Source organism: Sinocyclocheilus anshuiensis, unplaced genomic scaffold, assembly GCF_001515605.1.
Source record: "Sinocyclocheilus anshuiensis isolate Anshui unplaced genomic scaffold, SAMN03320099.WGS_v1.1 scaffold278, whole genome shotgun sequence".
Lineage (NCBI taxonomy): Eukaryota > Metazoa > Chordata > Actinopteri > Cypriniformes > Cyprinidae > Sinocyclocheilus > Sinocyclocheilus anshuiensis.
This window is the reverse complement of record NW_015546072.1, coordinates 1,635,287-1,707,375: the sequence shown is the minus strand read 5'-3', so window position 1 is coordinate 1,707,375 and position 72,089 is coordinate 1,635,287. Positions and strand designations below refer to the sequence as shown.

General features: G+C 36.3%; 3 protein-coding genes and 1 pseudogene across 5 annotated transcripts; 3 read left to right on the top strand and 1 right to left on the bottom strand.

Moving 5' to 3' along the window:
• Positions 1-16,592: 16,592 nt before the first annotated feature.
• Positions 16,593-28,029, top strand: LOC107699736 (RGM domain family member B-like). The gene is made up of 3 exons (XM_016501081.1): positions 16,593-17,057; positions 23,205-23,731; positions 26,580-28,029. Exons 1-3 carry the CDS (start codon positions 16,952-16,954, stop codon positions 27,252-27,254), a joined length of 1,308 nt encoding a protein of 435 aa, XP_016356567.1. The 5' UTR covers positions 16,593-16,951; the 3' UTR covers positions 27,255-28,029.
• Positions 28,030-34,302: 6,273 nt separating this feature from the next.
• On the top strand, positions 34,303-44,072 carry LOC107699735 (endoplasmic reticulum aminopeptidase 2-like). Its single transcript, XM_016501080.1, has 19 exons — positions 34,303-34,506; positions 35,934-36,496; positions 36,609-36,747; positions 37,103-37,237; positions 37,384-37,504; positions 37,606-37,760; positions 37,914-38,027; positions 38,969-39,100; positions 39,194-39,325; positions 39,424-39,492; positions 39,637-39,812; positions 39,956-40,035; positions 40,605-40,788; positions 40,949-41,105; positions 41,300-41,484; positions 41,610-41,771; positions 43,299-43,439; positions 43,548-43,629; positions 43,718-44,072. Exons 2-19 carry the CDS (start codon positions 36,003-36,005, stop codon positions 43,862-43,864), a joined length of 2,805 nt encoding a protein of 934 aa, XP_016356566.1. The 5' UTR covers positions 34,303-34,506; positions 35,934-36,002; the 3' UTR covers positions 43,865-44,072.
• A 1,460-nt stretch (positions 44,073-45,532) lies between these two features.
• LOC107699734 (leucyl-cystinyl aminopeptidase-like) lies at positions 45,533-59,658 on the top strand. 3 transcript variants are annotated; one of them, XM_016501078.1, is made up of 18 exons: positions 45,533-45,597; positions 49,027-49,849; positions 50,009-50,147; positions 50,561-50,692; positions 50,757-50,877; positions 51,031-51,182; positions 51,664-51,777; positions 52,687-52,818; positions 52,967-53,098; positions 53,308-53,459; positions 54,789-54,877; positions 54,980-55,163; positions 55,805-55,961; positions 56,055-56,239; positions 56,399-56,560; positions 56,636-56,776; positions 58,208-58,289; positions 58,380-59,658. In XM_016501078.1, the coding sequence occupies exons 1-18, from the start codon at positions 45,552-45,554 to the stop codon at positions 58,509-58,511; spliced, it is 3,075 nt and encodes a 1,024-aa protein (XP_016356564.1). In that variant the 5' UTR covers positions 45,533-45,551; the 3' UTR covers positions 58,512-59,658. The 3 variants fall into 3 exon arrangements, with proteins under 3 accessions (XP_016356564.1, XP_016356563.1, XP_016356565.1); XM_016501077.1 differs by having other exon boundaries at positions 54,786-54,877; XM_016501079.1 differs by lacking the exon at positions 45,533-45,597 and adding an exon at positions 46,347-46,683 and having other exon boundaries at positions 54,786-54,877.
• A 5,018-nt stretch (positions 59,659-64,676) lies between these two features.
• Positions 64,677-70,106, bottom strand: LOC107699697 (urea transporter 2-like; annotated as a pseudogene).
• Positions 70,107-72,089: the final 1,983 nt, after the last annotated feature.

Below are 72,089 nucleotides of genomic sequence, written 5' to 3'. Positions count from 1 at the left end.
GACCTCCCACTATAAACCTCAATCACACAGACATGGCTTCATTTGGACAGGAACAGGAAAACTTTACTCCTCCACACCCAGTGCTAAGGTACATGTGAAGCTCAGCAACTTTTTACAGTCTCTCGATACTTTAAAAGCCATTTTATTTCTGCCCTCATCTCACGTTCTTAAAACCCACTATTGAAAAGCATATGTAAGTCCCAAGGTCTTCCCTCTCAATGTTTGCAACAAGGCCATACAAACACTGTGAAAAACGTGAAAAAATCACCTTGGGAAGAACACTTGCACACCTAGCGCATATCAATACGATAAGAAATGTTTCCCAAATACTAATGACTACTATTCAGTCCCAGTAGTCTTTCATTACAGTTTATCCCTGTATAGTGCTACATAGACATATTTCATATAAAAATGCAATTTCCAACTCCTTTTTAATTTTTTTTTTTTTTTTTTTGAATGACATCGCTTGGGTATTTTAATAAGAAATCAGCATCATATAGTATGGAAGCCCATTTCCGCCACCAAATTAAAATAAAAATAAATTTAAAAGCAGTTGCGACTTTATATCTCACAATTCTGAATTTTTTTCTCGCAATTCTGCGAAAACAGTAAGAATTGTGAAAACAAAAATCCAAGTACCTTATTTATTGTTATTGCTTGGCGAAAAAAAAAAACAGAATTGCTAGTCAGAATTCTGAGAAAAAGGTCAGAATTGCATGATATAAACTCACTGTACAAAAAGTCAGAAATATGAGATATAAACTCAGGATTCTGAGAAAAAGGGTCAGAATTGCATGACTGTAAACTTGGCAGAAACAGGCTTCCATAAAGTAATAATTATGATCATTTACTGAAGACATTGATGACATTTTAAATCTTTGAAATTATGTGTTTATTATGCAATTAAAAAAAAGGCTGAGGTGACCGAATGGAGGTACTACTTCTATTATTTTTCTCTTTATGTCAACACAGAACTGTGCCATTGAAGTCTGTCGGAGGGGCTACATGTATGATTCATGGCCTGTTGGACAGTTCAAGCACTATCATTTGCTGTGTAATAAGGCTGGGTTAATGTGAATGTGAGAGGCGCTGTGTGTGTGTGTTTGTGTGTGTGTGTGTGTGTGTGGGGTGTGTGTGTGTGTGTTGAGGAAAAACATACAGTCCTTCGAGTTCTGTACTCAGGAAGCCATGGCAGACAAATGCCCAGAAGTGTCCCAGACAAATGCAAAAGATGTTCAAACATCTGTGGTCACCCTGAAGTGACCATAAATATTGTCAACATGGCTGTTGGTAGTGTCAGCAGCACCCAGGTGCACAGCCTCAGGACACAGTCTAATATACAGCACTGACAGCAGCCTGAGGAATCTCAGCTTGAGTTTCACTCTTAGACATCAGGGGGATGGTGGAAAAAACATCTAACTCATCTCTGTTCTTTTTTTTTATGCTTGTTTTTCTTTTTTTTTAATTATAGTACTTTGTCATATTGTCTTGCTGCATGAGAGATGATCTATAAAATCTTAACACAGAAAGGTAGTGCCATAACTGTTTTAATATAAGGTTTGAAAACATACTAAAGAGTGTTGTGTAATGAATGCCAAGCAATTTCTTAGAACTGATTTATAATGTGCCTTAGAAATGCTGTTACGTAACAAACTCATATTATTGACTAGCATATTATTGTCTAGATATATTACTTGTTCAAAGCTATGCAGCTCACTGTGGACTGTTATAAAAACTGCGTTCTGACCACAAGATATCGTTGTTTACAGCAGGAAAAACATTAATCCAATTCCTTGTGGTCACATGCTTACTGGAATCTCATCCAGTCGATCAATTATTTGATTAATGCATGATTCATATAGACCATAGAGATTTATTCATAGTCACGGTTGGGCCGCGATGACTGTCCAAGGCATTATAAACAGAATGAGAGGGCCTAACCTTTGAAACACAAGGGACCTTCATAGCGTTTGGCAAAGGAAGTAAGAAACACTGCGATGTTCAGCTCGGTCAAGGCAAAATAAATATTTGGATAAGTCCAACACTTTAAGAATGAGCTTTTAAAACTGATAGCACAATAAATCCTGGGAAATAAATGAAGGCCTAAAGAAGCTACTACAGAAAAAATGTAGAACACACACATTACGAAAAGCACTTGCCATACAACATAACTAAAATATTTTACTAAAGTTTCTTATCCCAATTTTTGTTTACAAGCTCATGTTAAAAGAATAGTATACCCCAAAATTAAGATTTTGTGAAAATGTACTCCCCCTCTATCAGGCCATCCAAGATGCAGATGAGTTTGTTTCTTCATATGAACAGATTTGAAGAAATTTAGCATTACGTCACTTGATCATCAGTGCAGTGAATGGGTGCCGTCAGAATGAGATTCCAAACAGCTGAAAAAAAAACATTGAAATAATACACAAGTAATCCACACCACTCCAGTCCATCAGTTAACGTCTTGTGAAATGCAAGTTTCATGTTTGTAAGAAACAAATCTACCATTAAGGAATTTTAGCTCCAAACTGTCACACTTTAACTTTAAGCTGTTACAAATTTGCATTTTTGGGTGAACTATTTCTTTAAGCAACCTGTACTGTATGTCTATTCTGGTGTTTAAGTGGATTTGGAAACGTAACACCAAACAAAGTTGAAATAACTAGGAAAGTCATAATTCTCAGTTATATCCAAGTTGCTGAGTTATGATGCTGGAAGGAGTGTGTCCACATGAATACCAGAAAGCAAGTCTGCAGTAGATGGCTGTATAAAAGGCCCAGTTTTATTAGTGATTTATTAGTATTTATTTGCTGTAGAAGTGAATACTGTATATATATTTCAGGTTTGTGATATTGCTGAATAACCTATAGGTTAGTACATTAACCTTCAAACTTATTATAGACTGTACTGATCAACTTTCTAGGTTATTACAGTTAACATTCCAGTCTATTATAATGGTCAACTTTCTAACTTATTCCATTATTCATTTGCCTAATGACTCACTACAGACTTGCCTGAGGATTTGCTGATATTTTATAGAGGCATTGTTTAATTTGTTTGATTTAATATTAAGATTATCCAAGAAATTAGTGTATAAGTCCATTTTGCTCAATTTAAAAAAAAACGATTTGGAAGACAGTTGCGAAATTAGACATTATTCTGACCTGTAGCCTTCGTCCAATCTGGACTTGCAATTAGATTAAAGACAAGGCTTTTCAATGGTAATGAGTGTTTTTGTAAATTGCAGACTATTTTTTTTATTTATTTAGACATTAGTGTGAGACTTACAGACCAAAAGCTTTTGTCGGGTATTTAAAAGGTTTAATTTATCAAGCTAGCTTTGCTGTTTCTTATTTTGTATTTCAAGTGTTGTGTTTGATGCGAGTCCTGATCTTTTAGCTCGCAGGTGCAGGTTTATTAATTGAGTGCTGAGTGAAGCCTCCAAGGTCCTGCTCAGCATCACCAAACCAGGACTAAATCCTGGCACTCTCCTGCTGGATTCAGCTCAGAACATCCCTTTAGCTAATTTCTCTTTGAAAAGGGGTTTTCAGGAAAGTTTACTCTGCCTTATTTACTACAAAACGCACTGCTTTAGGGACACACTGTCTCTAAGGACTAGAATAATCCTCTGTTCCAGACCCTGGATTGTGATCGGAGCATGAGTCTCAGACAGGTCTGGCAAATCATTGCATCCATACCCACCTTAATTACTTCTCTCCCAGCCAGACAAGTGAATCTTAAGCCAAATGGCTGCAATTATGGTTTAATCAGACACACACGATCTCTCCATTTAGAAAGAGGTGGAGGAGAGGGGTCTTCGGTAATTTGCAATTCACCAGGGATTTTTAATGTAAATGGGCCATTATTCATTCATCCAGTGAAGAACACGAAACCATTATGTGTGGTTAAATTGTCAAATACGCATTAATTGTGACAAACCTTAAAAGCAGATACAACAGATTTCAATAACAACAACAAAAGGCAATGATATCACATACATAATTATTTATTATTTTACCATAATAAAATATTCTAAAATGTTCTTCCATACTGCAATTTCGTTTTAACTGAACACCAACAAAGACCTCATGTATTATTTGAACAAATAAGAAAATATGGTAAATGTAGTATTATATATTATTTGACTACACTGTAAAAATAATTCCGTACAATTTACAGTAAAAAAATGGCAGCTGTGGTTGCCGGAATTATACTACCGTAAAATTAATGTCCAATACATGTAATGTCCAATACAGTTTTTCACCGTATATAGTAGGGGAATTTACCGTTAACCATTTAACAGGTTTTTACTGTAGCATTTTTACAGTCTTTTACCGTTAAATTCACGATCATTTTTTACAGTGTATATCTGTTCAATAATATGTTAATTGTGATGTTAAATAAACATTAAACAATAATTTGTTAAAATGTAATTATGTCTCCTATTTCATGCATGTAATAAAAATGAATGTATAATTAATGTATGTAATGAAATCTATATTAATTAAATAATCATGTATCATGTATTAATGGATGAAACATTTGTTAAAACACATTAATTACATTTAATTTTAAATACCCAATTACCGTATAAATAATGTAATGAAAACTACATTCAATACATGGTTAATTTAATAGTTAAATAATCAATAAAGAAATAATAAAAATAATTTGTTAAAACATTAAGTTTCATAAATACCTAAAAAATATAAGTAATGAAAACTTAAACTTAACTAGATAATCATTTATTATTATTATTATTAATACATAATAATTATGTAATTAGTAATAATTAGCTAATATTAATTGTATTTCATATGAAATACCTGATCAAACGGTATGTAATCAAATAAAACTATATTAAATAAATAATTCATTAATTAATAATACATTTAAAATAAATGTTACCCTGTTATTTTTCATATTAAATACCTAATTAAAGTATGTAATGAGAACTATATTAAATTATTTGTTAATTTAACATATAAACAGTTACCAGTAAAACATATTATGTTTCATATTAAATATGTTAAATACACATTAAATAAAAGTATGTAATAAAAACGAATATGCGAGTCTTTCCGCAGTGATGGTTTCATGCACATTACATACAGACAACAAGCCAGTTCCCTGAAATGGCCAGTGAGAACACCGTCTCATCAACAGTCATGAGCCTTTGTTTGGTTAGAGGCTTGGTTTGGAATTTGGTTTTAGTTTGTTTCAAGCTCAACTTACAATGCAAAGCTTCAGGCAGGCTCAAATGGTGGGGCAGTGTGAACTCCAGCACCAAGCCCCCGGTGCTCCAGCATTTGACATCTTACGACACTGTCTGAAGATCAGACGGGCAACACGCTTTAAACCTTAAAAAGACATGGAGCTGCTCCCAGAGCCAGATATCAGGAGTTCGTCTGTGAAATTAGCATAGTCTGTTATGATCATCTCAGCAAATCATTAACACTGATGCATGTTTGTTTAGCTTCACTTGTCCCCATGAGAGCACAAGGTGTACGGCAGTTCAAACGCTTCTGGAAGACCTCCACAGCCAAGCAAAACAACAAAAAGACTGGTTGCAGAGTCTGTAGACTCACTCCTGCCAGCGCACATTTCACAGGCCTTGGGTCAAACGAAAAGCATTATAAATCAACCTGCCTTTCATTTTGAAACTCTCACCAGCTTTCCAGCCTCTCTTCTTCTGCCAGTCAGGATCCTCCATACCACCTGTCTGTCCGCTTGCTCATTAAAGCCATTCTATTTACCTTTGTTTCAAAAAATTCACCTCAAATATTTACACAAATTATAATTTGCTGAAAACCATAAAGCATGAGTGATTTGGTGTTTTTAAAGTGATACTGTAGAGTTCGAGAGTAACAGTAATGGCTGCTGTGCATTTGGATTTAAGCTGTTGCCAGAAACAAATGATATACACATGTGTAAAAAGAGACTCAGAGTTTTGCTTTTTAAACAGCAGTTTAAAGTCATTAATAAACAATCCCTGTCTTAAAGTGAATGCTAATGCTGATATTGTTTCCAGAATGGACCTTTATAGGGAGAGAACTGCAGATCTTCTGATGCTGACTCAAAGAGACAATGTCTTCAGTTTCACTTATTGTTCCAGCATCATTGATTTCAATTGACAGGCTGATTAAAAATTCACATCTATTAATTATTTAGGATGTTATTCCAGCTATCAGATCCTTGGAAATCTTATGAGACGATGTCAGCTTGTCATAATCAGCAAAGTCCAGCTAATAACCTTACTTTAAACTAATAACTCTGCAGTATTTGTCTGCACACGTCTGTGTGAATTCACACAAATCTGATTTTCCATGGTACATTTGTTTCTCAGAATAAGCTACAAATGAATTATAAATAAATGATGGTTGCTTGACTGAATCTTATGGGATTCTCTGAATCTAATACACTCATAAAAAATAAACACGGATATTTTAGGGGAAAAAATAACACATTTCTTAATTTGAATAGGATGGTTCACTTTAAATGAACACTCCACTATTTTTGAAAATATGCTAATTTTCCAACTCCCCTAGAGTTAAACAGTTGAGTTTTACCGTTTTCGAATCCATTCAGCTGATCTCCGGGTCTGGCGGTAGCACTTTTAGCTGTAGCTTAGCATAGATCATTGAATCTGATTAGACCGTTAGCATCTCGCTCAAAAATGACCAAAGAGTTTCTATATTTTTCCTATTTAAAACGTGACTCTTCTGTAGTTACATCGTGTACTAAGACCGACGGAAAATGAAAAGTTGCAATTTTCTAGGCCGACATGGCTAGGAACTAAACTCTCATTCTGGCGTAATAATCAAGGAACTTTGCTGCCATACTATGGGTGCAGCAGGCGCAATGATATTACGCAGTGCCTGAAAATAGTCCCCAGCACGCTCCCTGTGCATAACATTGGTTATGTTGACGGAAGTTAGCCTATTTTCAAGCGCTGCGTAATATCATTGTAATATCATTTCCGTCGGTCTTAGTACACGATGTAACTACAGAAGAGTCAAGTTTTAAATAGGAAAAATATAGAAACTCTTTGGTCATTTTTGAGCGAGATGCTAACGGTCTAATCAGAATCAATGATCTATGCTAAGCTACAGCTAAAAGTGCTACTGCCAGACCTGGAGATCGGCTGAATGGATTCGAAAACGGTAAAACTCAACTGTTTAACTCTAGGGGAGTTGGAAAATGAGCCTATTTTCAAAAATAGTGGAGTGTTCCTTTAATTTGTTTTCGGGTTTTCTAGACGGAGCCCTGGAGGACAGAACAACAGATGCTGCACCATAAGGGAAAACACACAAATACAAATCTAGACTAAAAATGATTTCTAAAAAGGCTACTAAACAAAATTTTGCCAATTAAAACCAGTTTATAAAAGAATGGTCTATATTCAAATAAATAACTGGCCAACTTCGACGAAATCACACAGCTTATCTACGTTTTATTGAATTCATCACAACCAAAAACCAGAAACAAAAGGTGGCTAGTAATGCTGAAGTCACTTGGCAAAGAGCTCTCTAGTGCCAGCTGTGAGGAATTCAGCTCGAGTCATTTGTTGGCTCATCTCCCCTTCATGGAGCCCGGTGAAAATGTGGCAAGTATTGAGGAAGTGAGCTCTGCTCGGCAGCCCTTTGGGAAGCACACTTGTCTCAACACCAGCCCCGTGGAACTGATAGACACACACACACATACACACACACACACACCTCTGCTGCCTCCACTCATATTCCAAGTTGCCTGACAAATATCAAGACACATTATAAACATCCACCTCAAAAGCTTTCCTGACTGATACTTTATAAACTATGAGTCTTGACAGCAGATTTGCTCAGTTAGTTTGCTTTTGAAATCAGAGCAGAGTAAACCGGTGCAGACTGGTTATTTTCATCAGAGTGCAAACTATTCCCAAAGGGTCTGAGGAATTTTGACATCTGCCCCGGCACACATGGGAGCACAGATGTGTGGAGAACTCCTGAACAGCAAATCCCACATTTCCTGTGTTTTAAAGTAACGGGGGTATTTGCATTGGTGATTGGAGTTCTGGAAAAGAGGTTACAATCCCAGCAGACATGAACTTAATGCGAATGGGTCCCAGGCTATCGGCACTTTTAACTTGCTAGTACAGAAAGATGGTTTGGGTTTTAAAACTACTACAGACATGTAATTCGATGTCTGCGCTTTAAGGCTGCATGGGGCAGTGTGGTACATTATGGGTTGTGGGTAAATCTATTGAATCATAGTGTAATCTACCCACAGCAATAAATTAAATTTGTGTATAAATCTTTACTAATAAAATGCATTAACAACAGTTTGTTTCAGCCATTGATTTCGATTGGCTGAGCAGAGTTCGTAGAGAGCTGTTAAACAGTGCAACAACAGAACTGTCAAGGACTTTTCACTGTTTGTATTTTGGCCTTCGAATGAAGTCGAAATCATACTTAAAAGTTACAGGCACATGAATGACCAAACAAAGTTGTATTTACAAGTGGGAAACACAGAATTCTACTCGATACCACAATTTTGCATAGTTATTTCCATTTTCCACGCTGTAGTTATTTTAATTCAGCAAATCATTCACTTTTCACAATTTATGCAATTTTTTTTTTGTTCTATTTTATTTATTTATTTTTTCATAGATGCCACGTATAAATAAATGATCGAAATTAAAATGATAATTTTATATACATAATGTGAAATATAAAAATATTAAACAAAGTAAAAATGAGAGAAGACTAAAAACCACAATATAGAGACAGTTTGGTGTTTGTAAGTGCTAAGTGGATGTGCATAAGAAAACGACCTTTAAAGATGTATTGTAATTGAAATATACACATACAAAGACAAAGTGCAATAGTTAAATGTGTATTTTCTTTCCACTAGTCTGAAATAAGTTTTGGCTGTTATGGAATCCAAAGAGCTTAAAATCTCAAAATTGACCCGTTTGTGAAAAAACAATGGTTTTGTTTTTAGTGTCTTGCCTTAAGGATCGAAACAAGTGACCGCTGTAATGAGTGCAGTCATTGAATCATTGTCTGATTGATTTCAGTTAGTTCGATTTGGAAATGGAAGGTATCCGGGGTTGCCAAATCTGCGTAATAAAACCATCCCAATGGCTAATCAAAACTACCCTAATGAATAATTAATCTAGCACAAATACCAAAACAGAACATATGCCACTCCCATACCTAAATATATTTTACAATCACTACTGTGCATTACAAACAATTTCAACTCGAAAATCTTTGAATAGTAGTAATCACAGATCTAAATCATCTTACCTCAAGATTGACAGCTGGTGAACAAAATCTTTCAGTGGAAGTGGAAATCCTTTGTTTTTGAACTACTTGAAAAGTACATTTACATTTTACAATTGGGGATACCTGCCAATTTGTTACCATAAAAATGAAAACAGACACACACAGGCTCAGGCTCCCTACCAGTACCCCTCTCTCACAAAAATCTCATCATCTAGCACAGTTTTAGCATTGGTAGAATATAAATTCGGTAGATTGGGTAAAATATTCCAAAACACGCATTTCTGTCAAATATAATTTATGCAATATGTCAAACCTTTAACCTATGGGTAAAAAAATCTACACCGGCAACAGTTTAAAAGTAGCCTAATTCCACAGGAAAATTGCAGACTTGGCAACCCTGAAGGTATCATTGAATTTGTCAGAATAATAATGAATGTGTCAGCAGTGTTTGGGAATTAATCGGTGATATAAAACCATTAGCAATAAATTGTCATTCATGGAGTATCTTTCTAATGCCATCTACTGAATTATGTTGCATTTCTACCAGGAAAATAAACTGAAATCCACTGGAGAGCAATACATATGTGATGAATATGTTTGTGAACGGCACGGCTCTCCGCCAGATACTGATGAGAGTATATGAGACATTATCGCCAGAGGCCCATAAGGTGGGGTGATCTTATGGCTGTACATCACAAACTGGAATTCAATGTCACCATCAGCATGATTGTGGTCATGGTCAAACAGTGAGTATTTGCAGTATCTGATACACCACTGCTGAAACATAATCCACACGTCTTGCACGTTACATCTTGTATAGTCAACCTTGAAATGCTCTTATTGAAGAAAGACATTTTCTTACATTGTCTCTCCAGTCAAAACAAGGCTGTTTTTATCACAATTTCTGCAATTTAAAAGTGTTCTGCTTCATTAATGGAAAAAACAGTGTGCTCAGCTCTATCCTGATCCAGATTGACAGCTGTCTTTATTCTACTGTCATTACCCGGGCTATGGTATAATGCCCACACATTTGGTGTCTGCACCACAAATGAAAGCAATCCAAATGTTGCTTCTAAAAGAGGTATTTAATATTATAATTACGACAGAGACCCGTCTTCGGAGCCCAAACCTCCATACAGTGCTTTAAGAATAGACGCTTGGCTCATACTGAACTTATGCATTAAACATGAAACCCATATGTTGGGTAGTGAAGACTCCTGTCCCAGGAGGCAGCGGTAGATGGTGCGCTGAGGCTGGGGCTGCGTGAGGGGGTTTCTATTGATGCACTGTGGAAAAAAAAACAAAAAACAAGGATTGAAGTTGTCAGTTGTGCTATATTTGCATATCTATGGAGTCAGGGGGTTGTTTTTTATTCAGACTGTGATTTGACTCAAGCACCGACACAAACAAATACAGATGAATTTATGCTGTGGGCCTTGGCCTGAAATCTGACTGATAACCCTGTTTGGTCAGAATGCACTGGTTATGCGTTATACATGAGTGTTGGAGGTTTTTCTTCTGGATAGCATGGAATAAAAAGAGAACAGAAAAAGATAGAGATGAGATGGTGCTGGAGCCTGGTCAAAAGATGAAGATAATGTATGATCAACAGTCAGTCAATAATGTAAGTTACAGCCAACAGGACACTTTAAAGGGATAGTTCACCCAAAATGAATATTGTGTTATCATTTACTCACCCCCATGTTATTCTAAGCCTGTTTGCTGGACTTTACGGTGTCCCGCACATAGACATATGGGGGGAAAATACATATTGTGGCCACAAATATCACGAAAGGATTCGCTCCAATCAATGACTTGTTCATTCATTGCCACGCTTTATAAATTCTGTCCCTCATTTTAGTTAAATCATGGCCACGTTGTACTAATTAATTCCCTGGTCACTGTGACCTAAATCGAAGAAACAAATTAACTGTGGGACAGTTCTTTCACACGAAGAGCAAAATCTACAGAAGAACGGAAAAGGTACTAGTGATTTTCTGCCAGGACATTATCCGTTACAGACATTTTCTTTAGCCCAAAAACACAACACAATACAATGTGTAATCCAAATTATGGGTAAAAAAACGGGTTCTGTAATTCTGTGGAATACAAAGGGAGATATAAAAAAAATATATATTTTTTTTTTCTCATTTTTTGGTGACAATCCTTTTAAGCATTATCACATATGAGCCACACGAGTGATCTGACCACATGTAATTACAACCGTGCAGATTTTCAATCAAATGTGAGTGTGATGTAGCCATTTAGTTTGTATTTTTATTTCTTTTTTGCTGTCAGCAGAAATTGTTACCCAAAAAATACCCAGTCATTAAAGTCAGCATGAATTGCAACACATTTTACCTCTGCAATATGATGTATTTCTGAGTGAATCAGGATATAATAAGAAAAAAAAAGTAAAATCAGGCTTGAATTATCCTTAAGGAACTGATTGAGGGGCAAAAGTGGTGTTACAGACCAAACTGAAGCCAGTTCCACTCCAGGTTTTCATGCTCACGGATGAGAGAAACCCCACTACAAAAGATCCTGAAGCAAGAAAACACAAAACCTCATCACTTCAGCTCTGCTTTTGAAAGTTGAGAACACAGACAAGTGAAATATGATAAATAATATTAAAAAACAGAAGAAGACCAGAATTAACTGTTGTATAAAAAATTGTTGTTGCACAGCATTTTTTTATCAGCATGCAGTGACCATTTTGTGAACTTGCCAAAGAACATTCAATCCCATTTGGAAAATCACATGTCCATGCCGAATATAACAGCACTGGATGCATTGCATATTTTCAGTAATTGCTTTGGCTGAGGCGGTGCTCACTGAACGCTACCGTCCACGGCTTAGAACGGTTTCATTTTTGCCAGGTGCTGTTGCAAAGCCAACACCTGTGGAGCTGTGTAAGGCTCTCTTGTGCGACTGTGGTAAATGCCTTCACTGCCAAAAACTGAGCAGGAATGCAAAAGATGTGCCTCATTAGCTTTTTCTTCAGCTGCATTTTTTCAGACTTTCTATGTGTGTGCTTAAGAGAGAAAGAGAGAGCTTGTGTATTCGGCCAAGCCCTCCAGGAGGAGGCGTACGCGCGCTCCAAGCACATGGGCGCATGCTCGTGTTTTCGTATTAGCGAGTGTGCCTGTCTGTGTATGACTGTAACCCCGCAGTACCTTCTAGAGGGACCCTGCAGCAGCACAAAGAGACCCTTGTCTTGAGGTGTCACAGAACAGTATGTATCAGACACCATATTAAATGTCCCCTAAGCATAGAGGAAGTCTAGCGAGGGGTGAGGCCTTGCCAGGGAGCCACCAAAGAGGCTTTTGACAGTGGCCAAAACAGATGGCTGGGAATGGGGAAACAAGGTCAAAGAACACCGAACACACTCTCTCCGCTCCTCTCGCCTCACTACATTCGATACGATTGAGCATCATCTGATGTTTGCCTCTCTTTTTAATTAAAACGGATACTTTGGAATAGGAGCTTCGTTGTTTCCCCCCAAAGGTGCTTAAGGGGGGGAGTAAAGATAAAAGAGCGGCTTTGTGTCTGGCCGCTGAATGAAAGGAACCACTGTGTTGACTGCTCCAAACAAGACCAATCAAAGATAACCTGTGTTCGAATGATAAGAGCTACACCGTTGGTTCAATGACATGTATCTACATGGAGGTTTGATAACTTGTGGTAACACGACCTTTGGGTGGTCCCATTGGCGTGATTATTGTCGCCACAATGCGTGCAGGACCCTCTTACGTGTTTTCCAGCTCTATCTGCTGTAATCAAACGCTCTGGTCCTTTACTGGGTGATTTGTTGATCACAATAATGAAAACTCATTAGAATGGTTAATTTAGCGTGCTTCATTTAGTGTGCTTCTTTCTACGCTGTACATTAAACACAGCAAGAGCCTTCGCAAAATGAGGTGGAGTAATTCCTACTGGTAAAACGAATGCCGTCTGTGATTATACATCGTTTATCCTTGTACACGTCAAATTAGTGTCAAATCAGTGAGCCCGATGGTGTTGTTAAATCAAAATATCCAGTTTCTAAAGCAAGATTTTGTAGGTCAACCTCAAGAGTGATTCTGACAGTAGATGTATTATACATTAAACATGTACAGCTGCAGAACAAGGGTGCCTGCTGGGACGCGGAGGGGCTGTAAGACTATCCCGTTGTCCTCTTACTGTGGAGGGCATGGCACAGGGCTCGCCTTTTTCTCTGACTGACATGAAAGTCTCAGGCAAGTTCAGCCATGTTGCCTTGATGTTGTCACTGAGCTGAAATGTTAGGGTCAGCTCTTTGTGGGAGTTGGGTTCAGACTCCGGCCCTTCCTCTTGCAGCTGTGCGGAGGGTTGTTGTCCGGAGATGGTATGCTCTCAAGCTTGTCTATTGACGTATTAGGAGAAGTGCAGCTAGGCCAGCTGGACAGACAAAGCACAGTAAATAAGGCTGGCCTAGAGCCCAATGCCCAATGCCCAATGGTACTGACAAAGGAAATCTGTGTTTCAAAAATGATGTATATTTTGTTAAAAATAGGAATTAATGCATAGAATTACCGATATAGATTTCCTATTGAGGTTATTAGCTCCACTATAGAGGTTTGGGATGAACTTATTGGCGCACTTTTGAAACCATCTGTTTTGCATAGATTTAGCAAATCACCAAGCAAACAAGCCATCTATCTATCTATCTATCTATCTATCTATCTATCTATCTGAAAATGAGAATGAACTTTTTTACCGTCACATGAAAATCCCAATCACGAAGATTCCTACTGGAATGACCGAACTTTGCCTGTGAAATTTCGCAGCACAGTGGTAAATGTGATCATACTGTATTGTTTAAGTCATCTGTAAAAAAAAAACAAAAAAAAAAACACACACATTAAAAATGCAATTAACACATTGTTGTTGTTTTTTCTTATTATGGACGTTATAGGTTATAAATTATAAAAATCTTTTTTATTTTTTACTTTTTTCTGTTTTCATTTTGTTTTGAGTAATTTGTGTATTTTTGTCTTTTTTAAATATATATATATATATTAATATTTTGGTTTTTGTTTTACTTTTTTTCAGTACATCATGTTAAACTAAATTCAATTGAGAAATGTTGTTTTAGTAACATTTATATATTTATATCATTTCAATTATCAACAAAAACATGGGTTCTTTATTGTTTTAGTTAACTCTTTAGTTAGCTCCAATTCCGTGACTTGAAAACACCTGTTTTGAGATGAGCATGTTTTTACTCTCTGTACTAAAATTAATTTAGATATTTTCTTAGGGGTCACAATGTACCACAATGATTTTAAAGAAAAGTGTTAATGAAAGCTTGCATATACCATCCATCAAATTAGCTAATGACAAATCCAATGTCAAAGTTTATGCCTCACAGAATTATTTTGTGGTTTGTAGGGACACTTAGAGGTTATACTAGTGACTGTCCATTGACCTATATTCAGATGTGCCAGAGGGGACCAAGCTGAGCCCCTGATATATCTGAATGCATGCTCTCCATGACCAATCAATAAGCCATTATCACTGCACTCTAAGACAATACACACTCTGTGTATCGTTTAAGCTTATGGGACACCAGCATTAGGACTCCAATATCACGCACATGCAATTTGGTCAACTTGGATATTTTCCTCACCTAAAATACATTTTGGGGCTTTTGGATGATAATTCTGTAATCCGGTTCCCAAGCGGTGTCACACTAAAGTGAGAACCAGGTCAGTGTTATGAACAAAAGAAATCCAAAATCCCTCTAATCCTACGGCTGGCAAAGTACTTCTTACACCTCGCCTGATTTGTGACTGACCACTTAAGCAGTGCAAGAAAAGGAATTGGGTTAAAGGCAATAACCCTTAAACCTCTGCACTTTACACACTGCTATCCCATTAAACTGCTGTTCCAATACTCTAATCAACTTACAAACAGCCTGCTTTGCCCTCTACCACAAAAACAACTAAACACAGAAGAATTTCCAGTATTATCATTTGAAACAAGGAATCCCCGTGATCCGTTTAGCACAGCATAACCCAATTTTCTGTATTTATATAAAAATGGGTTGATGTTTGGTCTCCTACGTTCTCTTTGAATTGATTTTGTATTGTATTGACAGAGTGGAGCTGGTCTTGGACTTTTAACACTGCTGCTCCCCTGCTGGACGGCAGTAGCGCTGTTTTCTCTACAGTGAGAAGGAGTTTGTGGCCCTATAAATAAATACCACTTGCACTGTAGCTGTCTAGCACAGGAAGTAGGTCTGTATTAATATCTTGTAAAGTCTTGTGGTCTTAGTATGTTATTGCTATAAATCAGCTGATGATATCATCCTATAATTGGCTCACTTTTCTTTGTCTGATTCTCATTGTGAATTTTCCTATAAACTGCAGCATAATTACACCCTTATGACTGTTTAAATCATCAATAACTTGCATATAAGTCCATAAAGTTGTCTTATTATACTTTCCATGATACATTGTTTAAGCGGTATCTCTGTAGCAATAACTGTAATAATCAATATTTTTTTATTGTGCCCTTTTCGTTTAATTTTTGTTAGCTTTCAGACTTTGCCTTTAAGATGTAATTTATTTATTTTGTGATTGATTGTTTCAATTTAGTTTTAGGTTTACAGTTTTAGGTTTGTATTTACATCTGCATCTTTAACTATAGCCTATGTGCACATTCACAGTCTTGAATTGAATGGTTTATTGTAAAGAATTGTGCATTCTTTTGCACGGCTGAAAAATTAACCATGTATCAAAAACGTCTCAGGTTACTTGTGTAACCATGGTTCCCTGAGTAGGGAAGAGGATTGGGAAGGCTCAGCCTCAGCTTCTTTGCCCTCCTCAGACATTTCCTGCTTTTGCTGGGCTGATCCCAGGAGAGCACGGGCACCTGAATCAGACAATGTTAATGAAATAACATCATCCTACAGCGGCTCACTCTCGTGCACAGCACCGATTGCCCCCTCGGGGGTTTACATTTTTGTTAACTGCTACAGGTTTCCATATAGCCACTGATCACTATTTCCACTGATCTACTGATACTGTATATGTAGGCTATGTATGTAAGTATGAACCTCCTTAATAAATAATCAGTGTTTGGGATGTTGATAGTATTTTGTCCTGATAGCCAGCTTTGTTTTATTCTCAAAAATATGAAAGAAACAAAACAAAAAAAACACCTCAGGACCACTGCATCTATTTTCTCCCTGCTGAAAGTGAGAGCTTTTGCCGGGGGTGTGTGGTTTAGGGGGCGGGGTTTGTGTGTATGTGTGGGCGGGGTTTCCGCTAAATCTGGGTTAGGTTGGTTCACTATCGATCATTGGGGAAAGACGGGGCTAGATTTCCTTGTGGCGGAGAAATCTGATGTGTAGGCAACATGAATCGGGCGATTGCGGGGCGCAGATTAATTTTAGCACGTTAACAGAATTGTTTCGGACTGATTGTCTTCACCGAATACAAATTATATAGCACTTTTCTCCCGTGCTCCAGGAAGAAGTGTTTTGGATCGGGCTTGCCAAAATCACTACTTTGATTCTCTTACGTACAGTTTGTGTTACCTAAAAGTAGTCGCGTCTTAAGAGAGTTACGCATCCCTACGATACGTGAAGTTCGGAGAAGCGAGGCCCGATCTCTTGATCCGTGGAGTACTCTTGAGTCTCTCTGGATGGATGGATGGGTATGGGGAGAGCAGGATCGTACTACCCCGGGGCTGAGCGCCTCATCTCTCCGCTACTGCATCTACTAGTGCTGTGCACCCTCTCCTCTCTCACTCACATAGGTAAACACTGTCTTAACACTTTATGCATGATTCATTGAACGTAAACAAGTTTTAAACGTATATTAAACACCTTTAAAAAGTAGTTTTTGTCTTGAGGGGATGTTTAATTCTCGCTTGTATAAATATAGAATTGGATTTACGTGCTATATTATGATAGTGCTGGTTGATATACATATATATCCTCACAAAAAAAGTGGATTCTAGTTCTTTATGTGACAGTTTTACAGTCTGAGGCAGTGTCCTTCATCCGTGTCTTCTTGCACAGTTATTGTAGCTTTATTTCCAATAAATGTAGTGCATTGATCTACGCGTCCCTCTTACGCTTGACTGGATTGGTTGCTTTGCAAAGGAAATTAAATATTTATGAGTGATCATAATATTAATTAATTTCGATTCGTATTCACGGGTGATTGTTTGATTCGGTTTTATTTGTTGTTTGCTTTTGTTTTTGTGATGGCAGGCAGCATGCTGTCAGTTGCAATAAGGTGGTGATCAGTTGTTCACATCCATCTAGCTTTTGATCTGTTTTATTATTTATTTAGGGTTTTGCGATATTGGTAAATGTTAAAAAAGAATTAAAGTACTCCTCAGTTATAGTAAGCAAAAATATTTGTTTGTTTATTTATGTATTTCTTTACTAATTCCAGTTGTTTTGGTGCCATTGACCAGTTTGGACAGTCATAAATGATTTTGTTGAAATTGGGTTGGCTTCTGAGAAGGACACTGTGAATACTACACATTTGGTGCCCTGTTTTCACTTGGCACCTTGTCAAGTGCTCCACTTTGGGTGTCCTGGCTGTAGACTGTGTTAATGCCAATGTGAATTAAGAGGATATGGAATGCTGCTGGGTGTCCATTGAGCAGTCACACCTTCATAATTAATTTAACATGGACCCCGGGCAGTCAGGCATTACGCACTTTGCTATTCTTCAACGAGAGAAAACAAATAGATATGGCACAACCTAAATGTATATTTTTATTTTATTTTTTTTTTTATTTTTAAACATCATTATAGAAGAAATAAGCAAAATGTTCCATAAAATTATTAGTATTTTATATTGAGCATGAAATTTACTTAGTGTGACCATTCCAAGTGTCTGTCCCTTTCATGCTCTTGATTGGCTTCAGTTTTCGACAGCTGCACATGTTGGCTTTCTTTTCAGTGGCAATATACTATATAGAGTACTATAAGTTGTAATATAATATATAGAGATCTGCGATATAGTTTGAATGTTTCATTTGATAAGGAAATAATGTTTAAATAAGGAATGTAGTATTTAAGAGAACATGCATACAAAACAGTAATTTTTTAGCAACTGCATGCTTGCTGTTCTTTGATTTCATTTTTGGCTATTACATTTTTAAAAATTTGGCTGTATCGTCTCTCAATTGGTTTAGTCCCAAATATACATCTACCCCTCGGTGGTATTTGATTGGATTATAATCTTGGCAGAAGCGAGAGACAGTTGCAGCTGTTCAGATTCTTTTTTTTTTGTTCTCTTTCTCTCTCTGTCTTTTCTCGTGTCTGGAATAGTGCTTTATTGTTTAATAATTGTATGATTTTACAGACTACCTGTAAAAAGGTGCCTTTTAAAACTTTTAAATAGATGCTTTTGTGGTTTACTGAGATAAATCTTACTAATACAATTACTGCACCATGATTTATTTTTTATTTGTCTTATGCTGTATAGTAAGGTTATGAAAAGCTTGACGTTACAGATAAGAACAAAATTTAAAGGCTGACAAACCAGCATATTAAACCAGATTCCAAAGTTCAGTGCAACACAGTATGTGCTCAACATTTAAGGCTGGAGATGTCATTTAGACATTGAGTCTTGTAAACCCCACTGCTTTCTCCAGATATTCACGTTGACTCCTGGAGAAGGCGTGGGCCTGTTGACCTCTCTGCCCTGGCCAAATTCCACATCTTGAAATTTCACTCTGCACACACTCTTTGGGCCCCTCTACAGCTGAGAATGGCTGCTCAAACGGCAGGCCACCCTGAGAAAATATTTCCAACGACTTAATAGCAACAAGGGTGTTCACTGTGCTCAAAACGAGACGGATCACCCCAGCAGCAGGATCGCAGAAAGGAACTGAACCTGTGAAACCAACTTTGTGTTTTATCCATCCTAAGATTTACGGTGCCTTTGTGTTCTTTAGAGGAATAATATGCACTCTAAAATTGTTTTAATAATTTAATATTTTGTTTGTCTGATGTTTAGTTTTTGATATTATAGATTTATTAAGTATAAAAATATTTATTTCTTTAGGTTTGTGGATATTTTAGGATTTGCCTTACATTAAACCCCTTTAAAAGATTTCTGGCATATCAGTGTTTAGGTTCAACATTTGTCAGGACACTGAGACATTCTAACACAAAGTGTGATTCCTCCCCCCTCCCCCCTAATCTGCCAGTACTAGCTTAGGATCTGCTGCCCCCAACTGGGGGTCCCCTAAGACATTCCTCGCAAGTGTTTTGCACAGAAGATGTAGTCAGAAGGATATAAGGAAAATCAATCTATTCTGCTCTTTTTGAGGGTATGACTGGGAATTCAGTTGCACCAGGTTTTAAGGGGATTGTCAGGTGACGAGTTTCAACAAGCGACCTGCAAAAACAACTCATGTCCAGGATTGCTGTGAATTCGATTATGGACGGGTGGCAGATTTGTCGCTTTACTTCATGCACCGAAATGTGTAGTTTCCACCCAGATACCACCCTGTTCCTCACTAAATATCATAGATTTAAAAACAGAAAGCCTTCCCAACACCTCACGCCACGCTGCTGAGAGAAACAATGGAGGCACATGCATTCGATGGATGACTAGCTCAAATATGGGCTCCATGAAAAGCCTCTCTGTTTCTCTGTGATATGTAGGACATACCTACCTAATGCAGTTACGTTCGCAGCACAGCCTTTGTGGTTTCATACCCTTGCCCATTTACCAGGGTCACGATTCTTTATTTTGGAGCAAACGGCTGTTTGTTGGTCCTTGGATATTACTTGGTGCGCATCTGCTTCGAGCATCCGCTCGGACTATAAATGGGAATGTGCCGGAGATGGCTTTGTCTTGCATGCCTTGCCAAGTATTTGAGTTTTTTTGTTCTGGTACAGATGTCACTGGAGCCTTGCCTGATAAAACACAGCGGGAGGTGGATGGGAGCGGGGACTGCCTTTTTCTTCTCCCTTCCAGCCAATGTCTTTCTAGCACAACATCAACATGGCTTCAGCCAGGCTACCGTATTGTCTTACAGCGTGTTACTGAAACCCAATCTAGCCCGTGCTTTGTCATGCCTCCTTCTCCTCCAGCGCCGACTGCAGCGCAACGCGGATCGGCCGATCCACTTCAGCACTCCGCGTCATCTGATAATCAAATCAGATGCATTTGAGTCCACTGCGGTCGGCGTTATTGGCATGGCAGGCTGAAATGGGTGGCCCTGACTGTGTAAGATAGAGTCATCACAAGCGTGTTAATGGAGAGGCTGCAGCTGATATCAGATTAGGACGGCCTCTCTCTGAGCTAATGCAATTGGGCTGCACTCAAAAGTGAGGCATTAAGACTCTAAGTGATGCAGTGTGGAGGCTGATGTTGTTCTGCGTGTGCCGTGTCATTGGTGGCTAAATGGGGGCGGCGCATGACGTGACGACAAGATCTTGAGTGTATTTTCGACAACAAGTGTGTATAAAACCATAAAAGTGTTAATTGGGTCGACTCCAAGTGAAGTAGTATTCAAAGAAAACATTTTTAATTGCTACACTATGGCCACACCCTAATGACGCTTTGAGGTAAATAGTTGCATGTAGTTTGCATGCCGTGACTCTTTTGTGCTTACAAGCACATGTACTGGCTTTTTTTGGCCAGAAAAGCCTCCTGTGCTCTTTTTCTCATCTGAAGTGCCGTTTTATTTGATTTTATTGCGGCCATAAGCATTCTCCTTTGTAGATAACAGGAGGTTTCACACCCTTGTTGAGCCGACTGTTAATGTTTCGAGACCATAATATAAAACACACATGGAGTCACGCCGTGAGGAAACGCACAGTCCACTAGCACACCTTATTATGGTTAAGCAGTTTAAACTGGTTTATGACATGAGTAACAACAATGGATGTTAGAGTATTTGTGCTCCTTTGTTCATAGTTTATGTGTTCAACTGGTTAAGTCAGTATTCTTTTAAATGTCTAGTTTAAAATATATGGCAAATGTTCTCTTTGAATTCCTGTTGGTTTCATATGGTTTTAAAACACTTTTGTACCATTTTCAATAATTTTTTCAGTTTTAAATGTTATGTGGTATAACAATCAAGTAAAAAGTCATGACATATTTTTTTCTTGCAATGTGAATACATACGAGTGTACACAAAAGGTTTTTTAAATATAATTTTAAGGTAAAGTGTATTTTTATAAATATCATGAATTCATAAAAATATCATATACTTTTATGACGATATTTTACAATCTGAACTAACTGTCATTAAAAAACCCAAATTGTCTGATATTTTAAGGGGTTTATTGACCTTGAGGCAGTCATGGATCCTTTCTATGATATAATTACCCTTTTTTTGATGCAATTTGCTTGTACCACACAACTTTATTAGTTAAAGGCACAATATGTAAGATTTTTTTATTAAAATATCCAAAAACCACTAGAACAGTGATATATATTTTGCTGACTTGTGTACTTGCATTATCCCTAATGTTTCGAAGAATGTTTAAATCCAGAGAAATAAGCAATATTAACTAGTGACACGTACCGTGTCCATAGTGTCATTGTGTCGCCTGCCAATGACGTCATAACCCCTCGATTTCCGGTTTTGTTTTGTAGAAAACATGGAAACACCAAAGAAGCTTTAATATGTTGTGGTTTTAATAGACCGGTGACGACCGCACAGAGTAGCATTATAACAGAACTTTTAAATGTATCTAGTATGATAAAACAGCACTGCTTTTTTTTCCCCACATACGCACGACCGGAAGGAGCGGAAGCGGTCGACTGTGGCATAATAAAAGCTCTGCTGCTTTCGAGCCGTGTGTCACGCTCGTTCAGCGGCCTCGTTTCGCTTCGACGGCTTTCAGCCTCACCCTGCTTCATTCTACTACATTAATAAATCATTAGCTCATCCATGAACATGATTTCTGTCCGAGTCCCATTGGATTGCATCGGTTGTGGGTATGAAGACGACAACTCCCATGATTCCACACTCAGTCACGGCGTCATCAAACTATGCCTTTGTCTCTTTGTTTATTTTGAATACGCGCCCTCTAGCGGCGAAAATTACATATTGTGCCTTTAAATGCTCTGATAAGCAGTTATTTCAAATATAAATAATATTATATCAAAACTGCTTTAATGTCCTTCATTGTTTTTTAAAGAAATAATAATAAAATAGCATGTCAAACCATTTAATAAGAATTTTATTTTAAGAATTACATTTTGAACTCTTTTTTTTTTTTTTCTTTATTATGGTATCAGGACAGTTGTATCATGATGACTTTTAAAAAAAAAATATTCAAATGAAATTAAAAACACTCATCATTGAAGAGGTGTATTCAGGTTGATCATTATATATATATATATATATATATAGTTCAGTCATGAAACTCTAGATGGCGCATTCTGACGGGGTGTTAACGTAACTGATGATATTCAGAGAGTTAAACAACTTGGCAGCTGATTGGTTCAGGCTGCATATGCAGCCAATGAGCGTACTGCCTTGCATTTATATGGCTGGCTAGCATTCACTTGAGATTCCTGCAGCGCGCTTTCAGAGTTCTCTGAAACCATCCACCTTCCCCAGCTCCACCTGTATAGATCTGCTACGGGGTTATTTTATATGCTATTTGTGCAGCAGCAGTATGTCTTAAATACTCATGGCACCGTATCGCCATATGCATTGGCAGTAGCAAGATCCTGTACTTGCTTGCAGCAGCAGCAATAATCTACAACTACAGCAATAACCAACAGCAGCAGCAATTCAGCAGCAGCATAGCAGATCTGTTCCGCCAAGACCAAATACATTAACATTGTCATATCCATCACCATGCTAAAATGTTCCGAGAGTTGTCATGATTGAAGTATGATTAGAATGATTTATAATATTTTTTCAAGTTGGTTTTCTGAAATGAAGATTCTTTGTGTCGTTTCTCAGGTGAGAGCCAGGTCCAGACTCCACAGTGCCGTATCCAGAAGTGCACCACTGACTTCGTCTCTTTCACTTCCCATCTTAACCCTTCACTGGATGGCTTTGATACTGAGTTCTGCAAGGCGCTGCGAGCCTATTCCGCCTGCACCCAGCGCACATCCAAGAGCTGCAGGGGAAACCTGGTCTTCCACTCTACCGTGCTGGGCATCAGTGACCTCATGATCCAGAGGAACTGCTCCAAAGACGGGCCCACGTCGTCTACCCATCCCGTCATCCCCATTGAGCCATGCAACTATCACAGCCGCCATCACCAAGCATCATGGCCCGGAACAGGGACTGGGGCTCCAGAGCACCCACGACCAACCTACCTGTTCTGTGGCCTGTTTGGGGACCCTCATCTTAGGACTTTCAAAGACCATTTTCAGACCTGTAAGGTTGAAGGGGCATGGCCCCTTATTGATAACAATTACCTGTCAGTGCAGGTCACAAATGTTCCAGTGGTATACGGATCCAGTGCCACAGCAACCAATAAGGTGAGTTGTTTTCTTATTTATTATAGAATTATTTTGTCTTTTTTAATGTGGAGAATTGTTTGCTGATTTATTTGGAAAAAGTTGATTAGTTTGTCAGAAGTGTCTCAGACATGCAGCATATGTTGCAAAAAATAAAAAAATTAAAATTAAAGGTTTGTAGGACATCACTTTATAATTTAGTTCATTACAGTGTTGTTAATGTTAACTAAAACTAAAACTAAAATCAAAATTAAAAGTAACATTGTGCCCCACTTACTTTCATGGTATGAGCAAAAACATTTTTTCAAAAATCTTCTTTTGTGTTCCATAGAAGAGAAAAAATCATAAGCTTTGGATTGGAACCACATGTGTTTTATGTTAAAATGTGTAGTTTTCCGTTGAACTACTGAGTACTTTGACACACTGTTGGTATTGTTAACTAAAACTATTAAAAATAGTTTTCGTTAATTGAAATAAAGCTGAAATAAAACTCAAACTTAAAAAACTAAACCGAAAATTAAAAATGTTGCCTTGACAACTAACTGAAAATGAATAAAACTAAACTGAAATATAAGTAAAACTAAGTAAAAACAAACTAAAAAAATGGCAAAAACACATAACAAATTGAAACTGAAAATATATGAAAATAAAAGATATTAAAATAGGAATAAATATTAAAATAGTATATGAATAATATGAAAATAACACTGGTTCATAAACTTTGAACTAACAATAAATCATGTTTTCTTTACAGAATTTATTAATCGAGGTTAATTTGATAATTTTCTATTCATTAATTCACATTAATTCAAAATGTTAATTTATACAAATTTAAATGGTAAAAACATATTCGTATTTTTCATAATGCTAGAAATTAGCATTAACCAAGTCAAACAGATCCTGGAAATGTATTGTTCATTGTTATTTCAGAGCTTGAAACTTTTTAGCCGAATTTGATCCTAGACATTTGAAATTGAAGTTTTTCTTTTTTGTTTCTAATAAAAATTTAAAAATGTTGTCACATTGTGCAATGTTGCTTTGTTTTTATCTTTGTTTGAAGTGTATGATGTCTCTATATATAAGACTATATGGATAAGATTATCAGAAAGAGCTGCAGAAAGCAGATAAGACTTACAACTTTCAACTTTGACCAAATATTCACAGGTGCAAGTTAAACAAAGCAAACAGCTCTAGTCTTATGACTTACACTTGTGACCAACGTGTCTGTGAAATGCTAATATCATTAATGACTGAATGAAGCCTGCGCTGTGGCGTGACCCATAATAAGGTCACTTTGAAAGAAGCCTCTGTCTTCATTTCTCCTAGTTTGGGGCTTATAGTCAAACACTCAAAACAAACCCGCTTATACACACCCATTTCAGACCCATTTCAAATATGCTGATGCAGAATATTGACTGCTGGCGATCATGTTTACAGATTTTTATAACCTGAAGTAGCTGGAAGCTTGTGAATATTACAGCCTGAGCAGACTGCATTCGTCAGATACTTGCTTTTCCTTCTCAAGTTTAAACAGTTGAGCTCATCAATGGACAGATGTGGCTTCAAATGCTAAGTTTGGCCGCTGATGCTAATTACCTCTCATTTGACCCCTTGACCTTGAAGGTGGGGAGCCATTATTAAACATTTGCAAGTAATTATTAGCACACACTGCTTAACTGAGGCCTTTTCAGCTGCCTCACCTTATGGCCAACTGGTCATAATTTTTCATCCTTGTCCTGTGTACAAAGCTGCTATTCATCCGCCGCTAATGTAAAACCACACTTCTTGTTAGCCAGTGCTTTTGCTTCCCACAAGTCTTTCACAGTATAAGGACTGTATACTGGCTGCATTTTATGGTTAACACTTACAGGGGCGAAAGGGTTTGCGGATCTGTAAATACATGTGATATTCTAAACAACTGCCGTATACAGATCTTCTTGTTTTACCACGATAAAGTAATTCTAATTTTTAGTCCCGGGCATAAAACCGCTTTTGTCCTTTACAGGTGAATTGTGTTATTATTTTCAGCATTAATAAACATTCTCCTATCCCAGTCTAATATGCAGAGAGTAAAAAGGCCATTTGTAGGTTGATTGCTCCAAAAACTAACACTGTGGTGCTATCAAAACATTCCTCTGTTTGTTGACCGGACCAACAGAGCAACATTGACTCAACCAATGGTATGTGTTTGTGGCGAGACTATCAATTTGTCCAGCTAACGGCAGATATGGAGAATGTTCAGGAAACCAGTTTGAAAACAGTCATTATTTTGGCAATTCCCATTTGTTATTACAAGTCTAAAAAAGAACTAATAACTTTTACATTTAATCAGTTTTTATTTGGGGGAGGGGGCACCTTTTGGTGGGTCTTAATAACAGTATTAATGCATGTTTTTATTGTTATAATCTTTTGATAGTTTAGTTTTTTATGTTAAAAAAAAAGGAAAACAATAAGAAAAAAAAGTGTATCCATATTGATATTGGTCATAAAAAGCAAATCAGCTATTCTCAGCTCTTGGTGCAGAATATTTGCTCTTTACCGTCAAAGCTGCAATAAATAGAAGTAACACCTGATCTTTTCTTCTGAACTTTGATATATTAGAGTGAAACAGATTATCAAAAAACTCAAGCAGTCCAGCAGTCAAGTCCAGCAGTCTGTTATTTCACCAGAAGATCTAGTTGTCACAATTTGATTTAAAAAGTACAAGGTAAAAAAAAGAAAATGGAAACATATGCATGAATGAATCATCACAATTAGATCAATAACATGCATTTAGAAAATAGATATGGTGAATATCCATTTTATGTCAACTTGAATGTTTTTAGTGAATATTGGAGTTTTTAACTATGCTCTCTGTGCTTCTTTTAAGGTCACAATAATCTTCAAACCATACCAAGAATGCACGGACCAGAAGGTCTACCAGGCCGTAACAGACGACCTTCCAGCTGCTTTTGTGGACGGCACCATTAGCGGGGGTGATAGCGAGACCCGCAGCATCTGGATCCTGGAGAAGTCACCAGGTCGGCACGTAGAGATCCACGCCGCGTACATTGGTGTCACCATCATCGTACGCCAACAGGGCTGTTACCTGACGCTAGCCGTGCGAATGCCGGAAGAGCTCGCCATGGCCTTCGACGAAACGCAGGACCTGCAGCTTTGCATGAACGGTTGTCCCACGTCAGAACGCATCGACCAAGAGGGACGTCTTCAACTGCCCATGCTGGGCCTCCAACAAGCCAGCTTTCAGCAGCAGGCGAGGGTCGAAGCCCAGAGAGGGCTCTTCACCCTCGAAAGCGCCTCCAGGAAGTGCAGGGAGCAGTTGGAGGTTAAGGACATCTATTTCCACTCCTGCGTGTTTGACCTGCTCACCACAGGAGATGCGAACTTCACCACTGCCGCCTACAATGCCCTGAAGGACATGGAGACTCTGCACCCCAAGAGGGAGCACTGGCATATTTTTCCTAACTCGGCCACTGGGCTGAGGCCGTTTTCATTGCTCCTCAATGCACTGCTAACCGGCTTCCTCATCACTGTGCTTTTATAATGTGTACAGTGTTTTGATAACTGTTTCGAAGAAGAAAACCAGACTGTAAAAAGTATTGTATATACTGTCTGTACGGAGAATGACTGTTAGAATACGAACCTTCATTAGACTACATTTTGTGTAAGTCATGTTTTCAAGAGAGCTGAATATTGTAGATTTTTGTGAGTTAATTTTTAGAGATTTCATGTTTTTTGTCCTCAGGAGAGGAAATCTTAATGGAAGCACTTTATTTTTATTTTAGTTTTTAGTTTTTTGCAACTAGAAAACAGTGTTCCACGGAACCAGTGCTCAATAATATAACACTCTGTGCTTTTTCTTTGTTACATTTCTGTAGGTCTCTATACAAAGGTTACTTACCTCACCATCTTGCTCTGTAGAACTGTGTTAAACATATTTCACAATGTGGCTGGCGTAGTGATTGATTGTGTGCTAGAGGTTTAAAGAAGGATCATGTTGACTAGACTTTCACTTTATTTGTATTTTTAGTTCTGGTACTCAGCTGTGGAGTCACGTTGATCAGCAAAAACAAAGTGAAGAATTCAGGCGAGCGGAGCAAACGTAGGTTGAAGTGCACTTAAGTCAGAAATTCAGATGGGAATTTTTCTGTCGTTGAGCATGGGCATTGTTGGGTATTGGAATTTCAGCCCATTTTATAAATGACAATCAGAATTTTAGTTTGGTACAAAGTCTACCTAATGTACGACACAAAACATCAATCCTGAAGAGTGCGTTAATGAAAAAATACTATAGTAATTTATAGTAAATACTGTAGTGTTTTTGAACCATACTATAGTAAAGTGTATTATACTGTATATATTATAGTATTTACAACACTTTTTCATGAATGCTACAGCATACTGTAGTATTAACTACAGTGAACTGATATACTGTAGTATACTTTAGTTTTTACTACAGTAAACTGTAGTGCATTGTAGTATAATATAAAATATAAACTTAGAACAGTATTGGGTAATTTGTTTATATTACTATAGTTGTTATATTACCACAGCAACTATAGAATTACCACAACAAATTAATTCAAGTACTTTACTATAGTATGGTTCAAAAACACTATAGTATTTACTATAAATTACTATAGTATTTTTTTCATTTGGGTTTTAGAGACACCAAAATATTGATGCTAAAAGTTTCATCTAATTTCATAGTCAGTGAGCGAACCGGAAAATGGATGTTGCGTAAGTGCTAAAGTGGGCCATGTCTCATTCCTAGTCGGACTTGTAGCATCTTCTAGAATGGCTTCTTGCAAGATTACATTTATTAGCTTTGTCACTTTGCCAAACAAATATTGACTATATGTTCAAAGTGTTAAATTCCCACAAGTCCTTGTTTTATCCTTGACCAAAGATATGAGGCAGACGCAACACACATATCAGATCTTTTGCCAGAGGTACTGTGGGCTTCCCTATACGTTTTATTTTGCCAAAAACGATGGTGTGGTATTGTCATGTTTCGCAAGCCAGTGCCATAAATCAACTCAAATCCGAATTTGTTTGGCCCAGCAAGCATTTTAACAGTTATTTCGTCAGCCAGAAGTGCAACTTGAGCTGTGGTTCTTTTGCTGACTGTACATCAGCAGTTATTTCATTCAGAGAGCTTTCAAAGCAAATGAAGGATATTCAGAAACACTTGTGTCTCTATTTGCTTTGAGTGTGGCATTTGGCCTGATGGACACACAATTCATTTGATGAAATCGAATTGTATACCTTCTGGGCCTTACTGTCCAACTGCTACGGAAGCCATGCCGACACTCCTGATACGCACGTTTCAATACCAAGACTCGCTACTGTAGAGACGCCATTGTTTAACTACTGCCAGTGCTGAAGAGCTGCTACAATACTGTGACGAGTGTAATCGATTGTATTTGGAACACTGGGAGTTTCGCAGGCAGTGAATTGGCCAAATCTGAAACAGGATCATTTGATTGGCCAATTGACCTAAATCAGTGTACAGTGGGATTTTTTTTCCTCTTAAATACCAGAACAAGGCATCAGTGCAATGAATTAGCTGCAATGGAAAGCCGTCATCCTGTGTTTTCGCATTTCGCATTTGATCTTGTGATCTCTTACTTTTGTTGTGAACATTGTTTTTGTAAAGAGTGACTGCTCAATGTTTATACTTAAATTATTTATGAAATATAGTGTCTTGTTAGAGAAGTTAAGCTCCATACGCTTGCTGTTGAAAAACGTTTGCGATGTGATTGTACTGCCACCTAGTGGATCACCATTGTTCCATCAGTGTTTTAGTATTGTACGAATGCTGTTCAAAAAAAGAAAAAGTGTGTTATTTAAAACAATAAATGAAAAATACATCAATGCACTGGCTTTATTTATTTATTTTTTTACACATTTCATTTGTGGTTAATTGCCATATACATTCATTGGCATGTACATTTACATTAATTAATTTAGCATAGACTTGCATCCAAAGCAAGAACACAAGTCAATGTAACACAGTACAAGTAACACTAACAGACCAAAAGTATCATTGTACAACACTATAGCAGAGTTGTAAACAACAATCAAGTTCTCCTTAGTTCTCCAAAGTCAAGTGCTCCTTAATAACATTTTTCTGTAATATACACTACTGTTCAAAATTTCGGGGACATTACTTTTTTTTTTTTAAATACATAAATTAATTATTTTATTCAGCAATAACACATTAAATTGATGAAAAGTGACAGTAAAGACTCGCGTAATATTACAAAATATTTCTGTCAATATTCTCTGTCAAAGAATTGTGAAAAATGTAGTGCTGTTTCCACAACAATATTAAGCAGCACAGCTGTTTTTGAAATTTATAATAGTAAGAAATGTTTCTTGAAACAGCAAATTAGCATATTAGAATGATTTCTAATAGTGAAGACTGAAGACTGGAGTGATGGCTGCTGAAAATACAGCTTTGCCATTACGGAAATAAATTTGAAAATATGTTCAAATAGAAAACAGATATTTTAAATGTTAATAATATTTCAGAATATTACTGTTTTTCCTGTATTTTGATCAAATAAACGCAGCCTTGGTGAGCATAAGACACTTTCAAAAACATAAATTCACTAAAAAAACAGCAAACTTTTGAACAGTAGTGCAATTAAAACAAAATGTGAACATTCATGCTCCAAAAATAAATGCAAAAAAGTCTTGATGAAGCACTGACGTCACATTCACAACTCCCCCAAAATAAAACGAAACACTGTCTCAATCTTTGATAGAGTGTTATGCACAATGATCTCATTCACATGCAACAAAGAGTTTCATCAAAGTTTCATCGCTGTCAGACAGATCAAGAGTTCAACAGTGTCACAACAGTGGAAGCTGACTTGACAATGGCCTACAAAAGCAGCTTGTAGTGCAGTGCATTTGTTGTATTGTGTACATGATGTGGTTGTGAGCAGCTATCACACTCATCTGCCCACATATCGAAGCACCTGCGTCTTGTGGCTTGATGCTGGTCTGCAGCTCATCGAGACGCTCATCAACATTCCAGATTCTCATTTGCATCAACTGGAATTCCTCCAGCAGCACATCCAATTAACTCTGACATCCATGACAGCTGTTTTTGAAACTCTGCAATTTTGCAGACGAGAAATATGACAGGTTTCAGTTTAATTGCGAAAAATTTGTATAAATTATTTCACTACTGGCATTGCATATGCAGTAATATGAGCACTTACCACTTTATGACGGCCTGCACTGTCATTAAAACGTTGAAAATGGTGATTTTGATGAGGAGAATCCTGAGAGCTTCAACAAATAATAGATCTTTGTTTGCTCGGACGTCTGCAACAGTACAGAAAAATGAGTACAAAACAAACGGAACTGAATTTTTAGCATTAACAAATGTACTGTACCTTCCAAAAAACTGCTTTGATGGTCCAAACACGTATCAAAGGTTTCTTCATCGTCAGCCATTCCTGAAGTACAGTAACACTTTACAATTAAGTCCCTTTAGTTACTAACAATGAGCAATATGTTTGTTACAGCATTTATTCATATTTGTTAATGTTATGAAAATACAGCATAAGAAAATTAACCATGTTTTACTACAAATAAAACCAAAAAACCATGGTAACCACAAATTAGCCATGGTTTTGCAAAAATAACCATAGTTTAACCATAGTATTTGTAGTAAAACTGTGGTTAAACAAATAATCAATCCACCAAAAAAACATGGTTACTACAGTTTTACTATAATAAAACCATGGTTCATTTTCGTAAGGGATAAAATAATATTAGCAGATACAAATTAATTAACAAATGTTTTAGAAGTATTTTTCACTCTTACTTCATGTGAACTAATGTAGTTAACAAATGTTAACATATATGTAAACTAATGTTTACATATAATGATGCAATAATTACAGAGTTTACCGGTCGTCTCCATTGGGAATCCAGCATAATGTCTGTGCACGAGTTGATCGGAGCCTCTGTGACTCACAAAGCAGGTGTAGGACATCCATTCACCCGAGGGCACAGATATAACAGACATTGCGTTCTGAATGCCACTGTGTCCTTGGAGTAAGTTCGAGACTGCTGGATTAGTTCCTCTGGTGCCACTAGAAATCCAGGCGACCTCCAGCTCTCCTTGATGAATGTCGTGGACCACACACACCAGGATGGTCAAGCCGTTGAGATCAGTGTTCAAATGAAATGGTGGAGATAAGATGGCAAAAGGGACAGCATCTGATCCCACTTCAGAGACGAGAACAAGACTCAGAAAAGTTAGTATTATTATGCATAGATGGTTATAAAAGTTAGAGTTATAAAGGTTTGGGATCGGTATCATGGTTTCCTCAACAGCATTGTGCTGTTTTCAACACTGATAATAATAATAAATGTTTCTTGAGCTGCAAATCAGCATATTAGAATGATTTCTGAAGCATCATGTGACACTGAAGAATGTTAAATTGTAATGGTTTACTGCATTTTAAAAATTGACCAACCCTAAACTTTTGAACTGCACACTAAAAAAAATGTCGTTTTTACCAATGTTCACCCAGAAACTGCTAAATTTCACAACTAATTACTTCATAACTAAAAATGGCATGTAAAACATTGAAATAAACACAATTTTGAAGTAGAAAGACTGAAATAGCATAGTATTTTCTTGCAAAATATACTCAGTAATTTTTGTTATATTTACAACATAAAAAAAAGTACAGGTGGTATGTGTGGTAAATTTAATTTCGTTATTGCAGTATTTTAAATTATGATTGTTTTAATGAAGTGCCTTTACTTGAGCTTTGTAATTGCTACAAATGTTAATAATTGTGCTAGCTTCCCTATAAGGTCTACAACTTACTTGTAAAAAGCATGGTGGTGAGGAGGGTAGGAAGCATGTTGATGCTGTCTAGCTCTGTGAGTTGAGCCAGCCAGTGAAAATGATTATCAAGTTTCAGTCATGTGATTTCACACCCGCCATGGAATCTTTCCATCGTTTGTGTTATTCTCAGGGGAGCTGTGCCAAAATACGGTATGGCTGGGCTAAAAGGAGCACACAAAGACCTGTGCTGCTAAACACGCTGATACACTTATTTTGGCATCAGGTTTCATTCATAGGGTAAAATAACTCACTAGCAATTTGACATTTAAAAAGAGTGTATACAATTTGATCATTCACCTCATTGTCTCCATCTGAGTTCCATCATGAATTGAATTTCAGAAATATTTGTTGGACAAAGTATGTATTATGTAAAATAATAAAAATAGTTATTTTTGGTGTGATATGTTGTAAATACTTGTGAGAATGTGAAGTGGAGCGTTTTCCCAAAGATTCGCACCTGTTTTATGTTGGTTTCTTCTGTGGTGAGAAACAGATAATATCAACACCAACGGCTGTACCTGCTGCTTTATACATCTGGATGAAATAAAACTGCACTTTCAAAGAATGTTTTGAGCAGGTGTATATGACAAAGCTTCTTGATCTTTATTAAAAGTCTCTTACATGAAACAAAAGTAGCAGCAATCACTGGACATTGGCCATTTTTTGCAAGTCAGGTTCAGGTCTTAAGTAACAATGCAGTTTGTGCCTTGTTGTAGAGTTTATAGGGAAAGCTAGTACAATTATTAACATATTTGGCAATCACACAGCCCAAAAGCATCTCACTATATCATATAATTTAAAATACTCTATTTCTGCAATAACTGGGTGTATTTTGTCCTTTGTTTTTTGTTTTTTAAAATACAGTACTGTATATATAATACAGTTTATTTATAAAACAAAGATTACTGCAGTATGTTTTACAATAAAATTTCAGTCTTTCTAATTTAAAATGTCATGTTTAATTTCATGTTCTAATTGCTGTTTCTTTATAATTAGTTGTGAAATTTACTAGCAGTTTACTATTGTTTCTACAAAAGTTTGGGGTTGGTAAGAATTATTATGTTTTTGAAAGAAGTCTCATGAGGCTGAATATATTCGATTAAAAATAAAACAGTAGGCTACTATTATGAATAATTATTACAATTTAAAATGACAGTTGCCATTACTCTTTTATTTTAGTAAGTATACCCAAATAATTATGAAATATTACACAGTCCTTTAAACTTTATAGTTTGTTTGTTTTAAGATTATTCACTAGTCATTGTGTTTAATGCAATATGTATTTTGCTTATAATACTTTCTAGTTTGATTTTATATATAGCAGGGCTTACTAGGATTTTTTCCCCACACACATTTAAAACTTTATTATTTACTGAACATCATGAAAGACCAAAAAGAACAGAAATGTCCAAGTCATCGGCTCAAATCTGAGTAAAATACAATTGGCGATAGACTAAATATTTTGCCGTTCAATAACAACACTGACAACAACAACAATTATTATTATTATTGTTGTTGTTGTGTAGCCGTTTTTTATCAACAATACTGTGTAATGTACTTGTACTGAAAAGCTAAAATGTAAAAAAGCATCTGTTGGCCAATGGTTGTTTTTCTCTATATTCTATCATATAACAGTCAAAATAACAAAGAACTTCAGTGTTTTTGTTCTGTCACAGAACATGGCACCCGGCATGTTTACTACTCGGACATGACCTGGCTGTTTGTACGTGATGATGGCTGTAGGTCATTCCTCTGTCCGGCGGCTGGAGCCCCACTGTGTTGTCATTTGAATACAGAGACACGGCCAGACAGCACATGCTCGGCAGCTACTGCTGCAAACCAGGAAACTGTGGGCAGGACAAATGAAAGAGAAAATGAAAGCAGCCGACACAATGATCCAGCTCAAATTCAGGTAAAGACACAACATTGAACGGTTAAAATGAGTGCGTCCTCAATAATGTTGTTAGTAGATGCTTGTCCTACTTTACAGAGACCACATCATCGCGACACAAACACATGCCAGAATAGAGCTAGAGAGCTCGTAGCCTACTGTATCACAGCAGATGTCAATGTATTAACGTGAACAGGCTCACGTTACGGAGTGAGGTCAACAGAGAACGCTCAGCACGGCTCTGTTTTGCCATGAGTGTTATTTTAAGGACACTTGATCGTTGTCTTTTATTTTAATTAGCATTTTGATCATTCTAACATGTGCTGGATTCTACAGTGCTTTGTGAATTACAAATTCTCAGTGTGAAATGCAAAGTAAAGATGAAATGTAGGTCATTTCAGGTTTCAGTTAGTGGCAAACGAGAGGCAAAATTTGTAAAAAGGTTTTTTGAAATAATAACGTATTTAAATTATATTTAATACACTATATTGTCAAATGAAAGCTTATGGGTTTTTCGATTTTTAATTTTAGTCAAACACCTGTGCTTATGCCTATTAGCAATAGTGCAAACTACCTACTGTAAGTACACAAAATGGCACAAATTTAAAAAAAATGATAGTTTCAAGATCACAGGAAATTTTGGAAATATTAATGTCTATATTTATTAACATTTAGATTAAAATATGACTGTAAGTTAGCAGCATAACACCACAGATTCTAATAAAGTGCGATACATTAAACTGTCAGAAATCATGCTAATTGTCAATCATCTTTGACGATAGTGGTCCTGACAGAAATTTATAAAAATTAATGAGAAAGATTTAACTCACCATGCATGCACCCCACTATGCAAGCTTGTTTCTACCACAGGATGAAGAAAAAAAAGGTTATTATTATTTTCTTAAATGTTCTATTTCATGGCGGAAACAAAAACATAATTGTGAGATGTAAACTCGTAATTCAGAGGAAAAAAAGAAGGAGTTTATATTCATATAAAGACTTATATCCATTTTTGTAACACAGCAGACATAAAGTTGGGGGACAGAACTTTTTCTTACATTTTAATAAAATATGAACTTTTAAAAATGAGTTAATTTAAGGACAATCTGTATTCACAACATTTATTTATTTTGTTTATTTTATTCATTAATGTATGGTAGGAATATGCTAGTTTTGTTACACATTAAATCCCTCAAACTCTCTTACAAAAAAAATTAATAGTGCACAAATAGTTTTTACCCGATAGAATACAAATATGCAGACAATTTACAATTTATTGGTATTTCAAGTTTATTTCAACATTTGCAAAGTAGAGGGACACAACTTACCACCACAAATGAAGAAGGACCAATATACAGTGATTTATTAGTATTTAGTGCAGTAAAAGCAAAGAATACTTCAATTATTTACACATCACGTGAGCGCCAACTTTGCTTTTCTCTCCACAGGACACAGTGACAATTTCTAAAATGCAAAAGTGATCACCATCAAAATCAGCAATACCAAAAACATTCATTATGCATCTCTTGCTTGTAATCCTGCTCTTTCTGGAGTCACAGTTTTGTGTCCAGTCTTCTGATAGCAATAGTCCTGCTGGCGATAACCTGGCAACAAACGGCCTTCCTTTTCCATGGAGTAAAGTGCGCCTGCCAAACTACATAGTGCCTGTACATTATCATCTACTTATTCATCCCAATCTCACCACCCTGAAGTTCAACGGTTCTGTAAAGATTGAAATCGATGTCAAAAACAACACAAACTGGGTGGTGCTGCACAGCAAGAACCTCAAGATCTTCACCGCCACTGTTCTGGACGAGCACGAGGCCCATCTGTCAGACAAAGTGCTCTCGGTGCTGGAATATCCTGCACATGAACAGATTGCCATCTTCTCCCCAAAGATTCTGACCTCTGGGGAAAAATACTTCCTGTATTTGGAATTTGGTGCACCATTAAGTGATGGCTTCTATGGATTTTATAAGAGTACATATAGAACAAAAGCAGGGGAGACAAGGTAAAGGAAAAATAGCTGAAATGTAACATTATATAAATCATACCAGCAAAAACACCATAGAATATATTGCAAATCATTTCTAAATAATCAATCTAAATTTTCTCCCCTAAAGGGTCCTGGCATCCACCCACTTTGAGCCAACATCTGCCCGAATGGCACTGCCATGTTTTGATGAGCCCATTTTCAAAGCTAATTACACTGTCAGAATAAGGAGGGCCCCGTCACACATAGCTTTGTCCAACATGCCATTAGTAAGCTCAATTTATACATCTACTTTATCAATGTAGAGTCAATGTAAGTCAAATTTACTTTGATTGGAAAAATATATAGAACAAGTGGATGGGATAACATTTTGAAATTCTGAAAAAAAAAAATCTCCATCCATCCATCTATATATATATATATATATATATATATATATTATCGATGTGCTGACCCATTTGTAGAATCAAATTTACTTCAAAATTAATAATATGCCTAATAATAATAATAGATAATTATAATGGTATATGATTGTTTTTATATGAAATGATTTTGAAAAACTATTTATCAAATACATAAAATGTGGTCTATCATTTTAAAATTTTGAAAATATGTATTTTATAGGAACAAACTGTAGAAATCGGCAATGGTTTGTTTGAGGACCAGTTTGAAGCGAGTGTGAAGATGAGTTCGTACCTGCTGGCCTTCATTGTCTGTGACTTCAAATCTGTCAGTGGGATGACTGCAAACGGAATTAATGTAAGTAACTAGAGCTTAGAAAGGGTTAAACAACATGAAGCAGAAACATGTGAACACAACAGCTTTTTCTGCTTGTATGAAGTTTTCATCACAGGCTCACGGGTGAGAAATGCATTTTGAATGAGCTGTTTTTTCTTCTCCCAAAGATTTCTATTTATGCAGTTCCAGAGAAATGGCATCAGACACACTATGCTCTTGAGGCTGCTTTGAGGCTTTTGGAGTTTTATGAACAATATTTCAACATACTTTATCCTCTGCCAAAAATGGGTGAGTATTTCTCTTACCTTTCCTTCCGATGTTTCAATGTATAAGTTATATGATGTGCCTTTGGATATTTTTACTTTTGTTTATTTTATGATGTGTGCCAGACCTGATAGCGATTCCAGATTTCCAGTCAGGAGCTATGGAGAACTGGGGTTTGACTACTTATAGGGAGACATCTCTTCTGTACGACCCTGACATCTCATCAGCCTCTGATAAGCTCTGGGTTACACTGGTGATAGGACACGAGCTGGCCCATCAGGTTATACATAAAATACATTCTCAATCACATCTGGTATTAGCTAAGCCAATGAATTACAGGAGTAACGTAATATTAAATGTAAGCGAGTAATTGTAAGTTAAATGTAAGCATCTTTACTACTGTTTGTTTTTCTTTCTTTCTTTTTTTCCCCAGTGGTTTGGTAACCTGGTGACCATGGAGTGGTGGAATGACATATGGCTGAATGAAGGCTTTGCCCGATATATGGAATTTGTCTCACTTGAAGCAGTATATCCAGAGCTTAAAGTTGTATGTTCAAGCGTCAGATATTTCTGTCTGTATAATGAAAGTTGTAATGTACAGCCAGGCAGTCATTATCGTAAACCCTGAAGGGTGATCAAGACCCACGTGTATTACCGTGAAGGGGTTTATTTTGGGACAAGGACCTGTGACAAGGAAGTGTACATTAGCTATATATATATATATATATATATATATGCTTATACAGCCTTTCCCATGTTCATTTTGTTTAACTTAATGTACTAAAATAACTAAAATTATTATTTTTTAATTCTATAGATATTTAAAAAAAAATGTAATATATATATTACATGATAAATCACCCCAAAAAATACTAAAACTTAACTAGGGTGATCAAGACCCACGTGTATCACCATGAAGGAGTTTATTTTGGGACAGCGACCGCCTGATTGTATATATGCTTATACAACCTTTCCCATTTTCATTTTGTTTAATTTGATGTACTAAAATAACTAAAACTAAAATAAAAATTAAAAAAATATAGATATTTAAAAAAAAAAACGAATACAAATGATCCATCACCCAAAAAATACAAAAACGTAATTAAAATAAAAAATAATTCAAAATATTTATAGAAACTGTAGTAGTATTTCAGTGATACTAAAATAACACTGATTACACGGCTCACTAAAAAAAAAAAAATACATATGAAATAATGATTTTAAGTTTTTTATATATTTTTATAATTATTTTTATGAAGATGGCATCATATATCAAAACAAGAGGGAGCGAGTCCGCTTTTTGATACAAGACATTTCAAAGTAGCGCCGGTTTCAAGTGTACTAATGTACAGTTTTGCAATAGATGACAGCGAATAATATCAGGATGGCGAAAGCCAGTTGATCTGGAAACTAAATAATTAAAAATGTATCAATAAATAAACAAGCAAACTGGTTTTAGAGTCTCACATGCTTTCTTTTGCATGTTAGGAGGACCACTTCCTGGACACCTGTTTCGGAGCTATTGGACGGGATTCTCTAAATTCTTCCAGGCCAATTTCCAGTTTAGCTGAGAACCCTACTCAGATAAAGGAAATGTTTGATACAGTGTCCTATGATAAGGTGGAAAAACACTTTAGCAACGTTAAAACATTCTCACCATTTTGAGTTATTTTATTTAATCAAATTGATCTGCTTTATTACTGAATATTTTAGGGAGCATGTATTCTCCATATGCTGAGGAATTTCTTGACAAACGAAGGCTTTCAGAGTGGCATAATTCGGTACCTTCGGAGGTTCAGGTACAGCAATGCCAGAAATGAAGACCTGTGGGACAGCCTTATTAAAGTATGTCACTTCTTCATCCCATGCCTTTTTCCTGTCATACATTTATAATCCAGCATCAAAACAAAAACTCACACTCTCTCTTTATACTCTCTGTACAGACGTGTTCTGAGGAGGATTTTACAGCAGGAGAATACTGTTACAGCAGTACCCAAGCCACAAAAAATGCGGTAAAGATGTCACATCATGAATAAATGTATAATTCACAGCACTCCATAAACACAGAATGCAGAACATGAATGAGTGTGTTCTTGCACCTTGAAGATGATACTTCACATTCTGAATATCTCTTTGTGTAACTCTTTGCATTGTAGTATCGTTTTGCTGGGGAGCATATAGACCTGAAGAAAATGATGTATACGTGGACTTTACAAAAGGGCATACCGCTGGTCACGGTGAGGCGGCAAGGCAGGAAACTTTATGTTGGGCAAGAGCGCTTCTTAAAGATAGTCCTGCCCAATGATCCCTCATGGAATTCACTTCAAGAAGGGTAAAACACTACAAAATCACATGGGTTCATTGTTTAATTCAGTAGTTCTTTCAGTCTTGAATATTTATACTACAATTTTAAGGGCAGTAAATACATGACTGATAGGACTCTTCATAACAGAAATGTACAATTATTTTCCATAGCTACCTGTGGCACATCCCTTTGACATACAAAACAAGCCACTCTGAACATGAGATGAAGCACGTATTGACCACAAAATCAGGTAAGATCACATTTATATACGGTATTAGAGGCAACCGAGGATAGTTGTCACAAGGTTTTAAGTCTAAAGGTTTTAAGGTTTTAAAGTTTTAAGTCTAGCCTTAAGTCTAGACATACGTTTTTTTTTTCCATAAATGTCCCAAAACAATGTTTATATATTTGTATATGTTGCCTTTTACATTTATCTTTTTTTGTTTCATAATTGTTTTACTGTTTAAATTTATTTGAAAAGCTAATAGGTTATTTATGGCAGGTCCCTTTGTGACAACTTACCCACAGTCTTATTTTATTATTTTTTATATACTCTTATACCTATTGTTTTATTAATATTTGGTCATATTTTGTAATATTTTGAATTAGATTTTTTTTTTTTTTTTTTTTTGTTATATGCTTTTGTCATTTTTTTAAGTTTTAGTTTTCCAGTTTTACAACCCTGCTTACCCCATATAGTGTAAAAAATCTTTCTGCCTGTAATATTAAATGGCATATGTCTGAAAACTAGCCCTAGTCTCCCCAACACATGTACTGTATATACATATTACTGTACATATACCAATCTGTCCAACCCAGATGTGTTGACGCTAGATGAGGAAGTTGACTGGGTGAAGCTCAACACTGACATGAATGGATATTATATTGTCCATTATGATGAGGAGGGCTGGAACGCCCTGGCGGAGCTGCTGAGAGTAAACCACACTGCTCTGAGCTTTAAGGACAGAGCCAGCCTCATTCATAACACCTTCCAGCTGGTCACGTGAGTTAATGTGCAATGCATTGCTCTCATCAACTCATAAAGCATATCTCAGCTCACAGGGAAAACAGGAAATTCTATATTAGCTAGCAAAATAAGCATAACTCTGTTATCCTATGAGCTCATTTGTAATGCTACTTCTTTTTTGTTTTGTATTATCCAGTGCAGGACGACTGTCACTAGACAGAGCTTTAGATTTGATCGGTTACTTGAAGTCTGAGATCCACAATGTTCCTCTCCTGCAAGGGCTTGGTTATCTGCAATCATTCTACAAGCTGATAGAGAAGAGACACATAGCTGACGTTACTCATAATCTGAAGGTATGACACATTTCCTGGAGTCTAATCGAATTTACTGTCCTCGTTCCTCCACATATTCATCAAAGAGTCTTTCATTTTAGCAAGGCTGCTTGCAGACCCACCCGTTGAGATCCTCCAAGACTTCTTGTCTGAGTTTTTTTTTTTTTCATCTTGTTTGTGTGTATAGCCACTTTACGTCTGGTTTTATCCTGCAGACCTACATCTTGCAGTATTTCGGAGATGTGATTGACAAGCAGACGTGGAGCGATGATGGGACAGTCTCAGACCGGAGACTGCGTGAAGCGATTCTTTCCCTTGCATGTGATTTCAATTATCCACCTTGTTTGGAAAAGGCTAAGCAGCTCTATAATAGCTGGGTGGAATCCAATGGTACAGTCAGGTGACTTTGCAACAGTATTTGTTTTTATGCATTGGCACCCTCCAATATAATCACATTTTTATAATTTGAAATGATTATGGAAATAGATTTCTTAACGGCTGACTATTGCTTTACAAACTATACAGCTTACCCACTGATGTGTCTGAGACGGTTTACATGGTTGGAGCCCAGGATGACAGCGGTTGGGCCTACCTTCTGGAAAAGTATGGTGTGTCCATGTGTGAGACAGAGAAGAGCAAATTTCTCTCAGCTTTAGCAAGCAGCAAGGACTCTAAAAAACTATCAAGGTACATTGTTATCAACAGATTGAAAGTCGTATGTAGGGTGACCATACGGGCCATTTTTACGGGACACGTCCTTGCCAGGATTTCTATATTGCCTAAAATATCCAGGTTTTGGCAGTTTGCACTGTGCAGATCGATCGTTGTATGCCACGAGAGCTATAGAGAGCAGATCAGACGGCTCCTTATGCTTTCGAATCGCTCTCGAGGTACTTTGGTGTCATTCAATGATCGGTGTGCAGCGACGCTTCAAGTCGAACGAACAAACAAACACGTGCGCTTATTTGTATCGCTTTGATCATTCTCTGTAGATCTCACCTTCTCACGCACCACGATTGGTCGATTATATACAATACCTGCATGTTATTGGTCAAACTACTTTGGATGTTTTAGGCAATATAAAAATCCTGGCCAGGACGTGTCCCGTATGAACGGCACATATGGCCACCCTATATGTATGTATAATTATACTACCATTTGGAGTCAGTAAGATGTTTCTGAAAGAAATTATTGTTTATTAAGCAACATTGAATTAAATTGATCAAAAGTGACATTAAAGACATTTATAATGTTACAATGTTAGGTTTCCATTTTAAATAAATGCTGTTCTTTTGAACTTTATTCAAATAAATCATGAAAAATGTATCAGTTTTCACAAAAATATTAAGAAGCACAGGTGTTTTCAGCACTAATAAGAAGAAGAAGAAGAAATGTTTGAGCAGCAAATCAGAATAGAATGATTTCTGAAGGATCATGATTAATGAATGACTGCTGAAAATTCTGCTTTGTCATTACAGGAATGAGCTGTAATAATATTTCAAATTCTAATAATATTACTGTTTTTACTGTATTTTTGAGCAAATAAATGCAGAGACTTATTTTAGACTTATTTTAAAAGGATAGTTCACCCAAAAATTCTGTCATTCATTACTCACCCTCATGTCGTTCCAAACCCATAAGACCTTCATTCATCTTCGGGGAAAAAAAATTAAGATATTTTTGATGAAATCTGAGAGCTTTCTGACCCTCCACTAGACAGCAAAACAACTGAAACGCTCAAGGCCCAGAAACGTAGTAAGGGCATCGATAAAATAGTCCATGTGAAATCAGTTGTTCAAATGTAATTTTATGAAGCTATGAGAATATTACTATTTTAAAGATGTCCTTGCTATTTTTCTGGGCCTTGAACGTGGTAGTTGCATTGCTGTCTGTGCAGGGTCAGAAAGCTCTCAGATTTCATCAAAAATATCTTAATTTGTTTTCCAAAGATGAATGGAGGTCTTGAGGGTGAGTAATTAATGACAGAATTTTCATTTTTGGGTGAACTATACCTTTAAGAACATTACAAAATCCTATTGGTATTATACATGAAATACACAGATAGAAAATGAAATGCAGAATTGCTCAATATGATATATGCAGTGCTTGATTTTGGACTTTATTTACTAGGGGTTAAAACATATGAATGCAAATGGAAATTTTAATGAGGTCTAACATTATGCAATGCCTTGTATGTCTCCATCTTTCCTGTAGATTATTACAGCTTGGAATGGGTGGAACTGTAATAAAAACACAGAATTTACCCAGTCTCATATACATGGTGGCCAGAAATCCAGTGGGCCATTTTCTAGCATGGGATTTTGTGAAGAAACATTGGAATGAGCTGGTAGAAAAGTAGGTGCCATCCACTGTTTTTTATTTAGGTTCGAAAGGTGCAGTATAACACTAGCTGTGATGTGCTCATTACCGTGAATATAAGATACTTATGTCTCATTGTCAAAGGTTTCCACTGGGATCTTTTGGAATCAGAAATATAATTGTAGGCACTGTAAATCAGTTCTCATCCACTGAAGAGTTGAGAGAGGTGGGTTGTTTATTTGTTGTTTAGAGGGAATGGTCATCTGTTTTGATGGTTCATTTACAGCATTGCGTTTTGTTCTTTTTGTGTTGAGGTTGAGGATTTCTTCAAGTCCATCACAGAGCAGGTATCTCAGCTGCGTGTCATACAGGTGGCCACAGAAAACGTGGAGAAGAACATTATGTGGCTCACGAGGAATCTAGAGACCATGAGGACTTGGTTGCAGCAAAGACTCAACTAAAATGCAAAAAGAAGACCAACATTTCGCATTATACTAGTTTTTACTAGTATATTGATCAGGATCAGCTCAGAAACTCCACTTTTCAAGTTTTCTACTGTTTTGCATTTTTCAGATAGATTAACGGCGCATATAATGCATGATGTGTTTGCTTTTTTGGTTTACTTAGATAAAGAGGTTTAGAAACAGCTATGCCGTTTCAAACCTCTAATGGTTTTGTCTTGGTGTTTTCTTTGCCTCTGATTGGTCTCTTGACAGCTGTGCCACATTTTCTAACTAATGTTAATAGGACTCTGCCTATTAATTAGTGGCATAAAATCATACTTGAAGACTGAACATTAATGAACTGAATAGGGTTTGGAATAAAAATAAATATTTTTTTTATAAGGGTTGATGCAACTGAGTCTAGCCTAAAAACAAAAATGTGTTCTTATGAAACATGACAAAGACAGAAAATGTATTAAAATTAGGTATGAAAATAAATTTAAACTTTTGTTAAAAGAACAGTGCTTTTAGTTTTCCATTACTGATATCACTTTTTGGACATTTAACCTTCACTAGTCTTGTTTGTTGTCATCACAAGTACTTATGTAAACTTTAAAGTATCAGCAAGAAATATTAGTTAAAATATTTGAACTAGAAATTTTGGAATTGAGAAATCTGGAATTGATTCAAAAGTGTTTAGCTGTCATTCACCTACAGGCAGAACAAACTAACATGAGCTTAATAAGGTTTGCTTCAGATTCGCTTTGTTTGCTCCGTTATCTGTCATGCTCAAAACACTGTTTAATGTTGGTTAAGATCATAAGTTATGTGATGCAGCTATTAATAGTCCAAAATCCAGCCATTACAAAACTTGATAAATTAATAACAATTGACAACAACTAAACTTGCGGGGCATGAAGATGATGATAAACATGTATGCCTACCATATTTTGGGGACAAATTTGTACCCAGAAGTGAGCTAAATCTCTCAAAACATCCTTTTGGGAATGTCCTCATTTGTGAAATACTTGGACTAGGTTATATTATTTATAAATAGCTGTATATAAAAACAGTAAAAGTCTATAGAACGTCCCCATTTAGATAAGTAGGCCTAAACGTATGTTTTACTGTCGCTAGGAGGCAGTATTGCTTTACTTCAGTTCACAATAGGCTACATTCAAGCCAGGCATACAGTAATGTAGCTACCAACAATAAACATAAATAAACTAAATCATTAATATTAAAATTATTTAAGAATTTAAAAATGGAATTTTCTTTTTCATTCCCAGGGCACTTAAAATCAGAAAAAGGCCAGCCAAATCAACTGCATCAAGCCAGTGCACAATGATTAAAAAAAAGCCTAAATATGTAGCAAGCATAAAATTACAAGCATTTTGGTACCTATTTATTAATCTGGTGAGAATGTTGGTTTATCAATCCGGTATTGTATCTCCTATTTGAACTTTTTCCACTGTATATTCCTTTACAATAAACAGTATACTGCTGTTCTAAGAGTACAATGGCCTGACTATTTATAACAGATCCACTGGTGCCCAAATGTGCTGCACACTGCAAGCTCTTGAGAATACACCAGCCTATTGTATTGTGTTTTCACAGAGTCAAATTGTTTGCATGTGCTTGTCCAAATTGCTGAAGTGACGCTATTACAGTTTTTCTTGTTGAGCATGGCAGTCTGTCTTAGCGCATGGAATCGGCAAACCATTTAAATCAGCAGGAATATGGAGCTATTGGTATGAATTACTCTTTTTATGAACTCTTTTGTTTTGTTTTTTCTTACAAATTAAGACTGTAATCCGCTTTTAAATGAAACCTTTGTACATTTTTTAATTCAAAGATCTTGTCAATCTTTATGTGTCTGTGGGATTGCATATCTGATGTTGTCTTTAATCATAACATAATCAATATTGCAGGCAGCCATGCAGCACGGTCAGCTGCTGTATTTCTCTAGGAGTGCAGAAGCTGCGGGGTCTTAAAGGGATAGTTCACCAAAAAATGAAATGGCTGTTGTCTTTTACTCGTTCCAAACCCGTATGAGTTTCAGTCTTCTGTGAAACACAAAATCGGATATTAGCCAGAATGTTTGGAAACCACAACCAGAAGAATCAAAATGAAATGATTGCCAAATATACTTTCGCTGGTGAAACTTCCATTACACGGATAGATAGATAGATAGCTAGATAGATAGACAGACAGACAGACAGACAGACAAATGACGTATGTACACAATAGGGAAGACAGACTAAATATGTATGCAATTATACAAGCAATGTGAATAAGGAAGGAGAAGGATATGTTAAAATATAAACAGTGTGTTTGGGTTTTACACGTTTTGTTGTTGTTGTTTTTGGTCTACTGACTTTCATTCATTTTCCATACATTAAAAAATATTTATTAGGCTGCGCTTGACAGGGAAAACATTTAAGTCATACGTGTTTAGAACAGCATGTCAGTAAGTCCCGTTTTGGGGGAACTGTCTCTTTAAATGGGCAGCTGAAAGGGGAAGTAAAACTCGTGTCGCTTGTTTGACAGCAGTGATTGCCACTTTCAGCTTGTGTCCGCTGTTGTATCGATAAACAGTGTCCAGCGATGGCTCAATAAACCGCTGATCGATGATTTTAATGCGAAGTGAGAGAGCTGTAGATCAGGCTAACAATGCTAAGCTAGCACCAGTTGATCTGAGGTGTTCCTGCATTGAGTGAATGTGTGACTCTTCACCCTTCCCAGGATTAAATACCCGCACTTTCAACTGAAACAGGATTTGTTTTTTTACTTCAGACCTGCATTTAAACATTTAAGCATGGAGACGTTTGAAAGCGGTAAGGCTGCAGCTAATATGAACTCTTTATTTGTACGCGAGGTCGTGCACTGCAAAAAGTTATCAGCTAACATGCTACGGTTAGCCGTATGTTTTGTTTGATGTATAATGCAATTTAATCTCCTCGAGAACTTCTCTTATAGTGTGATAACTTGCTTTCATCGTGATCCTTGTTATGTGTCAATGATTTTAGAATTAGCTCGTTTGATTAAGATATCATGTATGCAAAGTTCAAGTAGGTTAACAGACACATATGAATAACATTTAAATGATGTTATTTCGCAGATCAGTGCATATGCTTTCCGAATTTCAGTGTGCTTCAATAGGTCGTAACAGGACCTCTGATTAAATTAAAATGTATCAGTGTTTATGAGGGGGTGGAAATGTCAGTAGGCTAAATCAGATCAGTGGTTTATTTGTTTTGGTGACTGGCTGTCCTTCACGTGATGTCTCACAGTGATCTACTGTCAGCATCTGCATTTGACTTTATTCCAAGTCATCACATCTGATCTTTCTGTCTGCGTGCATCAGACTCAAATCTCCAAAGAGTCCCATGGTTCATGTTTTGCACAAAATCTCCTCCCAGTCTTGGCAAGGTGACATTTGCTGCTTTGTGCTTTTATGGTCTTGTGTAAGTTTGACATGCTGGCCAGCTGGTTGTCGCTTTTTAGTACTGTCTTTACTTCTCTCCTTGTGTAGGTAACTTAAGAGTTTCAACCATATAACTGTCACGAAATACAGTTGTCTGTCAGTGGCAGACCAAAAAAAAAAGTTCTTCCGTTACTTGTTCTTGTTGACTTCCTGAATGAAAGTTTGACTGTTAAGAAAGTTTAGCTGACAAAACCTATCAAGAACATATCTGGGTCATATTTACTATATATTTTTAAATACCATGAAGCAAAATGTTGCATTCTTAATACTTAATACAAAATATAGTATTTAAAGTATTTAAACATCAAGGTAATATATGTTTCAAATTAGGCCTTTATGCTTATTTAAAGAATCATACAGTATTGAGAATTTAATGAGAATCACCAGTTAATAATTGGAATTTCAAAAAAATTTGACAACCAAATGTACTTAAAGTCGCAATGAAATCAAAATTGACAAATCTTATTTTTTATTGAATATTGCAGTGCATTTACTGTTATAAAAATAGAAAATTATAAATTATTTATCAGTGTACATCATTATTTTTTAATGCGCCCTCCTAATTGTTCATCAAAAACATTAACTTCTCTTCGCAATGATGTCAGCACGAGGGCGGGACTATAATCTGTCCCTTCCAGCAACCTGTCACTCTCATGAGATCACAGCAATTAACAAACGACAATGATCCAGTCAATTCCCAATGGACAAAACCTGAGTCCTGTCCTACTTTTTTCTTGCCAGAGAAGCCATGCACTCAAATATATACGTCACAGTTGGAAAGAAAAGACGATCACATCTTCCATTTTTGCTAAGTGTAATCAGCATGAATATAATCTCACAATGCAGAACATTTAAAAAAAATAGGCTGAATTTTAATTACATTTGCAAAATATGCCAATGGTTCAAGAAATGTGACCTTGACATGTTTTTGTGAGATTTACAAAGGAACTGTAACAAGTGTTTGAAGAATTTACAAACTGAAATGTGTAAAAAATGAAAGTGTTGCGCTAACAGTAAATGACGCATGTGAAAGAAGTTGAAATTCAGGTCACTTAAAGAAGAAGAGTATTTGTGCAGCAGACCTGAGTTTGACCCCAGGTCAGCAGGTAGGACACATTTAACACATTCAAGCAATGTGTTAAATGGTAATTTGATCACTGTTAACTTAGGCAGTGCCTTGATTTGTTATTGAATTTATTTAGTCTAATTCTCTGTTGAAGAAGGAAGTAAATGAGGAACAATGCAGACACTTTATGTTCTCTCAGGGTATTGAAAAATCTTATGCAGACAATCGTTGAGGCACATTGAATTGAGTATGAAATAGGCTATGCTGTACATTGGTGACAGCCTGTGGCCAAGGGTGCAAGTATTTACTGGAACAGTCTTAATGTTTGTCTGCACAGATGCATTGAAAGTACTTTTTCTTTCATCTTTAGTTTCACTTTAATTTGCCTTCTACGTTTTACTCTCCGACTTAAAACACTTGTGTGGGCTGACTACAAAATCTTCTCAGAAAAGTTTTCAGTTGTCTTAGACGGCAGCACTCTTGTCAGCAGGAACAAAAAACTCAACTTTTCAGAAAAGTTCTCACTCAGATATCTTAGATGGTAGCACTCTTGTCAACAGGAAGCCACTTTCAACAACTGTGCTTTTGTATTCACACACCATTTTCTGTTTCCACTGTAACCTACAGAAAGAGCTCCACTGCCCAGGAACATGATTGAGAACAGCATGTTTGAGGAAGAGCCAGATGTGGTGGATTTGGCGAAGGAGTCCCCATCCTACCCCATCGACTCAGACGATGTGGTCTATGAACCCCGCAGCTCGCGACTGTTAGTCCGAGGCCTTGGAGAAAACGACCTGGATGAAGACGAGGAAGATTACGAATCGTCTGCGCGTCTTCTTGGAATGTCCTTCATGAATCGCAGTTCCAACCAGCGCAGCGCTGCCTCATCCTACACCCGACAGCAGCATTCTGGATCGTGCTCCAAGCCTTCGACTAAGACTATGGTGGCAGGTGTTGTTGTCCTGGTTCTGGTGGCCTCCATGTTAATGGTCTTCTACTTCCTGCTAGGCTGCACTTTCACCACAGCGGGCTGCCAGAAGCCCAATTCGACCATGGACCGCATCTATCCCATTTCCACAAATGGTGAACTTTTCCCATGGGCCGAGTTGAGGTTACCGCCCAGTGTGCAACCTGTGCATTACAGTATTTCACTTCATCCCAACCTGACCCTCATGACCTTCCAAGGCAGTGTATCCATCTTAGTGCAAGTCTTGCATGAAACGAAGAATATTGTCCTTCACAGTTCTGATATGAACATAATCACGGCCACTTTTGAAGGCAAAGAGGTCCACTTCCTGGAGTACAAACCTTGGCAGCAAATCGCCTTCAAATTTCCAGAAGATCTTAAGAAGGGACAGTACGTTTTGAACATTAACTACACAGCAAACCTCTCCAGCAGCTTTGATGGCTTCTACAACAGCTCATATGTAGACACAAATGGTATAAAAAGGTATTTGCAGCCCAGTTAACCTTTGTTTAACCTTCTGAACAGTTAGGATATGTTTGAATTAACTATTTGGCTTCAGTGTGTTGATTGACAGTTACTTCTACTTAGTTATGTCTTTATTCCTCTCAGACACATCGTTTAATTCACTCCATCTTCTTCTAGAGTTTTGGCTGCTACTCAGTTTGAGCCCTTGGCAGCCCGCAAGGCTTTTCCTTGTTTTGACGAGCCAGCTTTTAAATCAACTTTTACAATTAAGATGACCAGAGAAAGCAAGTACATCAGCCTTTCAAACATGCCCAAGGTAGTTATTTTTGTAAATATTTGTTTATTTACTTACACTTTTCTTTTTCTGTTATTTTTTTATTTTTATTTTCACTTTAAATTAAGAGGCTAATATATAAAACATTTTAATTGCTGTTCAGTTATGTCATTATATTTTGTAACATTTCATTTTAGTCTTTCTAATAGAAAACTGAGAGACTGATACATAAAATCTTTAATTGTTTTTTTTATTACACACACACACACACACATATATATATATATATATATATATATATATATATATACAGCTTCTATTTGTTCTATTTATTTAAATTTTTTTACTTTTATGTTTGTGTATTTTTATAAGGAGTTATAAATATTGTCATGCAAGTTTTTCTTCAGGTTATAATATATAAGTTTTGTAATGTTATTGTCCTTTTTTTTTTCTAGGTCAAAACCACAGATTTAAAAAATGGGCTTCAAGAAGATGAGTTTGAGAAAAGTGTTAAAATGAGCACTTACCTAGTTGCATTTATTGTGGCTGATTTCATCAGTGTCAGTAATAATGTCTCTAAAACTACGGTATGTGTTCTTCTTAAAAATCAATGTGTTGTGTTACAAATATTGCCCCCCCAATGTTATGCAGGTGTCTGTGTATGCTGTTCCAGACAAAAAGGAAGAAGTGCAGTATGCTCTTGACACAGCTTGCAAACTGTTGGAGTTCTACAATACATTCTTTGAGAACGACTACCCGTTAAGCAAGATGGGTGAGATGCCTTCCCTTAAAGAAACTCTTCAAACAGGGATTATTAGATTCCTAGAATAGCTGGACATACACGCTAATGTTGTTTTATAAATAACAAACCTAAAATTGTTAATTTCTGTGACATGACGTGACCAAATGTCTTTCAAATCAATAGATCTAGTGGCTATTCCTGACTTCCTCGCCGGAGCCATGGAGAACTGGGGACTAATCACATTCCGAGAGACGACTTTGCTAGTCGGGAGTAATTCCTCCTCTATAGACAAGCAACTGGTGACCTCTGTCATTGCTCATGAACTTGCCCACCAGGTAATTCACTTTATAAATAAAGCAACATTCTCATGACAGGGAAATAATAGTCATGTTTCAATGATTAACAACACGTGATAGAAAAGTCTGAGTTGGTGGCTGCTTTACCAGGGTGTGTGAATTTAAGTATCATTTACATCCAGTTTTGATTACAATGTTGACCTACTTCAAATTGTTTTCTTAAGGGCATAGTTCACCAAAAAAAAGAAAACTCTGAATTTTTGTGTCATACAGGTTTGGAACAACGTGAGGGTGAATAAATGATGACAGAATTTTCATTTTTGAGTGAACTCTCCCTTTAAGCTTATACTCCAAATTCTTGAGTGAAGTGAATGACAATAGTGATATTGACATAAAACATAATATAGCATAAATTAACATAAATTATAAGTCTAAAATAAATGTAATGTCTTCAGTTCAGTTGAAAAGGCTAGTCAGACATGTTGTGTTCATTGTCATGTATTGTTCTTTTTCTGTTCAGTGGTTTGGAAATCTGGTCACTATGCGATGGTGGAATGATCTTTGGCTGAATGAAGGATTTGCAACCTACATGCAGTACATGTCAATTGAAACTGTGTTCCCAGGCCTTGACATAGTAAGTTTTATTCTAAATTAAGAAATGAAGAGTTCAGATGCAAAAGCCTCTAAAATAACCTTTTCTTCTAAAATGAGCATTTTTTTAGGCTGCTATATTTACGTTCAATTATTTCACTTTAATGACAATGAAAAGAACCTATTCATTGCCATTAAAGTGAAATTACTGAACCTACACATGGGAGCCTGATAAAAAAATGCTAATTTTAGAAGAAAATGGGCACTTAGAGGCTTATTCATTAGAACTCTTCAAATATACCCATTGCTTCTTTAAGTACATTTTTTTGATGTTGTTGATGTTTAAATGTGGTGATGGGGAATCAATTCCAAAAGATTTCTCAACTCTGAGTAATCATAGAGTATTTTTGTGTGTATTGTTTTAATCATTTTTATTATATAGAACTCTCCTGCCCAAGGAGCTGATGATGATGAAGAGATGATTATGGGCATTTAGCGCCATCATCCAACTGTTATAACTTGGTTGAATTCATTATAGGATATGTTACAGTACTTTCTCTCTTCTGAAATGATGTTCGAACAAGGCTGTTTCTCGTGACTTTTACCTCTGTAAAATTAGGTATTGGCAACAACTAGGTAATAACGTTGATGGGCTACTCAACATTTCAAGTTAACTATATCTCTAAATTGGGCTAATTTGGACAGCCATGCTAAAAATGTGTTGTTTTAATGCATTGAATTTAAGGTTTCATGTCGGGGAAAAAAGAATACGTTTAGTGTGTGATAATGACTGTAATCTTGTATTTTTTACCTGACCCTGTTTTGATGTGAAGTAAATGGAGTTAAAGAGTCATTTTCATTACGGTGGGAGTCGACCTTGAGAATCAAACACCCTATTTGAATGTGTGTCATTCAAAATGTTTAGATTTGATCTTGTGTCTTTCATTTCCAGGACACTGAATTCTTAAATGTTCGCTTTAAAGCGCTGGCCAAAGATGCATTGAACTCGTCCCACCCAGTGTCCACTGTCGTGAGCACCCCTGAGCAGGTGGAAGAGATGTTTGACTCTGTGTCTTATGAGAAGGTACGTCATAAATTACCTGTTGCTTGTAAAGTGGCTTTAATAAACCCTCTTCCTGTGGTGTAATGTAATCATTTTTCATTTAGTGTTATTGATTGTATAGCTATTCTCAGAACTTGAACATGTTTCTTGGTTTGCCTTTTCATGCAAGGGGGCTTCGATACTGCTGATGCTCAATGCAACACTCACAGATGGGGAGTTTCGAAAAGGAGTGATTGAGTACTTACAAAAGTATAACCTATCAAACACAGAAAGTGAAGACTTATGGAACAGTCTTTCCCAGGTCAGACCTTTTTTAAGTGAGATGAACTTATGGTGCCTGCATTTTGATTGCATTTCATTATTTATGAGAGCAAAACAAATACATGTTCTGAGTGTGATAAATGCAATTACAAAATTAAACAATGTGCACTCTTACATAATGATGAAGCAACTGAGCTGACATCTGAGCCGTGTTTTATTAGTGTGCGCTGACATCCATGATCTCCGTAGGTGAGCAAACAAAACTTAAGTGTATCTGAGATGATGAACACCTGGACTGTTCATAAGGGCTTTCCTCTGGTCACAGTGAAGAGAAGTGGCACTCAAGTGACACTGACGCAAGAACATTTCCTTCTGAATGCTAAAAACAGCACGGACGACAGGTACCGGACTTTTACTGCAGCTGTGAACATTGATCTAAAAATGTATCATAATGAATTATGGGGCTGTCAAAGTTGTTTTAAAACTAGTGTTCAAAAGTTTGGGTTCAGTCAGATTTGTTTTAGTATTACTAATATTTTTATCCGTTAATCAAAAGTGTTTCTTACTATACATCAAATAATCCTAAAAAAATGTATCCCAGTTTCCACAAAAATATAAAAGAGATTCAGGCCATCAAAATGTAGATGACTTTTTTTTCTTCAGTAGAACAGTAAAGAAGATTTGGTAACACTTTACTTAAAGCCTTTATGTTTAGTGCATTATAAAAGTAGTTTTAATGCATTAATTATGCCTTGTAATGCATTGTACAATCTCATGAATAATTAAGTAACCACAGTTAATACATTATAACACTTATCAATTCATTGTTACACACATGCATTTTAGATTTGGTTATAATTACGGTACACATTATGAATAATTATAATGCATTATACCCTTTAATAACCCTTTGCATTATACATAAAGGCTTTAAGTAAAGTGTTATCAAAGATTTTTAGGTGAAACCATGGTCCTTGGTGTTTCATAAAATGCAAGTCAGTGGCTACCGGCACTTTGCGATTCAAAAAAGCATGTCCAGACAAGAAAAAATTTATACCTGTGGCTCCTGATGATATGTTGAGGTAATAATGTTGTTCAGTTTCTTGCACAGACCAATCATTTCGCTTCATAAGACCTCTATATAGCATCAGAGCCACGGGTATTAATTTTGTGTTGCCTGTATATGCTTTTTTTGACTCTCAAGTGCTGGTAGCCATTGACTTGCATTTTAAGAATAACAAAGGACTATGGTTTTGGCTGAAAATCATCTTTAGTGTTCTACGGAAGAAAAAGAGTCACATACATCTGGGATGGCCTGAGGGTGAGTAAATTAAAAGCAAATTTTCATTTTTGGATGAGGTATCCCTTTAAGCAACTACTTCAACACTTATAATAGTAAATGTTACTTGAGCAGCAGATCAGCATTTTAGAATGATTTCTGAAGGATCATGTGACACTGAAGAATTTTTGATCAAATAAATGCAGCCTTGGTGAGCATAAGAGACTGCTTTCAAAAACAGAAAAATAAAAAAACTTACCGACCCCACTCTGGTGTGTTATGGGAAAGAATAGTCTTGTTTGTTTTAAGGTGCGAATGTTTTAAAAAGGGACTTTTATATTGATCAGAGTCAAAGTCCAATATTGATCTATTAAAAAAGCAAGCTTCATATGAACTCAGCCTCTCTCGATGTCGATTGTTAATTGATTCACTTTTGTGTTACCCATAGCAGCTTGTGGCATATTCCCCTGACGTATGTGACCGACAAATGTAGTGTTCTCAGCTCCTGCAAGCAAGTGTTCCATCTCAAGGATAAAACAGGTGAGTATTGTCCTCAGGACTGAGTGTACTGGCATAGGCCGATGTTTCTAACTACTGGAAATATTCAGTAATGTATTGCTTGTTGCTTTAAATTTTTTCCAGCCACGTTAAACCTTCCAGATCAAGTGAAGTGGTTGAAGTTCAACTTCAGGAGTGATGGCTTCTACATAGTGCATTATGATGAGGAGGGATGGAAGGACTTGATTGGTGCTTTGAAGGAGGATGTGAATGTCCTCACCTGTAAAGACAGAGCAGCTCTCATCAACAACATATTTGCTCTCTCCAGGTGGATCTGCATTTAAAAGAAGGTTTCAAGTTATTAGACATAACTTGAAAGAGATGATGGTGCAGAATTCTCACAATCATGGAAAACCTGAAAATAACATTTTATCAATTATGATTGTGATTCAGATTTAAAATATTTTTTTACATAAAATTCTCTTTTCCTCTTTGTTTTACACAGATCCATTATATCTTTATCATAATTTAAATATAGATTTAATCATTCCATCATAAACAACTGAAAATCACCAAAAATGACTGCGTCTATTTTAATATATTTTAAAAACGAATTTATTCCTGCGACATCAGGCTGAATTTTCACCTGTCTTTAACATCACATGGTCCTTCAGAAATCATTTTTATATGATGATTTGGTGTTCAAGTAACATTTTTTACTATTATCAATGTTGAAAGCTGTTGTGCTGCTTAATATTTTTGTGGAAACCATGATACATTTTTTTTTCAGGATTTTTTAATGAATAGCAAGTTCAAAAGAAAAAAAAAATATGCATCCTTGGCTGAATAAAAGGGTTAATTTCTTTACAAAAAAAAAAGGGTCTTACTGACCCCAGCGTTTTGAACAGTAGTGTACATTTTTTAGTAAATGAGTGAAAATAAAAAATCTATTCTTCAACTTTCCTCCAGATCGGGCAAGGTGTCTTTCAGACAGGTCTTAAATCTAATGGATTACATGAGAAATGAGACAGAGACGGCTCCTCTGACCGAAGCTCTCTTCCAGCTTGGTCAGATCTACAGGTTGCTGGACAAAAGATCAGAGTTGAACTTGGCCTCTAGAATGACAGTAAGTGCAACATCTTGTGTGGCTGTTTTAGTCAAATGAAATAAACAAAAACAAAACTTGTTTGAATGTTTTCTTGGAATTCAATCTTTGCAGAGTTACATTGAGGACCATTTTGGAAGTTTAATGGAGAATCAGTCATGGGATCTGGAAACTTCTGTGTCAAAGATGACGCTTCGGTCTGCCCTGCTGGAGATGGCATGTTCTCTTAACATACGTAACTGCGCAACACAGGCCAAGCATCTGTTTGATCAGTGGTTCACTTCCAACAAGACTTCTCAGTAAGTTTGTGTGGTGATTGACTCTTGGCTGAATAACTTCTCTTTTAATCTTGTGATTTTCAAAAATGAGAAGGAAAGAGCTCTTGACTTTTGTACTCCTCACCGCAGTAATTCTTGAGAACAGAGGAACATCTTGTGATACATGCCTTATTGATTTAGGATTCCCAGTGATCTCATGAGAACAGTCTTCAAAGTTGCTGCTCAGACAGATGAAGGATGGGGTAAGCTTCTAGATGTGTATAAACACTCCATCAATGACCCAGAGAAGCGCAAGACATTGGAAGCTTTGGCCAGCACTCAGGATGTACGGAAAATCATATGGTAAGGCTGAACAACATGTTCTGTCAGAGCTGTCAGCACAAGCATACCTGAATTGAATTTGGTTTTCCCTTTTAGGATTCTACAGAAAAGTCTTGATGGGAGTGAGATTCAAACTCAAGAATTTCCTTTGGTGATGAAAACAATTTGCAAGAACTTTGCTGGCTACCTCTACGCTTGGGATTTTGTGAAGGAGAACTGGGATAAAATCACTCAAAAGTAAGTGGTGAACTTGTATTAAAAGAAAAAACAAATCTGGAGGAGGAGGGTTACTTAAATTATAAATTTTTTTTTAGCAACATTTTGAATCGACACATTTAATGTAAATGTCATTACACTTTTTAGTCATGCATATAATGTGCTAATAACAATAACATAATAACAAGACAACAAGGTATATGGTCAGGAAAACACCTTAAAGAGTGTTTATTTAGTGGGTAAAGGTCATACACTTTTTCTTTAAAAAATTTGGGAAGGAAATTTATACTTTTTTTTTTTTCAAGGATGCATTAAAATGTTCTAAAGTGACAGTAAAGGCTTTTACATTGTTAAAAAAGATTTCAAAAGGCTATTCTTTGGAACTTTCTATTCATCAAACATCTTGAAAATGTGTAATGGTTTTGAACATTAATAATAAAAAATGTTTCTTGATCAACAGATCATCATTTTAGAATGATTTCTGAAAGATCATGTGACTCTGAAGACTTAAAGGGATAGTTCACCCAAAAATTCTGTCATTAATTACTCACCCTCATGTCATTTCAAACCCGTAAGACCTTCGTTCATCTTCGGAACACAAATTAAGATATTTTTGATGGAATCTGAGAGCTTTCTGACCCTGCATAGACAGCAATACAACTGAAATGTTCCCAAGTCCAGAAACGTAGCAAAGAGATCTGTAAAATAATTAATGTGACATCAGGGGTTCAACTGAAATTTTATGAAGCTACGAGAATAATCGCCGGATCTGTTTCCTATGTGGTTGTGATTTGATTGAACGAAAACAGCGTATCTGTGTGGCACAGCTGACACAGAACAGCATACGCTGTTTACGTCCAGCTGATACTCTCCAAAATGGCGCTACAGGGTGATGCGGAGAAGACGAATTGTTTAATAAAGTTTTTTTTTTTTTTTCTTTTGCACACATCTCGGATGTTATAAAAATATCTTCATTTGTGTTCTGAAGGTAAACAAAGGTCTTACTGGTTTGGAATGACATGAGGGTGAGTGATTAATGACAGAATTTTCATTTTTGGGTGAACTATCCCTTTAAGTAATGGCTGCTAAAAATTCAGTTTTGCAGTCACAGGAATAAATTACATTTAAAATGTATAAAAAAGGGAAAACCATTATTTTGAATTGTAATAACATTACACAGTATTACTGTTTTTGTTGTGTTTTTGATCAAATAAATGCAGATTTGGTGATCAAAAGAGCCTTCTTTCAAAAAACATGAAAAACTTTACTGTAATTAGTCATTTTGTTAGGACTTCTCAGAAAAGTGCTGATAAATATCTTAATGCATTTTCTAATGTTTTAGGCTTGATAATTTGCATGTAAGCCCTTTTCTATACTGAACAAATTTTTTACGCATTAAAGTATTTGGTCTGCAATTTAATGTTGTTGTTTGTTTGTTTTTTTTCTTGCAAGATTTCCTGTCGGATCCTTTGCTATTCAGAGCATCATCATATCCGCAACCAGTCAGTTTTCCACAAAAACACATCTCGTCGAGGTCTGTTCATCCCCCATACCTTTGCTTAAATGAAAAACAGTTAAATGTTACTTGAAGTATTTTTACTACATTATTGTTTTTCTCGTCCAGGCCCAGAACTTCTTCACTTCTCTGGGGACAAAAGGTTCTCAGATGAGGATCGTGCAGGAGGCCGTTGAAACCATTAAGCTGAACATGCGATGGATGGAGAATAACTTGAACACGCTGCAGAGCTGGTTATAGTGTGAGGAGGAGACGGCTCCTCTCTCGTGCCTCTCACTCCCTCAGGTGACGTCACCGAGCACATGCAGGTGCGAGTGATATTACTGTCACAACAGCCAGAGCCATAAATGTACAACGTTAGGCCAAACTCAAAACAGAAGGGCAGATTTACCTGGACGTAAAGGGTCGTTTAAAAACATTTCTTTTCAGGGCATCATATAGGGAATTTTCCTGAGTTCTCCAGTGAGCTGTAAACTAGCCAGATATCTGCCTGAGAACATTTAGCCTTTAATGCTCGCTTATGTTAATGAACAAGTCTGGATATTAATTGTAAAGCGTATGTATTATCTTTTCTCCAAGTTCAAAGTGAATTGAAACCGTATAGTCAGCATGTGATTTCCTGTGTCATAACTTTAGTGTTAGTTGCTGCTCGGGAAAGGCTGATGCGTTGTCTTTTTGCGGTTCACTTGGGGCCCAACTCAGTATGTGTATGGCTCTGGCCTCGAGCACTGTTTGCACTATTCAAAGATTCAGCTTGCTCAGGGCAAATCTGGTTGTTGTTAAAATATCATGATGCATTTACACCCTTTTACTTTATGGCGGTGGCTAAAGACCAAAACCTCCCATCAGTGTCTCCCTTATCACGATTTGCCAAAAAAGAAAAATAATAATAATTCTGAAATTATGCCACATGAGTGTGATCACAATCCCCCTTTCTTCTAAATGTAAAAGTTTTATTTATGTATGTGGAGGTGAAATTTTTTTTTTTAATCCTCTGCGTTGTCTTTTCCATAACTTTCATCCTTTGCACAAGATGTATTTTGGAGTTTAATTTAAAGTTGAGTGTATATTATGTATTTCTTGTGCAGGCTTTGCATATAGGTAAAGGTTTGTCATTGGAAATATTATGTTAGCATTTCTAAAACATTTAGGTGCGGATTTTATTTTGAGTTTTGCTATGCACATTCTGATGAAGCTGAAATATTTTACAGTTCTGTTGTTATACATGTATAAGAGACAATGAGAAAAACTCTGTGGTTTTACCCATGTGATTTGACATGTAGAAATATATATGTTAGCAAGTCTTCATGTACAGGGCTTTAGTTAACTTTTGTCAAATTGCCACAAGACAAAAAAAGGGGCTCTAAAGTCACATCACTGATTGATGTTTTCTTCTCATATTTTTCTCAGATTTTCAGGAATTGTTTTCGAAAATGTCAAATGCTTTTAGTTGGTCAAAAAATATGGAGTCACAACCTCACACAAATATATGCGTCAAAGTGCACATGTATCCAACTTCTTGTAAACTCATGATACAGTCCACAAATACATGCACATCATTTTGCTTTAATGCACAAAAACTGAGAAATGATTATGAGATGTTGCTGAGTGTGGATTCGTGCATTTTTATGCATGTATTTTTAATATAATTTTAACTCCATACATAAATGTTTAGTTTTGTTCAGAGTGTGAGTCTGTGCTCACTGTCTCAAATGATATGTTGGTCTCAAATGTTAAATTACTTCCAGGTTTTTGATTATAGCTTAGTGATTTGACCTCATAAAATGTCAAATATGACTGGTACATTGTAATTATTTTGTATGTAGCAGTTGTAGTTTTGCTTGATCATAAGCTTTATTCATGTATTTGTGATAGAAATGAATAAGGACAACGTGAATGTATTCATGTTTGTTACTATGGATCTGTTTCAACAAGCGTTATGATTGTAATTACCTGAATTCATCTGGATATGGTTAATTAAACACAATGAGGTGTTAAAAATACAGTGTATGTTTCTGTTGAATCCGTTTTCTGGAATTTGTTACAGCTGTCAGCATAATTGAGGATTCATATGAACCTCTTGATTTCTGTCATGTCCCTCATGAAGTGCTTTGTGTTATTGGCTGCCGTTCACAAAATAAGTTATGTAATGATTTTTCCCCCTGAAATGTTCTTTGTGCCTGTCAGAGGCTGCTTTTAAGAAATGCTAGTTATTTTTGGCACAAACTCCAGTCGTTAAATTGTTAAACTTGGCAGAAAGTTTAAAGGAAAAATATGCTTGCTTGTGAAAAATTTGCGGTATTTTAAATGGCTTGTGAAAAACTTATGCCTGAAGAAAAAAAAAGTGATATATTTGTTTGAACAGGTTGTTGGGAAATTGTCTTATGTTGTTAAACTTTGGGTTTGGATTCTAGGTTTTTAAGGTGTTGCTTAACAATGGAAACTACTGACCCATCTTTATACAAGACAAAAAAATAAATAAAAACGTTTTGTGCACAAATTCCACAAGTTTTCCTTCTAGACATTCAGTAGATGGCACTGTTCTCTCTTCTCTGGCAGCGTGTTCTCTCTTTTCCCAAAGAAAAGATTTAGGTGCAAAGATCAGTGAAAACAACATCATGTGAAATAAATAAGGACTGTTAATAGAAAAAAATGAATGCATATACAGTGCTGCATTTGTATAGTGACCCTGTTTTTGTAGCTGCAGCTTGCTTTATATATTAAATGAATAACAACTAGGTCAGTAAAATAACTTTAAGCATCAGAGAGAGAAGAAGATTGAGAGAGTTTTGCGAGTGTTATTTGAAAACTTAAAGTAGAGCACAAGTAGCTTAGTTATCATGGTGTATAAATAAAGTCGGTCAGATGAGTATCTAAAATGTTTGGCATGCCAAAATCAAGTGTTTGACCTATTATTTATACAGTATATGAAGCAATTTATCACTCGAGGCGGGGTTGGCAGGCTTGCTTATTAGTGTCGTTGGGTTTGTTTTTCAGGTTGCTTATGAGTGTATGCGATTTTGGGCAGTGTTGGGGAAAGTTACTTTTAAAAGTAATGCATTACAATATTGCGTTACTCCCTACAAAAGTAACTAATTACGTTACTTAGTTACTTTTTATGGAAAGTAATGCGTTACATTACTTTTGCGTTACTTTTTAAATATAAGCAGGGCTTGATTGTTTTTAATATAAGAAGTTCTATTTATAGCAAATGTAAAAGCCCTTTCACACCAAAAAGTGTAATGAATAAACCTCAAGCTGAAGGAAATGCAAATTCACGTCTGTACAGTAGAACGCAGGAGAAGAAACACTCTTCAGCAATAAAAAAACAATGAAGCACAATTGTTAGTTTATCTAAAGTCATTTTTGCTTATTAGTATGGTTGAACTGGATCATCAAAGGTCAGCAGCAAAGATATTGGTTAATAAAATGGGATTAGATACATTTGTGTTATTTAACATATTTAATTATTGCAGGTTTGCATCATATTCTGAGTTTGCATTTCACTGTTTTAATTCATTTTGATGAATACTAAATCTGTTTTTTGTGAGTGGGATGAATTAATGCACATTCGGTCTAGAACTACAGTAGCATCATGTTCACACAGCGCACACAACTCCTCTGCACTTCCGATTTCTCCCAATATGGGGACAGGAGACTTGTCAGTCAATACATGGGAAAACAAAGTAACTGCCGGTACTTTTTTGAAAAAGTAACTCAGATATTTTCTTGTAAATTAAAAAAGTAATGCGTTACTTTACTAGTTACTTGAAAAAAGTAATCTGATTACGTAACTCTCGGTACTTGTAATGCGTTACCCCCAACACTGATTTTGGGGTCATGTATTTGTGCATTTTAGGGCTAATTTTGCTGAGGCGGTTGGCTTAAATTGGTCTTGTGTGAGACCAGGTTGCTTGTTAATAGCTGGCTATCAATAACTGCATACAGCATTTCTCTTTAACATTCCTTCATATTCTTCTTTTTAACATGAGTTTAATGTATCTCAACAGGCACAAACCTCATTCCATTCAAGAAAAAAAAACATATCCCATGATCACTTACACCCATTTTTGCAGTGCCAGTCAAATCGCTGTAATTCATGTGGCCTTCTTCTGTAATTGCACCTTTTCCCACACTGCTTGCCTAACAGGGCTGTAATTACTGTTACGGATCCTGCTAAATTTCACTTTATAGTTATATACTGGCCACAAGGTCAACTACGCAACTTCATTAATGAGCCAGGCGTACACTTTCCCCTGAAGATGACACTCCATTTGTGGTTTTTGGTGATTTTAAAAACCGCTAGCAGACCACAAGTGACTTACTCTCCTCCTGGCCTCAATGGACCTTTAACAACCGCACACAAAGCAGACAACCAATCTGATCCTCATCCTCACACTGTATCAGGATCTTTTAACAGACCTATATCTCATCCTGCATCTACCTCACTTTGATCTGATCTCACCCACGTTTTATTTTTTTTTTTAAAGGCTCTCAAGTTGTGGTCACATTTTCTGTTGGTCAGCAAATTTTCGTGGGTGATATCCAGTCATTTAAATAGAAATCCACACGATCGAGAACTTTGCATGGGTATGGAAGATTTACCCATGCAATATGATTGATGCTTGCTGGTCTGAAAGTAATGTAAACCATACACTAAACCTATTTGCTGAAACAACCATGCCATTTTAGCCTGCTTCTACAAATCTGCATCGCAAGCACTGTGCTGTACCGGGTGTGCTACCGAGCATGTTTACTGTAACAGAAAAGCCATACATATGGCTGATTATGTAATGCAAACATCACAATTCTTAGAAAATTGTTAGTTTGCTAATCATGTACTATGGTAAAAATGTTTTGAGGTCATAACATAGTAATGTAGAAGGAATTGCGTGAAAAAGCCTTTAATTGATCTGCCCCTGCAATCCTAATTCGTTAAAATGAACAAAAGCGGGTGGTGTTTTATTACCACTGTTCATTTCAGCTGGAAACTGCAATGTTTTTGCAGTAATAAATGCAGAGTCATGTATTTCCAATGAACGTAGGTGGCAAAATTCACAATGATAGGTCATTTTTTATGTAGTCGTCATTACAGTTTAGGAAAAAACAATCTTGATCATGGAAATTTCTAGGTTACACATTAATCTGATGGAATGCAGAACATATTATCTCATTGTTCATTACATGACAAAAGTGAGAACTGTCAAGAAAAGATAATGCCAAGACGACCTTGATGACAATCAGTGGCCGTGTTTCGTCAAGTATAGGTGCTTTTTAAAAATTAGGTATGCATTACATGTGGAAGTACTAATGCACATGATCTAATATATTTTGTCATTTTAACTTTTATGTTATTTTGAAAATGACCACTGTTCCATGCAATGACCTTATTTAGGATCAAATCAGTGTCCTTGTTACATAAGAGCAGCATATCTCGTGCAGGAGATTTTAATCTTTAGATGGGTACTGTTATCTGATGAAGTAAAGCTCTTTTAATAGGTCGTCCTGGTGCTGCTGTTGATGCCACACAATCAGCATCACATGATAGACTGTGTGGTATGCAGACTGGGAGTTCAGCATCAGGACATGAGCTCTAGACTGCTGTGGCTTATAGTGGGGACTTTGAAGGACACTAGAAAGACTCATTTAAATAGAAATGAAAAGGCTAAAGGCTTATTAAATTGAACACCTTTTTTATTATCTGCAGTAATGTGATCAGTTAGAGTTCTGTTTTGTAACACAATCGGGCATGCTGGTTAGAGGAACATGTTAAATAATGTACAAAAATAAATTATAATGAACTGTAGAAAATGATTGTGAATCCTATATATAATGTATTATGTAAAAGTACTGTACGTGAAAACATTTTGTTTCTATTGCATTTTGTGTGCAGTATACACACAACTGTAATAAAAACAACTTCAATTTTTAAGAGGTCACTTATTCATATACATTTAAGTTTGAATATATGAAATTATATTAGTCAAGGTTCCCTGACATTTCTAACTTTGAATGTACATTACCTATATATCTGTTGAACCTGCTTGTTATTAAGTGTTCCTACATTTCTATTTCAATTAATCTATAGTAAAGTTGGGGATAATGCTTATATTCCGGGGGAAAAAAAATTACACAACTTTTGTTAAAAAATACACATTTATTGGAGTTTATAAAAGTCAAACAATAAGACACAAATCTGCTACAGACAATGGAAACACTGAAATAGTGCAGGCTATCTGTTCAACACAAAACATTCTCATTCATCTAAAAAAATCAAAGTAAACTGCACCATCATATAACAATGCCTTGATGGAAAACATCAACAACAAAAAGTATTTGGCATTTTAATTTGACATACTTGTATCTGCCTCCCTGCCTGGATGCTAAAAGTGACTGTGGCTCACATATTAGAAACATTTATTACTAATAGAAGTGAGGACAGCTGCATATTAAAACAAAATCCGTTTGCCTTCCTCCTATTTTGTGTGTTATTTCTGTCTTGTTTTCTGTTTCCATTGCAGCCACAATTTCCTCTTTCCTCTGCTGTGATTCTGTATCTTTCTCTTGTTTTTTCCTTTGTTTGTCGATCCTCTCCTCCTTCTTTATCTTCCAGAAGTATATCAGGTTTTTCTCAGGGTATAGGCGACTTTAGCAAGAGACAGCTTATAAATGCTTTTTATCTCCGTAGTGATCAAAAGGAAAGTGAGGGCAGAGAGACAGAAGGGCCAGGTGCATGCTGGGAGTCCAAACTGTTCAAAAACAATGTAAACACCATTTAAAATCACACACATTTTTGTATATTTCATGTTTTGAGTTTATGATACCTACAGTAGACAACACATTTGCGATTGCCAAGATATGCACAGAAGAATGCTATGGGAAAACAAGATTCAGTGATTTGACCAGAACTGTGTAATGATAGGAAGTTGTTATTACATAATCAGGAAGGAGAGAAAATAGCTGGTACGAACTTACCACAGGCCACAGCCAGAAGATGTGTCTGCCATGTGAGAGCGTAGAACATCCCACCAATGGCAATGCAGGCCAAAACACAGTTATAACCCCACAGGCCAAAGTAGATGTTCTGGAACAGCGCAGCAAGAGCAAGACCTGAAAGTCACAGTAAAAGCGACTTAGTCATCAGTTGTTAAAAGGCCTAATGCTGATGATATTTATTATTAAATATTCAAATACACTTGTGATCTCTTACCTGACACCATACCAACTGCTGATCCAATAGTTGCATGTGCAAATGTTATGGGTGAGGACAGAGATGAACAAGGCGATCATGAATATCTCTCCTGTCCAAGTATTGTCACACCCATAAACCTGCCCAATACCCACAGGGATTGAGCGGAAGAGCTGTGAAGAAAAAAAATGGTCAAAAGTTTGGAACAATTAGGATTTTTGTTTTTGAAAGATTTGCATTCATTTGATGGAAAAATACTGTATAAACAGTCCTATTTGAGAATGATTGCTGGCTCATGTGACACTGAAAACTGGAGTAATTGCTGCAGAAAATTCCGCTTTTCCATCACAGGAATAGATTTTTAATATAGTTTTAATTTAATATAGTATTACAATAGAAAACAGTTCTTTTAAATTGTAATAATATTTCACAATATTACTGTTTTGGTAACACTTTATTTTAAGGACCTATTCTCGCTATTAACTAGTTGCTTATTAGCATGCATATTACTAACATATTGGCTGTTTATTAGTATTTATAAACCACATATTAATGCCTTAGTCTGCATGACCATATCTTAGATCCCTTAAACATACCCCATTACCTAAACTTAACAACTACCTTACTAACTATTAATATGATATAATTACCTTTAATATAACAAACTTTTATAAGATTTAACCTGCCTTATGTGACCTTCAATTTGAGCTGAAAATGTAAAATTTCTTGCAACGTTGAATTTCATAGTGAGTTACAGTATCTTGTGATAAACCTGCTCTCTTCAGTGTCATGTGACATCCATCTAGAAGATTCCTAAACAGAACTGTTGCATAATCGCCTTCTCTTGGCTTCTTATCAAGATGCAAGTTTGGTTGGGCTTCACTTTCACTTGTTAGCTCTTACCTTAGGATAATCCAGCTCAGACCATGTCAAGTTATGCATGGATGTGCGTGGCTGGAAGAGAACCTGAGGGAAGTGGTGATTGTAGTGGCCTGTAGCCACCATATGGAGACACACAAGTATGTTAAACGGCAGCGTGAAAACGGGCAAGTCCCACCGACTGTTGATGGAAGCCAAGGCACTGGACACTATGGGACTGGAGAAAACAACACTGTTGGGATTATATAATTCAGCACTTGGCCTAAATTAGTGGTTCATAACTGATAGGAAAAAAATGTATTCAGATAATAAAATGCAACTATAAAATCAAGTATAGTTTGCAAAATGAATAGGAGATATGAACAGATTAATAGAAATAGGAGGAAATGCTTGACATTTCTTTAAGGTGTGAAAAAGTGTGTGTCTGATCAGATTCATGCCTGCTAGGCAGATGGCTAATTTGCATGACACAAAACTATGCAAAGTACTAAGTATCCATATTGCAAAAAATGTGTTTACTTTCGTATGATAAACCATACTGTGTTGGATCACCACTAGATCCAAAGTAAAATTCTAAAGTAAAAAGCAAAACCAGTTGAAAACCACTAGTCTAGACTAGCAAAAGTTCATCACTGAACTGTGAAATGTACCTTTTGTAAAATGCCAACCAGCATGACTAACTAATATTTATGTAAATACAATCTGATTTTCAAGTCATTTTGTCCATACATAACCCCATGAGGCAAAAAATGATAAAAATGTCTGTTTAATATTTTTCAGAACATTCCTTTCAATGTGAACTTAAGTAACACAATCATATGACAGTATTTAACTGATGGAACATTCCATGCGAGTATTCTTAGCAGTTTCGAAGAATCTAAATTCCTCACATTTCAATCTCACCTTAAGGCTAGATTACACTATTTATAAAATCTAAGCATATTTTAAAACACGAGTCGTCATAGTCTTGGATCACACACCACCAGACTCTCTAGCCGTTCTAAACACAACAAACTCATGCAGAAACGTGGCTCATGTGCGACAAATGAAAAGAATGTGTTCAAAAATCAGTTAAAAATATTAAACGTTTGACATCCATCTGAATGTATTCATAATCTAAAGCTAAAAAAATCAGAGTCTGTGTCGATCAAACTCTACGAGATTTTCTGTGAATTCATTGACTTGTCAAGACTGAAAATCGGGGGGAAAAAATCTCAGCATTTAGGTATTTCCTTTTTATGATACAAATCCAAATTAGCAATGAATGAACAGAAGAACCAAGAGGTGAAACTCACCATGCCATTGACATGAAAATGTTGGGAAGAAGCAGCCACCAATACCAATCTCCTGCATTCGAGAAAACCGCCATCAGAAGACCAACCAAGATGCCGTTATATCCTTACAGGCCGTTTGCGATTGCACCTCTGAGGGAAATACAGTGTAATACTAAAACCTCGCTCAGACATTTAGAGCAGCAAAATTTTATGCACTACAGATCACCACCTAAATACCTGTTCTGACCAAGGATGAGGGCAGAAATTGTAGCAAAGTGCCAACACAACCATTGAGTGCCCACCATCGGTTCTGCAGGATCAGTCCAGCAAAGATGATCAGTCCGCTGCGAGGGTTGTTCACAAACATCACCTGAGCAGCTCCCCGCAGCACCCAGTCCAGAATCTGGAGCAGGATAAATTGCCCTGAACAGGGTAAACATGTGAGAGAACATGGTCTGTACAAAGAAAATCTCCATAGAGGTTTGCATAGAAGTTTGAATACAAAACCGTATTTACATTATGTACATTATGTTACTGCTACTACAGTGGGGAAAATATTTATTTGATCCCCTGCTGATTTTGTAAGTTTGCCCACTTGTCTGTAGGGTCTGTAATTTTTATGGTAGGTTTATTTTAACGTTTAGAGACAGAATACCAACCAAAAAATCCAGAAAAAAACACATCATATAAAGGTTAGAAATTGATTTGCATTTGAGTGAGTGAAATAAGTGTTTTATACACCTAACGAGCTGACATTAGGAGTAACTTCTTAAAGTAACAGGACTAATCAGTGTTCAACATGGGCACATAACCAATATATGAGAGCTAGAATTCTTGCTGGTTGGTAGGGGATCAAATAATTATTTCACTCACTGAAATGCAAATCAATCTCTAACCTTTATATAATGTGTTTTTTTCTGGATTTTTCTCTATCCATTAAAATAAACCTACCATAAAAATGACAGATCCTTCATTTCTTTGTAAGTGGGCAAACTTACAAAATCAGCAGGGGATCAAATAAATATTTTCCCCACTGTACAGTACTGCTACTAATCTGCATCCGTGTGTGTGTGTGTGTGTGTGTGTGTGCGTGTTTTGTAGTTAACAAAGGTAATAAAAAAATCACACTATATGTCAACAGACTGCATATATTCGTTTTAGTAAGAGCGTATTGTTTTTCAGTCGGGTGTGTATCACTCATTATCCAACTTCTGGAAACAAAGTATCAGTATATGGACTAAAAAAAGTGGTGAGAAAATCAACTAAATGAGCACATCTAACACATTCCCACTGGTTTACAAGGACCAGAACAGTTTTAGAATTATGCAAGTGTTGAAACATCTCATCTTTGTAGTAAAAGAAACAGAAATGTTTAACTAAGTTACAGAACAAGGCTTTTCCCTACTTGAATATGATTACCCTCTAAACATATGTGCAAAAACTCTCCTAACTATTCACTGCTGAATTAATGTTCTTGTTTTTCCTTCTTTCTAAATTTGGCTCTCCCATAAGGTCTAATCTAGCTTACACTTGTACCTTTCATCCATTCACCGAACGCAGGCATGTCTCCAGCAATGTAAGAGACGCATTGCATGAGATTTGCTTTAAACTTCTGAGGTGAATTTGGCCTCTCGGGTCCCTGCGGCTGCTGTTTCTTCTGCTCTGTAGTTTCACGGACTGGATTCGCCATGAGCGGTTGCAGCTCCTGTAAATGTTTGCAGGTGGTATAATAATGGTACTGATCAAAAACAGGCTTATAGGACTGATGTTGTTTGCAGGGGGTGTTTCATGTTCCTCTGGCGTGAACAGGACCGGATTTTCCTTTTCAAAGACAAAAGCAGGAAACATCTCACCTTTGTGTTTTGAGCGCTGGGATACTGTGAAGTAGAAGTTCTGCAAAGATGCGTGACATTCAGTGGGCCACCCTTCAAATGAAGAATATTATTTGTTAATTATTTAATTCTGTATTTACTTAATTAAGCACGTTTAGATACCATCATACTAAATTAGATTGTGAGAGAGAAAGAAGGAGCAGATGTACCAGGTTGTGTTGTGTTCCAGGCATATATGAGGCCAGTTATAGAAGCAAAGAGGTCCATAAAGCCACAGCTCTGATGGTTTTATAGTGCTGGGCTGCATGCGTTGCTCCACCTCTATTCATGCAGCGCTGATGCAAATGAGTGATAAAGCTTCCTCTCATTCCCTCTGCATTCCTTTGACATACAGTTCGGTCCTTTCCGAGTTGTTTGAGCAGGGTTCTGTCACTAATGTAGCTTTCATTTGACTTAGCTGTTAAAAGCCATAAAGCTTTAAAGTTATGAGAAATGCATTGGGTCTGATCAATATAAACTGTTGGTACTTTTCATAGGCTATTCCTGAGTAACTGAATCAAAATTTAAAAAGCTGATTGCACAAATATGGATTAACTCTATCAAAAAAAAAAAAAGGACCTTTGTTGTTCAGACCACTGGCTGGTCTGTTCATAAGTGCATTTATGAGACGTAGCTGTGTCAAACAGGAGACGTACAACTTGGCTCACTTCAGATTTGAGGTACTCCGCTGTTCAAAAGTTTGAAGTCTGAAGATTTTTTTGTTTGTTTTTAAAAAAGTCTCTTATGCTCACCAAGTCTGCATTTATTTGATCAAAATACAGAAAGAAGCCTTTATTAAGGTATATTATTACAATTCACAATGACCATTTTCTATTTTTAATATATTTTAAAATGTAATTGTAACTTTTTAATTTAATTTTATGTCATTTTAAGTATTCCTGTGATGGTAAAGCTCAATTTTCAGCAGCCATTAGTCTCACGATCCTTCAGAAATCATTCTAATATGCAGATTTGCTGCTCAAGAAACTTTTAAATAGTGAAAATAGTTGTGTTGCTTAATATTGTGTAAACTGTGATTTTTATTTTATATTTATATTTATTTTTTGGATTCTTTGTTAGAAAGTTCAAAATAACAATAGTTATTTTAAATATAAATATATATTATATTATATATATTATATATTACAAAATATAAAATATTTTGTGACAATTTAAATGTCTTTACTGACTTTATTGCTGAATAAAAGTGTTAATTTCTTAAAAATAAAATCTTATTCACACTAATCTTTTGAACAGTAGTGTATCTGATTCTTTAAGAGATATATCTGAAACACATCTGATACTAATTTGATCTATCTATCTATCTATCTATCTATCTATCTATCTATCTGTCTGTCTCTCTGTCTTTGTCTGTCTGTCTCTCTCTCTCTCTCTGTTAGTCTCTCTCTCTATATCTATCTATCTGTCTGTCTGTCTGTCTGTCTGTCTATCTATCTATCTATCTATCTATCAGATAGATATTATTTGTTTGCTTAGCATAGGAATTTGCATCAGAGTGATTTACTCGCATTTTCTTTTCTTATTTAACTTTATGTATCATACAAGGCATTTTAAGTAAGTTGAGTTTGTTTATATTATATTGTAAACCAGGCCTATTGATACTGCAAATGATGGATTAATTTCCCTTAATTAACGTGTTTACATTCATTCAGATCTTCTTCTTGAAATCTCAACTCAGATTTACTTTAGTTTCACTGAAAACAGGATGAGGAATTGCTAAATGGTATGTGCTATTGCAAATAAATGTGGAAGTCACAGCACACGTGTCTAGCTAAACGTTGCATAAATCTAAATCACAGCAGGAAATACAAATGTGTGACAAAACAGTAATAGTAACTGAGCAAAAAGGGATCTACCTGATTTCCTTATAGTCGTTTTGTGACAACTCAAACTGTTAGCATAGCACTCTTAGCCAGCATGTGATACGACTTTCTATTTTTGCCATGATCTCAGATGGGAAGTCTAGCGGCTCAAACAGATGTTTTACTGAAATTGTGTAACATTTCTCTCATTCACTAAAAATGTACAAAGTATTTGTCTCGTTTTAGGCATTCACTCTTCATTCATTCATGTTTCCCACTAGGATGTTTTTTTTTTAGCTAGTAGAAAATAAAAAACTGGCTATTTGCATCAGCATTGGGTGCCATTTACACTAAGTGCAAAGTTGCTATTTACACTAGGTGAAAATAGCAATATTTTCTTTGCACTAAGTGTAAATAATAGTTAGAATCTATTTGCACTTGGTGTCAAATGCTATTTATACTTAGTGCAAGCAGTGGCAGATACTACATGTACCTCGATGTTTTGAAGTGCATTGTAAAACAGTATGCAATAACAATTTCAGATATTATCTTCACTTTTATTTGAAGTAAATTCTTTCTGACCTGATAAGCATTGGGAAAAGGGAGAAGAATGGGACAGGACAGTTAACAGTTCTCTCATATTATTTGCCATTCAACTGTATTTTTTTAACAGTTAACTTTCAGTTGGCCTCACAGGCCAACAAGCCAGGTTTTTTTTTTAACATCATATGCAGGGGCGTAGCTAAGGGTGGGGAAAGTTAGGACGATTCTAAGGGCCCACG

Excerpts from the sequence above, each read along its gene's own strand:
- LOC107699736 (XM_016501081.1), top strand. The coding sequence starts at position 16,952 with ATGGGTATGGGGAGAGCAGGATCGTACTACCCCGGGGCTGAGCGCCTC. Across the intron at positions 17,058-23,204 it reads CTCCTCTCTCACTCACATAG|GTGAGAGCCAGGTCCAGACT; the intron begins GTAAACACTGTC and ends GTCGTTTCTCAG. Across the intron at positions 23,732-26,579 it reads GTGCCACAGCAACCAATAAG|GTCACAATAATCTTCAAACC; the intron begins GTGAGTTGTTTT and ends GCTTCTTTTAAG.
- LOC107699735 (XM_016501080.1), top strand. The coding sequence starts at position 36,003 with ATGCATCTCTTGCTTGTAATCCTGCTCTTTCTGGAGTCACAGTTTTGT. Across the intron at positions 37,761-37,913 it reads GACACGAGCTGGCCCATCAG|TGGTTTGGTAACCTGGTGAC; the intron begins GTTATACATAAA and ends TTTTTTCCCCAG. Across the intron at positions 40,036-40,604 it reads CGTATTGACCACAAAATCAG|ATGTGTTGACGCTAGATGAG; the intron begins GTAAGATCACAT and ends TGTCCAACCCAG.
- LOC107699734 (XM_016501077.1), top strand. The coding sequence starts at position 45,552 with ATGGAATCGGCAAACCATTTAAATCAGCAGGAATATGGAGCTATTG. Across the intron at positions 54,878-54,979 it reads CCATCTCAAGGATAAAACAG|CCACGTTAAACCTTCCAGAT; the intron begins GTGAGTATTGTC and ends AATTTTTTCCAG. Across the intron at positions 56,777-58,207 it reads TGGGATAAAATCACTCAAAA|ATTTCCTGTCGGATCCTTTG; the intron begins GTAAGTGGTGAA and ends TTTTCTTGCAAG.